At 35.7% G+C, this 72,089-nt stretch overlaps 5 protein-coding genes across 5 annotated transcripts; all 5 read right to left on the bottom strand.

The window, feature by feature from the left end:
* Nucleotides 1-3,719: 3,719 nt before the first annotated feature.
* LOC116902706 (taste receptor type 2 member 110) lies at nt 3,720-4,721 on the bottom strand. The gene has a single exon (XM_032905059.1). The coding sequence runs from the start codon at nt 4,719-4,721 to the stop codon at nt 3,720-3,722; it is 1,002 nt and encodes a 333-aa protein (XP_032760950.1).
* Nucleotides 4,722-18,456: 13,735 nt separating this feature from the next.
* On the bottom strand, nt 18,457-19,431 carry LOC116903046 (taste receptor type 2 member 116). The gene has a single exon (XM_032905347.1). It carries the CDS (start codon nt 19,429-19,431, stop codon nt 18,457-18,459), a length of 975 nt encoding a protein of 324 aa, XP_032761238.1.
* A 10,565-nt stretch (nt 19,432-29,996) lies between these two features.
* Nucleotides 29,997-30,998, bottom strand: LOC116902681 (taste receptor type 2 member 123). The gene has a single exon (XM_032905040.1). The coding sequence runs from the start codon at nt 30,996-30,998 to the stop codon at nt 29,997-29,999; it is 1,002 nt and encodes a 333-aa protein (XP_032760931.1).
* A 14,000-nt stretch (nt 30,999-44,998) lies between these two features.
* On the bottom strand, nt 44,999-45,937 carry LOC116903048 (taste receptor type 2 member 103). Its single transcript, XM_032905348.1, has one exon. The coding sequence runs from the start codon at nt 45,935-45,937 to the stop codon at nt 44,999-45,001; it is 939 nt and encodes a 312-aa protein (XP_032761239.1).
* A 16,159-nt stretch (nt 45,938-62,096) lies between these two features.
* On the bottom strand, nt 62,097-63,035 carry LOC116902702 (taste receptor type 2 member 140). Its single transcript, XM_032905056.1, has one exon. The coding sequence runs from the start codon at nt 63,033-63,035 to the stop codon at nt 62,097-62,099; it is 939 nt and encodes a 312-aa protein (XP_032760947.1).
* Between the last annotated feature and the right edge of the window lie 9,054 nt (nt 63,036-72,089).

The following is a 72,089-nucleotide window of genomic DNA, read 5'->3' as shown; positions in this document are numbered from 1 at the left end:
AAGTCTTCACCTCTCATCAAGGAAAATTGTCTTTGCAACAGACAAGGGACAACTATAGAAAACTACAACTAATCAGAAGGCAGAGTTGTGGAGCCCATACATCTAAAGTTCACTCCAGCACCTGAGGTACAAGAACTATTACAGAAAAAAGGGTTGGAAAGACAGCGGGAGCCAGAGGCAAAGAATGTTTGCTGTGAGATTCTATATCCTAGGAATTTCAGAAGCTACAGCCATAAACATTACCAACATGGGTGCCTATACACGAAATGAATAAGAGCACTAATAATCATGGATGGGTGAAAGCTGGACAGGTCTTAACGCAAAGAAATATGGGCAACTAGTAATCCTATAAGTGCAAATAATAGTCTTCTCCATGGATGAACACACCAATTGGTTTCCAGTACTAAATGGTCAGGACTGAAATCATGTATACAGGTAACATAGTACAGACTGAGTAGGTTATAAATCAGACAGACACACACAGACAGACACACACACACACACACACACACACACACACACACACACACACATACCACTACTACCGCTGCCACCACCAATAACAACAATAACAAAACCACCAACAACAAAAAGTTAACTTTAATCGATCTATCTAATTTACTGCACTTTCTTTCTCCAGGAATGTGTCATGCATGACCCCCTTATCCTAAAACTACATCTTCAGATAACTCACTGACCTCTAAGTACCACTTACCACACTTACCAATATCTGTAGGTTAGGACCAACGTTGTGGAAGACTTTTTCTGCTGAGACACTACAGAAACATTTGTACTTTCCCCAGGTACCAAAGGAAATTAATAGACACTGAAGTACAACTTATTGAATTAATACTTTATTTTTATTTTACTTTGTTATGTTTTCAATTTCCTATGTGAGAGGGGCTGAGGAGTAATTTAAAGGAATGGGGATGAACTCACAATAGATTACACTACGAAAAGCTTACTCCAACATAGATGGCAAATCCCAAATGATACAACTCTGGTACTCTCTGAAATATTTGAATGTAATCTGAAATACAGATGTCTTCAAGGCAACTCAGCTCAACAGAGTCTCCTCATGATCACTCAGCTGCTTATAGTCTCCACTAGTTAAAGTGATTACATAACTTTGGGGAGGGAACATCATGCATGTTTTAAGTTTCAGCTTTGCAAGACATTCCCTCTCCTGGATAGAATGTTTCCATTCAGAGTAAATTGCTAAAAAAAAAAAAAAAAACCAACAAGCAAACAGAAAAAAAAAACCCTCACAATGAACTCATGGGTTCGCCAAGGTGGACTTGGATGAATTCAGTTCTTTGGCCTTTTTAAGATCCTATCTGTGGTAAAGAGAAATTTGTTCACACTCTCTTAGAAAAATCTGATGTACCACAAGTATTGTGACTTTTCCTGGAGAGACATGAGTGATGGTCTGTGTCAGACATTGTGGGCCAGAGAAACGATTCAACTCCAGTCAAGCTTAGCGAACTAGTGAACGTATTGGGTTACTTATAAGAGGATGGATAAACGCTGATTTACAGGAACATGGGTGACTCAAAGACAGGAGCATAGGAAAAAGCCCAACCCACAGACTACAATGACTTCTGGAAGCTGCATTTCTGGAGCTCTGGCATAGGTCATGAGTAGTTATGTAGCTCAGAGGCTCCTTTGTCTAGCAAATTTTAGGTTTATGGAAACTTGGAGAGGAGATTCATGGGATTCATGAGTATCAAAAGCAGCAACAGACTTAGAAGTTCTTTCTTTCCCAAGTATAAATGAGGCTTTCTCCTCCCTCCAATAAAAAGCTGTTCATTCAGTTCTAAGACAGCATTATACAAGAGGTACACAAATGAGTAACTGTCTCCTAACAGAAATAAACACACATATTAATTTTCAAAAGGTTAACGATTAACACAAAATTCAAAATGTTTAAGATGATGGAAAATTATTCTGTATTGAATATCCTAATATATCAGTTCACAATTGTATATGCTAAGAGTAAAATGAACTTAGTTAATTCTTACCCAAAATATTATATGTAAATTTTAGCTGTGCATAAAAGATATAATACAATATATTAGAATAATTTACTTATCAGATAATGTTTAAATAAAAATATTTTATTACTTCTTTGTGTAACATTTATACACAATGAAAATTTCAACTGAATTTTTCCTTATGACTGACGAATATTGAATGTGACAGACTCAGAATGTATGATTATTTTCAATATTATTCTAATGTACTCTGTTTGATTGATTTGTTTTGGTATTGGGATTGTATATTAATTAAACAATTTCTAAATTCTATTTGTAAACACCCTTCTCCACTATTTTCAAATTTGTGGCTTCTATTTTACATTGGTTTTTATTAAATGCATATATATACATATATATATCTCCTTATAATACACACATATAAATATATATCCAGATAGTATACATATGCATGCATAAATCCATATAATGTGTGTGTATATATATATATATAGTCATATAATAATACTTGCTTGTATATTTTTAGAAATTAGCATTTAGTACTGGAATTCCAATTGGTATGCTTTCCCTGGGGAGGACTTTCCTGGTCCTAGCTTTATTCAGGCCTGTACATCTTTCTGTATATGTGATACATTGTATGCTTTCCTAGTCTGTTTTGACATGTTTGTTGGTGCCCCCCCACCCCAGTTCAGCTGACATTTCAGTGGTTATGCTGATGAGTCTTTAAGGATATAGCTTCTGGTGATACTAAAAGATATAACCACACAGCAAAGTCCTTTGGTCTTTTGGCTCTTGAAATCTTTCTGTCCTGCTTCCATATTCTTCTCTGAGTCTTAGGTGTTGGACTACTTTATAGATTTACTCATTTGGAATGGTCTTCAAAACTTTGCATTTTGTTTTGTAGTCATCCTCATCTGTTTTGAAGATATGATGTTTTTTATTTGTGACAGATGAAGCTTACATTTATTTGTAAGTATACTGACAAATGTTCTTTTTTTTCAGGATTAAGCTGATTTAGTAAATCCATAGTTATAGATTCTCCTTCAATAGCCATGGTTTTACGCAGTTAGCTGGTGAATAGTTAGCTAAATTTACCGTAGTAGGCATGGTATTCTTCTTGTTGAAAGGCTCTTGAGTCCACTCACAGAGAAATTGGTTAGCACCAAGATGTTAGCACACAAAAGGCTATCATGCAATAGTAGTCACTGGACATTGATGCGGCTCATTCTGTCACAGAGGGATAGGACGATTAGTTGCCTCCATCTTTTGGAATCTCACACAGTGCCTCTGATACCATAGTAACTAATCCTCAAGGAGTAAGCTGACAGGTTATTCCAGCTCTGAAGTTACTATTCTATAATACATGGTATCTTCAGAAAGGGGATTTAAATTTCACGACTAGTAATCAACCACCATAAAGAGGATTAGGCTGAATGTTTCAGGTGTCTCTTGAAGATCCCTGAATTAAATGCACTATAGGTTTTGTTACCACAGAATGAGTCCTGTCATTCTTACTGTCACTTTACCTATCTAACCTCTCCTACTCTTGCATTTACCTCTTCTTTCATTTCCTAAAAAGACCCTTTTCCTATTTCACATACATACTTCTAGACTCTATATCCTCCTCCTACACTTCTATGTATTACCCCTCCCAGCTTTGAAGACCCACAGCTTCTTTTTCCCCTGTAAGATCTCAAGATTTTGCCCAATGAACTCTAGAATTTATCAGGGATCCATGATGTCTACATGTTTGGATCGGCACCTCAGAAAACGCAGCACAGGAAGAGTGCTTCGTCTCAGTTTACTATTTCCCAGAATCAGCACAAATGAGTGGCTTATAGGAAAAACTATAGCACAAATGTGGTCAAATATGAGTATCAATTTCCCCCCCATAAATTTATGACTCAAAATCCCTATGACAATAAAAATCAAGTATATTGCATACAGCAGAAGGAAGGAGAGCCCAGTTTGCAAGGCTTTAATGTGGGCCGTGGTGCTGGCATCTCTGGGACCTTTGGCATTGACCTGCATCTTCTTGTGATGTTTCCACAGTGAGAAGATAAGCATGAAAAAAGCTACCAGGGAAACTGTAAAGGGTATGAGCATGAACAGTGAGTTGATGGGTAAGAAAACATGGGATGAATTGGCGATTAAGAAGACCTTAGATGAGTTTGTGAATAAGAAAATTCTGGGAAAATGTGTTGAATCCCCCAAGCTATAAGACATATTTCCTTCATAAACATCAATTGAGAAATGATCATAAATCTCTAGTGAAAAAATGTTTAATATCAAGAAAATCAGTGATACTACTATTATCATTAAAACCACTTTTTTAACTCTCCACTTTAGGTAAAGAAACAAAGAGTTAGAAAAATTGGCTATCTTGAGAAAATAAAAGACACCAAGGCATGTAGCAAGCCAGATGCTGAAGTGATTGTTCACCACCCAGATAACACCCATTGATGTAAGTATTTCTGATCTAATAATCAAATATGGGCCCAGTAATACTATCAATATAAAAATGAGCATAGACCACGCATAAATGAGTCTGGTAAGGGCCAAGGTAGTGAGAATCTTATCCACTGAAGAAATCCTTCTTCTCTTGATCCAGTCCACAATATTCACTAGTGCTATGAATCCATTTCCTAAGATTCCCATTATTATTTCCAGAAAAAGTATGATTATCAAAGTAAAAATATCACGTTGCTTTATTGTGTGTAAGAACATGCTTCAGTTTATAATGTCTAAGTGGCATTTAAAAATCTCCTCATATTGGTTGTTAAAAATACAAAATAATCATGTTTTAAAATCTCATTTACACGTTGTTAACTAGGAAATATCCAAGTTTCCCAGGAATTGTCTTATAAAATCTTATTGTAAATGTTGGCGTTTTTTCTCCCCAAATAGATCAATTCTGCTTCATCCAGACACTGTATCTTATATCCGATTTTCTGAAGTTGAATAAGATGCTGAATTCTCATAAGCTAACCTACAAAAGAGGATATATTTATTTGCATTATTTCTTCTTTTTCCCTATATGCACATTTAAGTCACAAAACATGGTTTCTGAGCAACTATAAAAAATTAGATATGTAGTACTTCCATATGCAATGATTTATAAATGTTTCAGTTATTAAATTAATGAAACTGCTTATTATGTACACATATATACTTGCCAGTCTTTGCAGGCATTCATCTACAATCTTTCTACAGTACCCAAATTGTCTAAAAACTCTCTTTAAAGATAATTCCCGCTATGTTCATGTCACAAGAACTATACTAGTCATTTTAATTTGTATAACTCCATATGAGCAATAATTTACATATGCCAAAGACACTCATGAACATACATCCCTTTTATGGAAAAATCATCTTTTATTCTTATTCCAATAAAAACTCAATAATTCAATAATCATGTATCTAGATCATATTTAGTAACATAATAATTTTCCTATATCACATTTTATATATTGCAAAAGTAATGATTAAATCTGGAGCCTTACTGCTGTCTTTTAAGTGTTCTATTTGACAATCTATATCTCTAGCAAGTTTTTTTTTATTTTATATTGTAAGACAGTCACACTGCATTGTTTAGTCTTGACTTACTGTCACTCTGTAATCCAGACAAGTCTTGTACATGTGAACTTGTGATTATCTCATGTCAGCCTTACAATTAGCTGGGATTACAAACCTATTTCCCGAATGTACAACTTTCTTCATGATTTTTTTGACAGTGCCCAAAACAGAATCCCGAGTTAACACCATACAGTATTAAGTGGAAATATTCAGCAATCTTTGTAATATTGCTCCATATGTAGAGAAGAGTTATTTTAGATAGTCCTGGAGCTGTGTTTTAGGTAAATGAGTTCCTCTGCACAGATAGAAACTTCCTCAGTCTTACCTATTACTGTCCATAGGCTCATTCATTTATTAGTAAGAAAGACCTGAAGCTTTCTATCTACTCTTTCTTGCCCACTAATAACTTCTTCTCTGTAATCATCACTTTGGGCACCAAGATAGATGGAAGTATGATAAGCAACCTGGGCAAGATGTGGAGTAAAATGCATGGTAAAAGCCATCTCATTTAAGAGGTTATTAAAGTAAAAAGATAATATATTACATTCTCCCATAAAAAACAAATACAAATATCTTAATTTCAGGGTTTCCTGGAGAAATTTTACTGTGAAAGATTGACTTTACACTCCTTATAGGCCCCTAAAAACACACTATGCAAAGACTGTCAGTCTATATAATTTAAAATTTGACAACTACACTACAATTAGGAGATAAATATATTGAGAATTAAGTCTGGCCAGAATGCACAAAGTTTAAGGAAAAGATAAAATTGGAAACAAACATACCACTAGCACAGAGATGGAATGGTCTTTGTTAGTTTTCTGTCTCTGTAGTAAAACATCTGAATTAATTTACTTATCAGGAAGGAAATTTGATTCCCACTTTCTGAAGTTTCAGCTCTTGATCCCTTGGCTCGATTATTTTTTGGTCTGTGGTACCGCAGAAGAGCAAAATAGTAGAGCAAAAGTTTTCATTCCATGAGGCCAGTAAGTGAAGAGAGAGGAAGCACCTATGCACCTAATATCCCTCTTCAAGGCATGCCTGTTATGATGTAATTTCCTTCTTCTAAGCTCCTCCTACTCATTATAGGTTCCACATCTTTCTATAACACATCAGGTTAGTGACTTATGTTGTAACTTGTGGTCTTCCGGGGGGATTTAACAAATGTATATAATGGTTCTTATGGTTTATCTTCTCCAAGAAGAGGAGTGTTGAGTATGTGTTGAGAGGAATAATGCAAATGCAATCACAGGGGCCAATTATGTGGACTGGAAGCTGATGGCAGAACTTCCTGGGTTTTAGAAATGCGGCTGATCTAAAGTCTTGCTACACTCTGCCCTGAGGAGCTTGTCCTGAGACCTTGCCAGTAAGTTTCCTTTCACTCTGTTTGGAAACTTTTTTTTTCAAAATATTTTTAATTTTATTTTGAGATTATAATTTAATTACATTTCACCCTTCCTTCTGTTTCTTCCAATCCAATGCATACATGCTTCTCCCCCCTCCTTTAAATCCATGGATTCTTATCTCACTAATTGTTCATGTATGTTTGCATATATATATATCAAATAAAATATGATAATGATAATATATAAATTATATATTATATACATATATGTGAATATTTTATAAATACATAAATATAGCATTTCTAGTCCATATACTTTTACTTGTATATATGTTTGTAAGTTTATGGCTCATCTCCTGACACTGGACAACCAATTGCTGTGTATAGGAACTTCTTAGCTTTCCTTTTCAAATGCCACTCCTATTTGTCCTGTGTAAGGACACGCAAAATGAGAATAATTCCACGGGTGATTTTTGTTATTTACAAGAGTCCAAAAGAGAAAGAAGAATTTGGGAGAGAAGTGTCAATATTCATTCTAGAACCACCATTTTATTAAGAAGCAGAAGTCCTCAATGGATTTCATGTTAATTGTATCATTCTTGACAAGTTTTATATACTGACTATAGCAAACATAATGTAGTGACTCAAATAATTTCCTGTGTATCTATATACGATGTTCTTTGTTTCTAAAATCACAATCCTCTGTCTATTGATATATTGTTACATATAATTTCTGAACAAATTCTATATAAAATTTAAATAGTTGAAGGGAAAAAATTATGTTTTCTTTCATCTGGGTTTTTAGTAGTGTTGCTTTTAATGTTAACTTGTACTCTTGAAACCAAAAATACAATGTTCTACAGTAAAAATGCACTTATCAAAATACATATATCTAGATACAAAAAAACATAATGAGACAAATGTGGGCAACCACCTTAATGTTTTGTGCAGCAGGTAAAGAAAATAAATGATAGCACATTAATCAATAATGCATCAGAACTGAAAATATATTGATCAATGCAACCCAGGAAGCTCTGTTAGGATTAGGTAGCAGAGAACAAAAGAAGCAAGAAGAACTGGCTCAGGACACTTATTGATCAAACCTAAAATGCAGAAGATGATGATATCCTGAAGCCTGGTGAGTTTTATTCATTGCTGTCTTTGTGTTAAGGTTCTTCTGATAAACACATTAAAATTACATCTCAAGAATACTGAGGTTTATTAATCTGAATTATCTAAACACACGTGGTTTCTTGTCAAATAAGAGTGCTCAGAGGACAAGGTTTGTAATCATATTCTGTGGGACTAGCAGGCATGAGGTCTTATATGAATTAAATATTGAACACAAGGATTTTGTAGTCCACTAAATGGAGTGTGGTGGTTTCTCAATGTCAGGTCCTTTCCCTGAAAAGTTTTGCCTCCTGTCCAACCCAAGATATATCTAATGTACTTGGGTATTTGGCCTAATCTTTGATGTATAAGTGAAATGTATCAATCTGGGAGCTAGCTAAGTTTCCTATTGCTCCTCATCTGTGGAATAAAAAGGCTTATTATAGGCAATACCTAAAAATCTTTAAGCCTATGCTCTACTTCTATTACAGGGTCCACAACTTCAGGGGTTTGAACAGAGTCCCAGGACTCAGCAATACACAATCTACAGTCTCTAAGGAGTGAGACTGACTGTTACAACAGTCTTGAAATTACGTGAAACACTGTTAAATTCTTGTCATACTAGTATTGTGTTAACATATTTGGACCTGTCACAACCAGATGAAATACAGGAGAAATGCAGATAAGTGTAGATTTGTATTCCTCAGGCCGACGCTCTCTAGGTTTTTTTTACTGGGCAGATATCATCTCTGATGCTGTGTATGCTGCTTCTGAATTAATAAACATGTCTGAATAGATGTTCATTCTCAAGAACCTGAGCATGATGATAATGGGTTTCTATGAAAGCAAAACACTTCATTGCTTTATATAGGCTGTATCACTTGAGCCAGCAGGTCTTCTGATTGTATCTGTGTGATTTTTACCCCTGATCGTCATGCATGATCAGTACTCACTTAGAGTTGCACCATCAGCAACCTGCACAAAGTTTGACTGTTCATGAAATGTCATGCTAGAATAAGAACTAGAAAATTCCTAAAATAATAAAAATTATAGAATATAATCCAATTCATAAGGAAATTACAATAGATTCCATTGAAATTCACTTATAAACGTTATGCCACCGAAATGAAAAAAATTCTAGAACAGTGGTTCTCGAATTTTATAATGTTCCAAGACTTTAGTAAAATTCCCCATGCTCTGGTGACCTCCAACTATAAAATTATTTTATTGCTATTTGATAACTATAATGTTGTTACTGTTCTGAATTATAATATAAATATCTGATATCTGGTATAAGACCACTGCTAAAAAGTTGATAAACCCCCGAAGGGGTCACAATCCACAGAAAGAAAAAGAATGATCTAAAGAAGAGAATAAAGTTGTAGAAACATAGGATTTAACAAAAGTTAATCTCTAAGTTATAAAAAATAAACAGACTCATAAGAAATAATATTGGAACAGTTATAAAATTTACAGTTATAAAACTAATACAGTCTAGTGCCTGATTGATTCAGTAGGGTTCTACCAAACTTTAAAACAATAGCGTTTGTGTGTGTGTGTGTGTGTGTGTGTGTGTGTGTGTGTGTGTGTGTGTATACATATACACATACATACATATCTATGGAAGGTTGTATAAACTGACAAAATTAGTTCTATGTTAAAGATATAGGTTTGGCCCAATATATCCAAATAATAACTGCAATCCAATACATAAACAAGCTTAAAAAGGTGTAGATGACATTGTTTCGGTAGATACAGAAAAGCTATTTGACATGCTCGTTTAAAACTTCCTGATAAAAACTCTGAAGGAATTACAAACAGAAAGAATATTGTTCCACGTAAAAAAGGAGAGATAAACCAGTGTTGCATTCATTTTAACGCAAAATGCAACAAGGCTGGAATATCACTCCCACCTTTTTTTCAGTATAGTGCATAAAATACTAATAAGTACAATATTTCAAGAGAAAGAAATTCAAACAAGAAAAAATCATGTAAATTATTTTTATTTCCAAATAGTTTAAGCCTAAACAAAAAATCTCCACTAAATCCTCCATGAATAAATTCTTAGATCTTATAAATACTTTCAACAAAGTAAACAAATAAAAAATTCAGCACAGAAAACCAAAGGACTTCTATATAATCATAACAAATTTGGCAAAAAAACCTAATTCCATTAATATAACATACTTTCAAGAAAAATGAAAGACTTAGAAATAAATCAATCAATGACATAATAGGACTGTATTGTGGAATATTTTAAGACAGTGATCTAAGAGACAGTTGAAGATTAAAATCCCTCCCATATTCAGGGTAAAATAACATTCTGGAGACAGTTGCAAGTTATAGATGTGATACAATCCTCTTCAGAACCCAAATTAATTTCTCAATTGAACTAGTAGATAAATTCTAAAATTCACGTGGCAGCACAAATAACCCCAAATAGAGCAATCATTAACAAAAACATTGTTAAAGTTTCTCAGCCTAGAATTATATTATAGATCCACATAAACAGAAATAGTACAGTACTGACATAAAAAAGAAATATATAGATGAATAGACAAGACAACACAACCAAGAAATGAACCCACAGTGGAGTATGTAATAATGATAAGAGTAGAGAAAAACAGATACATAAAACTAGTTAGCCACAACTTAAAAAATCAAAAATCTTAAATACCTTCAAAGGTATCTAGAGAAAAACAGCTAAATCACTTAAAGAGAGGCACAAAGTCTTTCTCTAAGAGACTCAAATAGCACATGAAATAATTCCAACACTAACAAATGAGTTTACATGAAGTTAGTTTCTGCATGTCAAGGAAAACAATTTCCAGTGTTCATGGACCTTATTCAGAAGAGTGAAAAATTGCTGCCAACTGTGTATCAAGTAGGAGATTAACCAAACACATTCATAATTATAAAATGAATTTAATTCCCCAATCAAATAATCCAACGAACAAGACAAATAGACTAAAAAGAGATGGTCAATAAATCCTTGAACATCCTCAATAAATACTCAACATCCTCAGAATCAGTGAAATGCAAATTAAAACCACTTTGTGATTCCATCTCACACATTAGCATATTTGTCTTCAAGAAAACAAGTGAGAATACATACTGTTGAAAACTAAAAACCTGGAGGAGTCTTTACTCTCGGTCAGTAAGGTGTAAACTGGGTACTCCAGAATGCACATTCCTCCTGTAGAACACTAAAAACATACAGTGTTGCCGAACTACCACACACTATAAAATTGAAGGTCTCTAAACCAACAAGCAACTAATATAGTTGTATATCGACATTTACTAAAGCACTAGCTAGCCTCTACGTGTATGAACGGATAAAAAAATGTACATACTTTTAAGCATTCACAAAATATAGAATTTTCATAATTTTAGGAAAAATGTGTGCAACTGGAGATTATGCTGACCAAAATAAGACAGATTCAGGAAAGCAAATACCATGTATTTTCTCACTTGTACAGAATTCGTCTATATTTAATGTTTTATGTAGCTGAGCTAAATAAGAGAATGGAATTGTATACATGATGTGGAAACAGAAAAGCTATTTAGGGGGGAATGGAGTGGGAAAAGAGCTTCAAGGTGATGAAGGACAAGCATAAAGGAGAGGGATGAACAAGACTAATACACAATGACATATATTTTTAACAATGCCCTAATGAAGCCACTATATATGTGACAATTAAGCAATGAATTTCAGGTTTAGCAGAGCAGATGCACATACAAACTCACAGGGGCCCTGTACAATTACCAGCCATATGGGGTCCCCACACATAGAAGGGATATAGACATGGGGAACTAATCCCAACCAAGAAGCTATATGTAACTGATACCCATTGGTAAAGAGAAAATAAGTTTCTCTAATAGAGTGTTACTTAATATATTAACCACATTGCAAACAAGCACAATGGCCAGGGGCAGTTGACAAACATCAAATGAGCTCTGTTAGTCTCTTATAGAGTTCTTCTTTTGTCTTATTTTGTTTTGGACATCGTTGTCTTACTGATCAGCAGATAGATCCTTTCTACCAGGGCCTTGTCTGTCAAAGAGCTAAGAAATAGGACTATGGCAGCATCTCTTTTCCTAAATCAGGACAAACGAATGGCTTCAAGATGAAATGGTACCAGAAGCCTATCAACCAAAGTGGTCTATATAATTTAACATCCCATTAGAGCATCAATCCGCTATGAGGAAACACCAAGTAGATCACAGAGACTGACGAAAGGAGACCCTGCTTTTCAAAGCCTTCTTGTGATGACATCTAGGGATGGTGAGCCTTGCTGCTTCAACTTCCTGGGGTATTTGCTCACATAGGAAGTAAACAAATGGAAATCAAGTAGGGATCTAATACCATGAAGCATTTCCTAAAATAAAGAGTCGTATTTGACAAGTTGAAAGTGTGCCTCAGTTTGGTCTTCCATGTTACATTTTCTACACATTTATTTACCTGTATTTGTTCATGCAAGATTTATTGTCTAATAATGATAGCATGGAAACTTTAGGACACGAAAGCACTGAATTCTCAACAGAAGCAAAGGAATGATATTTGCCTTTTCATTTCAGGAGAAATATATGGGATTAGTTATCTTATATTGATTATATCTTATACTTGGTTATCTTAGGAAGATAAAATGTGTTAAGACTTGAAGCAATGCAGATGTATGGAGACTGCTGCCATCACAGGCAGTACAGACATCCATTTCACTTGTCAATTTTATCAAACTGGATGGAGACTATGTGGACACTATGAACACATGTCTTCTATTTTATGAAGAAAACAATTGGAAGGCAGCCTTATTGATTTGAATTTCATATCCAGTAGAATATAGACATCTTTTTCTCTGACAAAGTAAGAACTTTTACAATGCTTTAGAGACAGTGACAAAATTTACAAATGCAAATTGTACCACTAACCAGGTGACGCCTCTACTAGGGGTATACTATTTCCTTCATATTTTCCCTAATTTATAGTCACTGGTGTTCAAACACAAGCAGAATTCTAATTTGCTAGCAGGCAAATAAATACACACTTCTTTACTGTTTTGCAAAATTTTGCCTTGTCTAGTCTCTATGTAAATTGAATTCGCCAAGTTCAGGTGACACTAGTAAAATTTTAAAACCCATTGTGTGGGGAATTCAGGGAAAGACTAAAGTGGCGTATGAGCCTCAGTCTTCAGAAGACGCCGTAAGTGTTCCTCAAAATCCACAGTTTATTTCAATAAATACACTGGCTCCGTGAAGAAAAATTAGGAATAGACATGCAGGTTGCTTCCTTAGCAATTATTTCTTTTTTGTTTTGGATCCCCCAGGAAAATTTATTTCTGTATAACTGTCTAAAGATAGGTTGTGTTGTATTTATATTATTTACAAGCACTAAACACAAATACACATGCATAACCACCACTTCCACCAAAACCAAACCAAACCAAACCAAACCAAAACAAAACAAAAAAAAAGAAAAAAGCACCAGTAGCAGTACCACCGCACATACTTCACCTGGATTCTGTAAAATAATACTAGGGTTTGATAAGAGTTTTTATCTGTAACCGGAAGTAAAAAATTATTTTAAGCTATACATACCCTACTTTCACAATTAAATATGATGATAGTTAATTTTTCAAATAATTTAATATATATATATATACATATATATATATAGTGTGTGTGTGGATGTTTCTGTGTATATGTGTGGATGTATATATACATGTATCTTTGTGTCTGTCTTGTATGTTTTATGTGTGTGTTGTATATGTATATGTCTGTGTCTATGTGAATGTGTGTCTGTGCGGTAAGCTTTGAAAGTTCAGATGGCAACTTACATGACTTGGCTTTCTCCTACTCCTTGGTACCCAGTGTTAAAACTCAGATTCTCAGGATAGGAATCAAGTGTCTTTATCTGCTGAGCTTTATTGCTGAAACTTTCTTTTCTTTTCTTTTTTTTTTTTTTTTGGTTCTTTTTTTTTTTTTTTTTTTTTTCCGGAGCTGGGGACCAAACCCAGGGCCTTGCGCTTGCTAGGCAAGCGCTCTACCACTGAGCTAAATCCCCAACCCCTTGCTGAAACTTTCTATGAAGCATGTGATCTGTGATTGAATCTGTAGGGTGCCCTCGCTCCTAACTATATTCAATAGTTAAATGTTAATTCAAATTTTAAATTACTTAAATAATTAATTTTAAATGAATGTTAAGAGGAATTTTATACATATTACTTAAATCCATTCCTGATCTTCCTACCTTAGCCTCCAGAGTAGATGGGACTACAGGACTTTAACCGCCAAGCTCAGCGTATGCTCTTACATGTTTTTCCACATATCTTCAAATATTTTTCATTTATTTCTCTTCCATGTGATAGATGTATATGAGATGAAACATATAAAATAAAATATATAAAAATGTAAATATTACATATGTATATTTTAAAAATATATACTGGTCTATAATTTTGCTGTTTTATACTAATATATCTTTTTTAGGACTTTTATACATATTTTGTTCTATATTTTCTATATTTCCATCCTATATTTTTTGCTTAGCTGATCATAGTTCTTATTTTATGTATTCTCTCACTTTCTTTCTTTCTCTCATATAGACAAGGATCTCTCTATGAATCTGTCTCTTTCTCTCTGTCTCCCTGTACATATGGACATACCTATATTTTTATTGCGAATAAACCAAGTTTAGTATCTAGAGTATGATTAATCAGATTTAAAAAATTCATGCATATGTGTTATTAAAGTTATCTTCAATAAAGATATAGACATTACTTGTTGGACAGAATGAACGTAAGAAAAAGAATTGAAGGTGGAAGATACATGTGTTGATGAGGGCCATCTGGGTTAACTGAAGGGAAAATAAGCTATAGATATTATAATTATATATTTTGAACATGTATAAAATTCTCAGAGAATGAATTTTAAATATAATTGTCTAGATATCCTGGGATCATAGATCTTATAGAAAAGTCTATATCACCACTTTACTAAACTAATATAATTCCTGTCTGCATTCTAAATATATATTCTTATACACACAGAAAAGTGTAGCTCGCTCCTGAGAGACACAGCCAGAATACAGCAAATACAGAGGCGAATGTCAGCAGCAAACCTCTGAACTGAGAATAGGACCCCCGTTGAAGGAATCAAAGAAAGAACTGGAAGAGCTTGAAGGGGCTCGAGACCCTATATGTACAACAATGCCAAGCCACCAGAGCTTCCAGGGACTAAGCCACTACCTAAAGACTATACATGGACTGACCCTGGACTCTGACCTCATAGGTAGCAATGAATATCCTAGTAAGAGCACCAGTGGAAGGGGAAGCCCTGGGTCCTGCTAAGAATGAACCCCCAGTGAACTAGACTGTCGGGGGGAGGGCAGCAATGGGGGGAGGGTGGGGAGGGGAACACCCATAAGGAAGGGGGGGAGGGAAGGGGATGTTTGCCCGGAAACCGGGAAAGGGAATAACACTCGAAATGTATATAAAAAATATTCAAGTTAATTAAAAAAAAAAAAAAGAAAAGTGTAGCTTCATTCCTCAACAAAGCAACTTCTATTTGCAATAAAGAAAAAATATGGAAGATAGTTACAACAGATAAAAATGCATAGAACGAGTGATTGATGATTCTCAGTCCTAATTGATCTATCTATGAAAGAATTCCTATACCTAAGGCTCCTAGAACACTGTGAAAGAGCTGGCAGGAAAACAATACAAACAGGAACTCTATTGTGAAACCGAACCTCGTAGAAATGTCAGGGAAGCTACTCTTGTGAAGACTCAACAGGGCTTCCCAAAACAAACAAACAAACAAAAAAACCTGAATTGGGAAATACCAATAGACAAGCTAACATAGAGATGGGAACTCTCAAGGGGCCCAACCCCAAACAAAGAACTACAGGGAACTAGAGAATATTCCAAGTGAATGAAAACAATCTTCCCAAGAGAGTAACCCCTGAATAAGTTATCTAATATGAAGTGCTCTTTCCTTAAAGCATACGTACAGAAGTAATATACCCACTGAACTTACATGTGAGAAGAAAGTGTATGAAATGCATATATCATCTGCTGCATAAATATCAAAGCATCTGCCTTTGTATTGAACACAACCACATTTTATTTAATGTTATCTTATTCTCCAGGTAATAGCTCCAGATATGTGAACCAAAAATATAGGCATTATTTCTCGAGCTTTTAGTTCAGATCAAGGACAGAAAAGATGTTCACGAAATGTTTTATTTTTAGACAAATAAATAAACACAGGTGTTATATACGGAAAACTAAGAAAGATCATAGCAAAGCAACAATAATGCAAACAGCAACTTGGAATTTTTCATTATTAAATGAAGTATAATTTTTTAAATTTCTGAATATATAAAAGTTTTAAAACCTATAATTTCTATATTTCTATACATATAAACCATTTCACTCTATAAAAAGTGCCTGTACAATATTTCCTTCTTCTTACCCATCTTGCAACTATCTTAATTTTAAAATTCTTTTGAAATTTACTTTAAAATTTATCTTTAATATTTTTTTACAGTCCAGTTGTTATTATTTTTCTGGTTGGACCTAGCACAGTTCCTCACCCCATTCCTCTTCCCCCATATCCAAGTGCATGTATTCAGCTCCCCATATCATATCAAGCCTCCCCCACTCTATAGGGCCTCAAGTTTCTAGAGGTTTAGGTGAATCTCCTCTCAATGGGGCTATCCTTTGCTGTGTATGTGTCAGGCGCCTTGGACCAGCTAGTTGAGATAGCTAGTCTTCCTATGGGGTCAGCTTCTTCCCCATCTTCTTCCAGCTTTTCCCTAATTCAACCACTGGGCTCTCTGACTTCTATCCACTGGTGGGGTGTAAGTATCTGCATCTGGGCTCCCTGGCTTCTATCCACTGGTGGGGTGTAAGTATCTGCATCTGACTCAGTCAGCTATTTTGTGGGCCTCTACAAGGGCTGCTATGCGAGCCTCCTGTCTGTAAGCACACCACAGCATCAGTAATAGTGTCAGGCGTTGGAAGTTCCCTTTGAGCTGGATCCCAACCTGGGCCTGTCACTGAAGCTCTTTTCTCTCAGGCCCTTCTCAGTTGTTGTCGCTGAAATTCTTTCAGACAGTAATAGTTCTGGGTCAGAGTTCTTGACTATGGGATGGCAGCCCCATTCCTCCACTCAATATCTTGTCTTTCTACTAGAGGTGGATTCTAAAAGTTCCCTCTCCCCACTGTGGGGGCATTTCATCTAAGGTCCCTCCTTCTGAGTCCTGAAAGTCTCACCTCCCAGGACTCTGGTACATTCTAGAAAGTCCCCCTTCCTACCAACTCCCAAGATTGCCTGTTTCCATTGACTCTTCTGGCCAAGCCCTGAGTACCAGCAGAATGAATTTATCTTTTTTAACCTCTCATTTGTGTCCTTACAGCATGGAACCATATAAAAAATACACATTGATTTCCTGTTGGTTAGTTACAACTTATTGTAGATTTTTGTTCCTATGACAAACTGGTTGTTATCCAACCTAGTAAAATGCAGATACATGATGTCAAAAAATGTTTTTAAAACTTGGAAGTTGAATCTTACATTTTAAATGACGAATGTCATGTTATTTCCCATAATCTAAATGGTTTATGTAATTTCTCATATAGTATTTAAGCTTCTCACATAAATATATTTTAAGTATATGTCCTAATTTGCTCTCTACTGTTGTGACAAACATTATGGCTATAAAAGCAAGTTGGAGAGGGAAGCGCCTATTTCAACTCATAATTCAGTCAACCTTAAGAGCAAGTCAAGGGAAGAAACTCAAGATGAGAGTCTGGACGGAGAAACTGGTGAAAAGGCCATGAAGGAATGCTGATTGTTGACTTGCTTTTCATGGATTGTTCAGACTGCTCTATTATACAAGCCTGAGCAAACATCCCAGAGGTAGCACTATCAAAAGTGAGTTGTACCTAACAAAATCAATCATAAATCAAAAAAATTTGTATAGACTTGCTCACTGCCCAATTAGATAGACATGTTTTCTCAACTGAAATTTCTTCTTTTAAAATGAACCACGCCAAAAAACAAAACAAAACAAAACAAAACAAAACAAAACCCACCTACCAATACAGTATATAAACTTTTCTGCTTTAAGGAATATGTGTGAATATATATTCTGTATTTAGATTACTAATTCTGGTATTTTTAAAAAGAACTAAACTGTCATAAAATTAATGTTTGTTATAATAATTTGTTACATTAATATAATCTGCATGTACACAATTTTGAATCTAGATATTAACAAACACATTTTACATGTTATACAAAAACCTGAAGAAGCTTAGAGAGCTCTTATCTTGTAAGTAGAAACCACTTTTATAAACCACCATCTTGTATGTACTTCAGAACTATACAAATTTGCAAATACAACAATTTCTGGTAATCCTTTTTCCTCTAAGGCATGCAAGATGATCCACATGAATGAACCTCAGGTCTCTGCACTCTACGGTGTTCATCCTTGTGCCTGCACCTCAGCCACTGGAGTGCAGAGAGAGAAGCCTTTCTGAGTTTAGCATTGCCCAGGATCAGGACCCAGGAGTGCAGTGAGGGAAACGCAATTTTTGCAGCCTGTGTAATTGAAAGCAAAAGCATTCTCTCCAAAAGAAGAGAAGTCCAAACCTTGACAACAAGAGACAGAAAGAAAACGAAATACAGGAGGATGGAGGCAATCAGTGTCTGCAAGACTCTGATGTGGGCCTTGGCGCTAGCATCTCTACATCCTTGGGCACCGTGGTGCATCTTCCTCTGATGTTTCCACAGGGAGAAGAATAGCAGGAGGAAGGTGACCAGAGACACAGCAAAAGGTATGAACCCAAACACGGTGTTGGCAAATGGAAACAGTATAGAAATCTGTGTGTTCTTCAAATTCAACCTGTTTGACATATTTACCTTGTATTCAGTAATTAAAATGGTTTTAGATGCATTAATAACTATAATATTTAAGCCCAAGAGAAGCAAAAACATTATCCATGTCCCTGTCATTACTTTTTTAACTCTGACCTTTAAATAAAAGAAAACAATGTTGGAAAAATTTGCTATCTTGAGGAAACAAAAGACACTGAAACTTGTAGCAAGCCAGAGACTAATCTGGTTCAATGTTGTCCACATACTATATACGATGACATCTATTCCTTCAGTCATCCATTGTCCTGGGTAGAACATAGATAGCCACCAACTCACTAATACTAACCACAGCAGCACAATTCTAGAAATGGCCAGGGCGGTAAGGATCTGATCCACTGAAGAGATTTTTCTTCTCTTGACCAAGTCCATGATGTTCACCAGTACTATGATTCCATTGCCAAAGTTGCCAATTATAACTTCCACACTCAGAATGACTGTAAATGTGATGTATAGGACACCATTCATGTTGCTTGGATGATTCAATTTCTATTGTCACATTAAGATTCATTAACACATGCTGCTAAAATGCACATATTCAATAAACAAAACTCCATATCCTGTTCCTTTAAACAACGTACAGGTCTAATACCAAACAAGCCACTAGCTTTGCTAACGATTTCTTTCTTTCCATCATAAAAGTCTTGTATTTACCTAGAGAGAAGAACTGACCTCCACCTAGATGTGGTTTGCATTACACACAACAGTCTAGGGACATTGCAAATTTTGATGAAGGAAATGTTGATCCTTTGTGCTGAGAAGCAAATGTAGATGTATTTATTTGCATCATTTATAGGTTTGTTCATTTTCTTCTTGTATGCAAATGTTAATAGGTATTAGGTGAATTACATAAAGTGTCCATTCATTATATAAGACAACAAAAATCTGAATTTGTACCGAGCAATTCCTTAGTACCATAAGACTTTTGAAACTTTTGAATTAGCTAGGTTCCAGCCTATGTATAGGGAGTGATTCACTTACTGCAAGCTCTCAACAAACCAATAATATGATGAAAATTATTGCTTTTCAAAAGTTCAGTACTGACAAAATCTGTATTCATGATTTGATTTTTCTGCAAAGGAATGTTCATGCCAATCTCCATGCACTTATGTGTGTATACATAAAAACACTGATGGCAAACATGTGTAAAATTGTACTTGTTTATGAATATGTGTGAACTTATGTATGACAATCTTTTCAATCTCAGGAATCATCCACTAAGGAGAATGAGGATATATACACAGCAGGAGACCTTTTTCTTTTCTGTCTGACCCTTGCACCATAGTATACATTTATATACAGTCACTAAGGATCTATAGATTTATTTACTTTCCCTTTACTATCCCAACATCAGTTCACTCAACTTTTTTTAATTTGATATTTTTATTGGTAAAATAAGCAGTGTACAGTCTGCAAATTTAATACATTTAATTTGGAAGATGTCTGAACAGCAGATCTTACAGATTAAAACATGACATCAAAATGCTTAAGGGAAGGATTTTTCACAGATATTTACAAGAGAGTGAGTGTATCATTCTGCACTCACTTTTATTGCAGGCATGAAGACAGATAACCTTACAAAATTTGGGGAAACTAGCATCAGATAGGCCTTCCTTTTTCTTTGATAGATGTAATGTAAGGAAAGGGCCAATAGTACAATATAAATTGCAAATAAGCGGAAAATATGTACCAAGCAATTCCTTAGTGCCATAAGACTTTTGAAACTTTATATTTATTTCAGTGTATATGACTTACCCTATACTCAGTTCCTTGAAGCAATATCAATTTTTAAAAATAATAAGAAACACAGGGAAACTATGAGGGCTAAATAATTAGCTATACTTATCACTACATCTATGCCTAGGTAAGAGATTATAAAGGAAATATATGAGATTATCTTCCCTTCATTCAAGACTAAGAAACATGGAGACAGTATAGCAGGGTAGCAATAGGCAAATATTCACAAAACTACCAAAAATTAAATATATAAACATTCCATCTGTGTAAAAGCAAGAGGCTGGCTCTAACTTTGTTCCTTCCATGTACCAAAATAGAACTGTGGAAATAAAGAAAAAAATATATAAACAATCCTGCTGTTGAGGTTCTGTAGTTCACATGTCGACATGGCATATGCCTGGACTTCTCGCCACGAGTATGCATTGAGGGCACACTGAGCAGGAAAGGACTTCCCTGAGGCCATCACTGTACTTTTGATTCTAAAATATTTTAGGCACCTAAAACAAACATCCCTGTAGCGTGGTAGTTTCCTTTATGATTATGTGAGAGGGTTAAAAATTACATTTCCTCAGAGACACATGTTCTGAGTCAAAAAACAAATGTTGTGTTTATGTGTGTTTATGAGGTTCCTGCATGTCTTATTCAATTATTCATTCATGATAAGTTTCATATACTGACTATACCTTAATTTAATAATCAAATTTATTAAGCCAGTCATAGCTCACTTTAAAAAGTTCTTTATTTAAATCTAACTATCTATAATAAATCATCCACTCTCTCATCATCAAAATGTAGTTTACTATGTTAAGTGAAAGAAATTAGTATCTGGGTCATTGAAACTGTGATTTAAGAAAAAAATCTTTAAAAAGTATTATGAAAATTATTGAGCATTCCCTTTTCTTTCTGGATACTTAGGCTATTTACATGTGAATATACTCTTAAATTTTGGGACGAAGTAAACTTCCCAATCTGATAAGATAGGTAGGTAGATATAGTAGTGGATGCTCAATATAATGGAAAATTCGAAATCATTTAGCTTGTGTTTATATAACTATCCACAACTTTATGTCATACCTTTTCTCAGATTTACTGAAACAAATTTGTCTTCCTGTTTTTACTGGCTGGTTTTGTGTCAACTTGACACAAGCTGAAGTTATCACAGAAAAGGAGCCTCAGATGTGGAAATGCCTCCATGAGACCCAGCTGTGAGATATTTTCTCAACTAGTGGTCAAGGTGGGAAGACCCAGCCCATCGTGGGTGGTGCCATTCCTGGGCTGGTGGTCTTGGGTTCTATAAGAGAGCAAGCTGAGCAAGCCAGGGGAAGCAAGCCAGTAAGAAACATCCCTCCATGGCCTCTGCATCAGCTCCTGCTTCCTGACCTGCTTGAGTTCCAGTCCTGACTTCCTTTGGTGATGAAATAGCAATGTGGAAGTAAGCTGAATAAACCATTTCCTCCCCATCTTTATTCTTGGTCATGATGTTTATGCAGGAATAGAAACCCTGAGTAAGGCTGCTTATAATCAGCTCTATTAACCCTTCCCACGAGTTATTTCATTTAGATACTCCAAAAGTCTGTAAGACAGGCATTATATCTCCATTTTATAAAGATACCAAGTCATAGTAACAGTGTAAGCATCTGATCGTAAGAATCCTTGTGAATATTGGACATCGGGTGGTCACGTGCGGGATGACCTCCCATAAGTCCTGAAACCTCAATAAACTTGTAACAACTGAAAAAAAAAAAAAGAAACCCTGAGTAAGACACTGTTATTCAATTATGTTAGTAGTAGTGCTGGAGACAGAATCTACTGCATTTTGCTAGGTACTCACTGTACTTCTTATAACTAACAAAAATAGTAGGGAAGTGTGATAGAAGAGGATGCTTATTTAAAGTTAGAAAAATTATAATGGATGCAGCCACTCTGGAAACCATTATGGAGAATTCAGAAAAACTAACACACACACACACACACACACACACACACACACACACACAAATAAGTCTACCACATTATCTACCTATGCCATTGAAATATGCACATTTAAGACACAGGATTCAGACTGTTTGAGCTAGATTGAACATGAAAGTTTCCTTCATCTCTTCTTTAGTAGTAGTATATTGCAAGTTTCCAAGAGTTGGAAGCAATTAACAGTATTAGTCAGCTATGATCCAAAAAAATATCAAGTCTTTGCATGGTGCCCTTGTCAACCTCAGGGTCACCTGCTGGCATATATGGAGAGGAAGAACCACTGACTAAAGAGAATGCAGAGTGAACATGATTTTGTTGACAAGGGAATGGCTATCCCATATACTTCAATGATTCTACCTCATCGGGGAATGGCAAAGCCTTTTATGTACCTGTGGTTGACCTTTTTCCTTTCCATTGCTATCTTTATAAGACCTCAAAATTAGTAACTTGCAAAACAACTAAATATTAATAACTCCAAAAGATTTATTTAAGTTTCATTACATGAAAAAGGAAAACCTACTTTTTGTCTATATGAACACTATAAAGTTGTGAAGAATAGATTTATAGTTACATATATATCTTATTATTTTAACATATTACATACTTGTTGCAGTAAAATTAAAATATGTTTTCTTTTATCCTGCACTAATGTTGGCACAGTGGTGCCCCATGACATATGTTAGGTATTTTTACTTCAGTCAGCAAAGCATCTCACCTGCTTAGCACTAACGCATATCACACTGCCGATAGCTACTCCCTCAGCCTGGCAAAAATTTCTCTACTCATCTAGTTCCGAAGGCACATATTCACCCTTTCAGACATACACATCCCAATTCTGTGGCAGCCCAGTCTGACCAGCTACCACACACTCTCTTGAAGTCAATTTAATTGCCACATGAAAGAACACATAACACAATATCCTTGGATCCAATTGATAAGATATATTTACCCACCTAGATAACATACAGTTTGCTCATCTAGACATACAAAGAATCCTTGTATACATCCATCCCTTAAGAATATTCATAACAACATGTAAATGTGCAGAGAGGAATCTTAACATCTGACTCCATGTTCTCTTGGCTGCTCCTCTCCCTTGTCTCCTCCTCTCTCCAATTTTTCTCTCACTCATCATTCCTTCTTGTTCAATGAAAGGCCTCATTCTATCTCATACCTGCCTTCACCTGAATAATGACATCATCCTACACATACAGTTTTAATTTCATAAATTTCAAATTTTATGAAAATATCACCAAAAGCAAACATAGCAAATGTTCAACATGCACGTGTATCAATTGAATAAACACATAAATTAATGATGATAGGAAAGTAAGAACATTTATTCTATTGGCCCACTCTACTGTTTGAAGGATGTTTTCATGCAAATAAACAATAAATATTTTGAAATAAATAGAATTCTTTCTTACTGAAGATTTGACTTTGCATATAGAATTTACATAATTTCCCTTTTATGTGTCTCAACATCTGAATCTTACTCTGGTAACCATTTTAACTAATTTAATGATATTACCTCTTATTTTGAACAAATAACAAGGTAAGTCCTCACCCCTCATCAAGTAAAATTATCTTTGTAACAAAGGATTACTATAGAAAAGCACAACCCAAGTTAATAAAGATGGGAAAAAAAAGAAAAGCATAACCAATCAAAAGGCAGAGTTGTAGAGCCCATACATATAAAATTTATTCCAACACCTGATGTTCAAAAACTAGTACAGAAAGAAGGGCTGGAAAGACAAGAACCAGAGGAACAGAAAGTTTGCCATGAGCTCGTGTACTCTATGAATTTCAGAAACTACACCCATAAACATTACCTATAAATGAATTGAACATCTATAAATTGATGTCTATAAATGAATAAGAACAACAATAATCATGGATGGGTAAAAGTTGGACAAGGCTCATCCCAAAAAAATACATGCAACTAGAAATGCTATAAGTGGAAATAATAGTCTTCTCCATAGAAAAACACACCTATTTGTTAAACAGTATTAAATGGTCAGACCTGAAAATGTATATATAAGTAACAATATAGATTGAGTATGTTATAAAACAAACATGAACATACACAAACACACACCAAAACATACACAAACACACACACACACACACACACACACACAAACACCACTACCACCACCACCACCACCACCACCATTGCCACCACCACCACTAACAACAACACTGACACAGCCACCAACCATAAAAAGCTCATTTTAATCAGTCTATCTTGTTTACTGCACATTCTTGCTCCAGGAGTGTGCCCTGTGTGCCCCCCATATCTTTCTCTCACATATATCTGTAGATAAATCACAGACCTCTAAGTACTACTCACCAAGGATCTGTTGTTTAGGACCAATATTTTGGGATTTTCTTCTGGTGAGACAACACAGACACATGTGTCCCTATCCCATGTAGAGAATCATGACAAAACAAAGGAAATGAATAGAAACTAAAGTCTAACTTTTCAATTTAATTAGTTGTTTTTGTTTTGATTTATTACATTTTCAGTTTCCTGTGGGAGATGGGCTGAGAGGTAATTAAAAGCAGTGGAGTTGAACTCAAAATCAACTGTACAACTAAAAGCCTACTCTCACACAAAGGGCAACTCCTAAATGGTGTTCTCTATAATAGTTGAAGTTGATTTGTTCTCAGCTGAGGAATATCGAATGGCTGAGAAGCACCTAAAGAAATGTTCAACTTCCTTAGTCATCAGGGCAATGCAAATCAAAACAACTCTGAGATTCTACCTCACACCAGTCCGAATTGCAAAAATCAAAAACTCAGGTGACAGCAGACACTGGCGAGGATGTGGAGAAAGAGGAACACTCCTCCATTGTTGGTGGGATTGCAAGCTGTTACAGCCACTCTAGAAATCAGTCCATTGGTTCTTCAGAAAATTGAACATAGTACTACCTGAGGACCCAGATATACCACTCCTGAGCATATACCTGAAAGGAAGTCCAACATATAACAAGGGCACATGGTCCACTATGTTCATAGCAGCCTTATTTATAATAGCCAGAGGCTGGAAAGGACCCAGATGTCCTTCAACAGAGGCATGGATACAGAATATATGGTATATTTACAATGATAGCACCCATGCTGCCACAGCACTGAGAACCAGGCGTAGGCCTGGGGGATTTAACAGAAGGCAGAGACTAGGGTCATTTGTGCTATGAGAATGCCAAAGCTTTACTGAGGTTCACAATATATATATATATATATATATACCCCAAGTCCACTGGATAGAAAAACCCAGGAAGCACAGTGGAAAAACAAGTTTACATGGAAAAACAAGTTTATGTTCTCAGGATAAAAACAGGAACACATCTCAAGATAAAAACAGGAACATGGAAATGACTCAGGACTTTGTTGTTTGGTCCTTTTAACCACAACTGCTACCTTGTGTGCTATAACCTTAAGAAACAAGCTAGCGGTGCAACACATCCCAGGGTGGTTAGGGGTCAAGGCCCAACATACAAAATGGAATACTATTCATCTATTGAAAACAATGACTTCATGAAATTAGTAGGCAAATGGATGGAACTATAAAATATCATCCTGAGTGATGTAACCCAATCACAAAAAGCACACACACACACAGTATGCATTCACTGATAAGTGGATATTAGCCCAAATGCTTGGAATTCCCAAGCTGTAGTCCACAAACCACATGAAGTTCAAAAAGAAAGTTAAAATATCTTTAAGGCAACTCTGCTCAACAGAGTCTTCCCCTGATCACTCAGCAGATTTTATTCTCCAAGTGGTTGTTTACTGTTTATATAACATTGGTGAGGGAACATCATGAATCTTGTAAGTTTTAGTTTTTCAAGACAGTCCCACTCCTGGAAAGAATGTTTCAATTCAGAGAAATTTGCTAAAATAAAACAAACAACAAAACTTCAGTAAACTTAATGGTTCAGGTGGACTTTGGTGAATTCAGTTCTCTTGGCCTGTTATTAAGGTCCTGTCTGTGGTGAACAGAAATTTGTTCAAATTCTTAGAAAAATGTACCATTAAGTACTATTGTGATTTTTACTGGAGAGACAGGAGTAACTGTCTATGCCAGACATTGTGGGCCAGAGAATGAATCAACTCCACTTAAGCTTAGTGAACTAGTGAACTTACTGGGGTTACTTATGTGAAGATGAGTGTAGGTTGATTTACAGGAACACGGGCAACTCAAAGGCCAATGCATACCAAAATGCTACCCCACATGCAATGCCTTCTGAAAGCTGCATTCCTGTAGCTCTCTGCCTGACTTGGAAGTACTTCTGTAGTTCAGTTTCTCCTTCATCCAGCAAATCTTAGGTTTATGCCAACTTGGAAAGGAGCATCATGGGGTTCATAAGTATTAGAAATAGCAAATGACTTAAAAGTTCTCTTTCTTTCCCCAGTTTAGATAAGGATCTCTCCTTCCTCCAATAAGAAATTGTTCATTCAGTTCTATGACAGTATTATTCAAAAGGTACACAAACAAGTACCTGTCTCCTAGACACAAATGAATACATATTTCTCACATATTAAATTTCAAAATGTTAAGAAGCACACAAAATTCAAAATATTTAAGAGAATGGAAAATTAATCCGTATTGAATATCCCCATATAAAAGTACACGTAAATGCTTATGCTAAGGGTAGAATTCATTTAGTTAGCAGCTACTCCAAATATTAATGTGTAAATTTTAGTTATGCATAAAAGCCATAATACAAAAATATTAGACTACCTTTATCAGATAATATTTAAATAAAAATATTTTATTACTATGTGTTACATTTATGCACAATATTAATTTTAGCTAATTTTCTCCATGAAACTATTATTGGATGTGACAGATTCAGATTGTATGATTAGTCACAATATGTTTCTAATGTATTCTATTTGGTTGATTTGTTTTTGTTTTCAGATTGTATATTAATCACAACATTTTTTCTATTCCCTTTCCTTCTTCCAAAACCTTACAAACATCCCTTTCCACTCCCTTTAAATTTGGTGCCTCTGTTTGTCATGGGTTGTTATGACAAACATGCATTATATATATATATGAATATACAGCCATCATATACATATACATGGTCATTTAATACTTGTTTGTGTTTTTTCAGAAATGATCATTCAGTACTAGAAAGCCAATTGGTGTGCTCTTCCCTGGGGAGGACTACCTCTCTTGCTCCCATGTATGCTCAGGCCTGTAGGTCTCTCTAAACACTAGATACTTCATAATCTTTTCCTTGTCCAATTTGACATGTTTGTTGGTGTTCTCCCTTTTCAGTTGATATTTGAGTGGTCATATTCAGGAGTTTTTAAGGATAAAGCTTCAGTGTTATTAAACAACTTGACATCAAAGCAAATTTCTTGATCCTCTAATTCTTACAATATTTCTGTCCATCTTCCAAATCTTTTCTGGGTCTTAAATGTTGACTGCTTTATAAATATACTCATTGGTACTGGGCTTCCCAACCCTGCATTTGTTTGGTTGTGATTTTGTGTAGTCATCCTCATCTGTTTTTAAGATAAGTTTTCTTGATGACAGATGAAGGTTACATTTATTTGAGAGTATATTGGTAAATGATCACATATTGCTGTCACATGTTCTGCTGATTTAGTAAATCAGTTGTTGTAGATTCTCCTCCAATAACCATGATTTTACTTAGTTAGCCCATTAGTAGTTAGCTACGTTTTCTGTACTAGACAATGAGATTCCTCTTGGTGAATGGCTTTCAAGTCTAATTACAGAGAAATTGGTTACCACAAGATATATGTGTCACAATTGCACCAATAGAATTATTGTGCAATGGTGGTCTCTTCTCATTGATGTGGTTTGTAAGTGCCATTGTAGGCTAGGATTATTACTTGGCTCCCTCTTTTGTAATCTTACATAGCAAATTCTGATACCATGAAATCTTGTCCTTAGGGAGAAACAAACATGTCAGTTCTAACTCTGAAGTTCTTACTTCTAAAGTACATAGTAGAAAAAGAAATTGGGTCTTACATTTCACCTCTACAAATAAACAATGGTAACAGCATTAGGTGTTGTTTCAGGAGACTCTTGGAGAGCTCTGCCAACAGCTCAAAAGACTTGTCCTGATTGGCATTAGAGTTTTTGTCTCATAGTCATTGACTATTGGAGGGAATACTACTAGGCCATATAAGGAAAATTCATTTAAAATATGTATAGAATTTAGTGAGCTATTAAAAAACAATGAGTTCATGAAATTCATAGGCAAATGGATGGAACGAGAAAATACCATCCTGAGAGAGATAACCCAATCACAAAAATAAAAACAGACATGGTATGCACTCACTATAATTGGATATTAGCCCAAAAGCTTGGATTACACAATGTACAATCCACAGACCACATGAAGCTCATGAAGAAGGACAGCCAAAGTATGGATACTTCAGTCATTCTTATAAGGGGGAACAAAAATATTCATAGAAGGAGATATAAAGACAAAGTTTGGAGCAAAGACTGAAGGACTGACCATTCAGAGCCTGCCCCACCTGGGATCCAGCCCATATACATACAGACACCAAATCAAGACAACATTGCTGATGCCATGAAGTATATTCTTATAGGAGACTGATGTAGCTATCTCCTGAGAAGCTGTGCCAGAGCATGACAAACACAGAGGTGAATGCTCATAGTCAACCACTGAACTGAGAACAGGGTCCACATTGGAGGAGTTAGAGGAAGGATTGAAGGAGCTGAAGGGAGTTGTAACACCATAAGAACAATACCAACCAACAAGAGCTCCCAGGGACTAAACCACCATCCAAAGAGTACACATAGACAGATCCATGGCTCCTGCTGCACATGTAGCAAAGAATGACCTTGTTGGCAACAAAGGGAGGAGAAGCCCTTGGTCCTGTCAAGGCTGGATCCCCCAGTGCAGGGGAATGTCAGGGCAAGGAGGTGGGAAGAGGTGGGAGGTTGGGTGGGGGAAACAGGATAACATTTAAAATGTAAATAAATATATTCAATAAAAATTAAAAAATATATAAACATACATATGCATTCCAAATTTCTTAAAACGGCATGATGCCATCTCTATTGTCATTTTACATATTTAACTCTTCCTCATCCTTCATCATTTATCTTCCTCTTCATTGTATAAAAGCCCTCTTTTCCATTTCCCCTGTGAAATCACTTATATAATGCTAGTCTCCTTCATCCTTGTCCTGCCTTCCTATGTATTACCCATCCAACATTTGAAGCCCCAATATTTTATTTTCCCCTTTAAGATTACTTTTTCTATGAACTGATCATCCTCAAGATTTTGCATAATGTACTCTGGAATTTACTAGGGAACCACTGTGTCCATGTCTTTGGACCGGCACCTAAGACAAGGCAGCACAGGAAGAGTGGCTTGTCTCAGCTTACTGTTTCCCAGAATCAGCACAAATGAGTGGTTTATAGAAAAAACTGCTCCAGGTATGTGGTCAAATAAAAGTATTACTGTATCCCTCATCGAGCCAAGGTTCAAAATTCCTATGATAATGAAAAGTAAGTACATTGCATACAGCAGCAGGAAGGAGAACCCAGTTTGCAAGGCTTTCATGTGGGCCACGGTGCTGGCATCTCTGGGTCCTTTGGCATTGACCTGCATCTTCTTGTGATGCTTCCACAGTGAGAGAAAGAGCATGAAAAAAGCTACCAGGGAAACTGTAAAGGGTATGAGCATGAACAGTGAGTTGATGGGTAAGAAAACATGGGATGAATTGGCGATTAAGAAGACCTTAGATGAGTTTGTGAATAAGAAAATTCTGGGAAAATGTGTTGGATCCCCAAAATTATATGACATATTTCCTTCATAAACATCAATTGAGAAATGATCATGCATCCCTAATGATGAAATGTTTAACATCAAGAAAATCAGTGATATCGGTATTATCATTAAAACCACTTTTTTAACTCTCCACTTTAGGTAAAGAAACAAAGAGTTAGAAAAATTGGCTATCTTGAGAAAATAAAAGACACCAAGGCATGTAGCAAGCCAGATGCTGAAGTGGTTATCCACTACCCAGATAATACCTATCGCTCTAAACATTTCTGGTCTCATAGACAAATATGGGAACAGAAATAGTAACAATATACAAATGAGTACACACCACACATAAATGAGTCTGGTAAGGGCCAAAGCAGTGAGAATCTGATCTACAGTAGAGATCCTCCTCCTCTTGAGCCAGTCCACGATATTCACTAGTGCAATGAATCCATTTACTAAGATTCCTGTTACTATTTCCACATAAAAAATGATTGAAAAAGTAAACAAATGGCTGTAGTTTGTTTTCCGTGAGAACATGCTTCAATTTATGATGTCTCTGCTGTGTTTAAAAATTTACATAATGGTCATTGAAAATTCAAAATGTTCATCATTTAAAATCCCATTTACACCTGATTAGGAAGCATCAAATTTCCCAGATATTGTTTTATAATTTCTCCATGAACATCTTGGCTTTTTAATTTCAAAGGGATCATCACCTCTGCTTCATCCAGTATATCACATCCAGTTTTCTGAAGCTGCATCAAATAATGAATTCTCATATGCCACCCTGCATAAAAAAGATACAATACATTTATTTACATAATTTTCACTTTTGCTCCAGATTTTAGTCACACAATATGAGTTCTGATCAATGTTAAAAAACATATATGTGGAGGTCCTCAGGTAATGAGTTATAATATATTTGTTAAATAAATGAATAAACATGTTTATTATGCATATGCACATAATTTAAATCCATGTAGACATTAGTTAAAATATTTTGTATATAATAGGCAAATGGTCTAAAAATCTCTTTGGAGATAACTGCTTCTGTATTCATGCCACAGAAATTATATTATTCAATTTAATTATATAAACACATATGGGCAACAATCTACATATGCACAAAACACAAAGGCACAAACATACATTTATGGAAAAATCATCTCTCTTTTATTTTTATTCCAATGAAAATTCTCACTGATTCAAAAATCACATATCGAGATCTTATTTAGTACAATAACAATTTTCTTATATTATATTTTATCTATTCCAAAAGTAATAATTAAAACTAGAGTCTTACTTATGTAAGTGTGCTTTCCGAAAAATTATACCTCTTGCTTTTTTTCCCTACCCTACATTGTAAAAAAGTCTCAGTATATTGCTTAGTTTACCTTAATGTCAATCTAGACCAGACAAGCCTTGTATATGTAAACTTGTGATTCTCTCATGTCAGACTTATGATTAGTTGGGATTACAAACCTATTTCCCCATGTACAACTTCCTTCATGTTTTTTTGACAGTGTCCTAAACAGAATTCCAAGTTAACACCATACAGTATTAAGTGGAAATATTCAGCAATCTTTGAAATATTGCTCCACATGTAGGGATGAGTTATGTTAGATGGTCTTGGAGCTGTGTTTTAAGTAAATGAGTTCCTCTGCACAGAAAGAATCTTCCTTAGTCTTACCTCTTCCTCTCCATAGTTTGATCCATTTATTAGCACCAAAGACCTGAAGCTTTCTATCTACTATTTCTTGCCTACTACTAACCTTTTCTCTGTAACCATCAGTTTGGTCACCAAGACAGATGAAGAATTGTACACAGTCTAGGCAAGATGGCAAGTAAAATGCATGGTAAAAACCATCCTATTTAAGGAGTTATTAAACTAAAAAAGATAAAATATTACATGCTGCCATAAAACAGAAAAACAATTTTCTTAATTACTGGATATGGCAGGGGATCCTTGAGAATTTTACTATGAAAGACTGACTTAACACTCCTTATAGACCCTTAAAAACACACTATGCAAAGACTGTCAGTTTATATAATTTAAAATTTGGCAACTACACTGCAATTAGGAGATAAAATTTTGAGAATTAAGTCTGGCCAGAATGCACAAAGTTTAAGATAAAGATAAAATGGGAAACAAACATACCACTAGCACAGAGATGGAATGGTCCTTGTTAGTTTTCTGTCAGTATAGTAAAACATCTGAATTAATTTACCTATCAGGAAGAAAATTTGGCTCCCACTTCCTGAAGTTTCAGCTCTTGATCCATTGGCTCCATTGTTCTGTGGTCTGTGTTACAGCAAAAGAGCAAAATAGTGGAGAAAAACATTTCCTTCCATGAGGCCAGCAAGTGAAGAGAGAGAAAACACCTATGCACCTAATATCCCCTTTCAGGGCTTGCCTGTTATGATGTAATTTCCTTCTTCTAAGCTCCTCCCACTTCTTATAGGCTCTGTATCTTTCTATAACACAACAGGTTAGTGAACTAGGCTGTAACTCATGGCCTTGCAGGGGTATTTAACATATATATGCAATGGTTTTTATGGTTTATTTCCTCCAAGACTAAGAATATGTGTTGAGAGGAATAATGAAATACAATCAGAGGGGCCAACTGTGTGGACTGGAAGCTGATGGCAGAACTTTCTGGGGTTTTTTTTAAAAAAGGGACTGAACTAACTGGAGTCTTGTTACTCTCTCTCCTGAGGAGCTTGTCCTGAAGTCCTACTACTATGGTCCTTTCACTCTGTATGGCAACAGTTTAGATGGCCACTTGAAATGCCACAAATGGGTAAGGACATTTTTTTCACACAAAATGAGAATGACTCCAATGGTAATTTCCATTATTTGCAAAAGTTCAAAACAACAAGAAAGCATTAGAGGAGATCAGTGTCATTATTCATTTTAGAACCAGCATTTTATTAAGAAACAGAAGTCTTCAATGAATTTCATGTCAGTTGTATCATTCTTGAATTTTATATACTAACTAAAGTAAACATAATTAACGTGGTAAATCATACATAATTTTCTGCTTATCTGTATATATTAATCTTTGTTTTTAAAATTATAACAGTCTGTTATTGATGTATTGTTACATATAATCTCTGAAGAATCTTCTATATAAAATCTGTACAATGGAAGAAAAAGAAAAACATTGTTTTCTTCTGTTCGTTTTTTAGTAATATTGCTTTTTATTTTAATTTGTACTGTTGGTGGCAAAAATACGAAGTTATACATTGCGAAAACATTCATAAAACTACATATATCTAAATACACAGAGCCATAATGAAACAAATGAGATTATCACCTTAATGTTTTGTGCACAAGGTAAAGAAAACATATGACAGCACATTAATCAATAATGTCTTCAGAACTGAAAATATATTGATGAATTGAACTCAGGAGGCTCTGTTATGATTAGGGAGAACAGAAAAAAAAGAATTTTATCAGGACACTTAAGCAATCAACCTTAAAAATGCAGAAAATGGTAATGTCCTGCAAATATGGTAAGTTTCATTCATTGCTGTCTTTGTGTCAATGTTCTTCTGATAAACACATTAAAAGTACTTCACAAAATATCAAGATTTATTAATCTGAAGTATCTAAAGATACATGATGTCTTAGCATATAATAGTACTAAGTGTACAAGATTTTTAATCAAATCTTCGGACTAGGAGGCATGAGATCTTATGTGAATTAAATATTTGAACACAAGAAATTTTGTAGTCCACTAAATGGACTGGTGGTCTCTCAATGTCAGGTCCTCTCTATTTGTCCTCATCCTTGTTGTTTAATTGAAATGTATCAATTCAGCAGCTAGCTAAGTTTCCTATTGCTCCTCATTTGTGGAATAAAACCCTTATTATAGGCAATACTAAGGGTCTTTATATCTATGAAATGTTCTACTTCTATTATAAGGTCCAGGGCCAAAGGGCTCTGAACAGAGTCCCAAGACTCAGTAGTACATAATCACTACAGTGTCCAAAGAATAAGCCTATTGGGGTTGGGGATTTAGCTCAGTGGTAGAGCGCTTGCCTAGGAAGCGCAAGGCCCTGGGTTCGGTCCCCAGCTCCGGAAAAAAAAAAAAAAAAAAAAAAAGAAGAATGTTTATTATAACCATCTTGAAATTGCAGGAAAAGTGTGTTAAATTCTTGTCATACTCTGTTAGCCTATCTGTACCCTGTCATAACCAGATGAAATGCAGAATAAATGCAGATAAGCATAGACTTTTATTACTCAGGCTGATGCTTTCTCTCTAGGTATATTCACTGAGCTGACCTCACCTCTGATGCTAAGTATGTGGTTTCTGAACTGATAAACATCTCTGAGTAGATCTTCATTCTCAAAAACCTCCATTTGCCTAAGAATTTCATGAAGTCATTGTTTTTAATATCTGAGTGGTACTCCATTGTGTAAATATACCACATTTTCTGTATCCATTACTCTGTTGAAGGGCATCTGTGTTCCTTCCACCTTCTGGCTATTATAAGTAAGGCTGCTATGAACATATTGGAGCATGTGTCCTTATTATACATTGGAACATCTTTTGGCTGTATGTCCAGGAGTAATATAGCAAGACCCTGACAAATACAGAGGCGGATGATCACAGCCAATCATTGGACTGAGAATGGGGTCCCCAGTGGAGGAGGTAGATAAAGGATTGAGGAGCAGGGGGAATTTGAAACCCCATAGGAAGAACAACAATATCAACCAACCAGATACTCCAGAGCTTCCAGGGACTAAAGAACCAACCAAAAAGTACACATTGCGCAACCCATGTCTCCTGACACATATGTAGCAGAGGATGGCCTTGTCGGGCATCAATGAGGAGAGGCCCTTGGCCCTGTGATGGCTTGATATCCCTGTGTAGGGTAATGCCAGGGCAAGAGATGGGAGGGAGTGGGCCAATGTGTATTTGGGAGAGCACCCTCATGGAGGCAAGGGTGACGGGTTTTCAGAGGCAACACCAGGAAAAGGGCTAACATTTGAAATGTGGATAAATAAAATATTCAACTAAAAAATAAAAAAAACCAAAGAACCTTAGCACTATTGTAATGGCTGCCTAATAAAAGCAAAAACCTTCACTGCTTCATATAGGCTGTATCACTTGAGCTAACAAGCCTTCTGATTGTGTTTGTGGGATTTTTACCCCTGATTCTGAACCCAGATCCTCATGCATCAAGTTTGCCTGTTCATAAAATTGCATACTATTATCACAAAATAAAAAATTCCTAAAATGACAAAAACTATAAAATAAAATCAATATTCACAAGAAGGAATTTACAATAGATTCTATTGGAATCCACAGGAATATGTCCAAATCTTGCAACACAAAAATGAAAAATAAAATCTAGAACACTGGTTTTTGCCCATCCTAGTGCTGCAACACTTCAATAAATTTCCTCATTTTGTGGTGATGCTCAACCTTAAAAGTATTTTAATGCTATTTTGTAACTGTAATTTGGCTATTGTTTGCTAATATAAATACCTTATATGTGAGATATCTGATATGAGACTGCTGTTAAAGAGTTGATAGACCCTTAAATGTGTTACAACACATGGATTGAGACAGATTGATCAATAGAAGAGAATAAAGTCATAGAAACATATGATTTAACAAAATTAAATAACTAAGTTATAAAAAATAAACAGAATCATAACAAACAATATTATTGAACATTGATACAATATACCACTAATAAAGCACGTGGTCTTATTAATTCACTTGAGTTCTACCAAAGTTTAAAACAATAACTTGTAGCAATAACTCACAAACTATTCCACAAAATGAAAGAGAAAGGACATAATTTCCCTGATGCCAAAACTTGATAAGGGTTCAACACAAGACAAAAGTAAAGCTCAATTTTTACAAATCGATATAGATGCAAAATTTCTCAGTAAAATTATTGTAAACCTTACTCAAGAACACCTTAGCAGGAAATGAAGGTAGGATTTCTGACACTTGAAGTCAGTTGTGACCACACAGGCAGCCTAGGGGGAATGAAACGTGTTGCATGTGACAAAAACATGCAAAAAATTACACACACACACACACACACACACACGTGTGTATAAATGTATGTATATACACATAATATGAAAGGTTGTGTACCATGACAAAATTAGTTTTATACTAAAAAATATAGATTTGTCCCAATATATCCAAATGAAAATGCAATGAAAACCATGAATAAACTTTAAGGTATAGATGACATTGTCTTAGAAGATAACGAAAAGGTACTTGACAAACTTTTTCATGATTTCTTGGTAAAAGTCCTGAAGAAATTATAGATAAAAAGAATATTTCTATACCTAAAAATGGAGAGCTATAACAGTGTTCTCGTTATTTTAAAATAAAATGCAACAAAGATGGAATACTATTCCCACTGTTTTTATTCAGTATAGTGCATAAAATTTTAGCAAGAATAGTATTTCAAGAGTAAGAAATTCAAATAAGAAAAAAGGAAATAAACCATTTACATTTGCAGATAGTGTAAGCCTATGCAAAAAAAATCTACTATACACACTACCAAGAAACTCTTAGATCTTCTAAATATTTTAACAAAGTAAACAGATAGAAAAATCAGCACACATAAATCAAAGGACTGGTGTAAAGCCACAAAAATGGTGGCACAAATTCATTCCATTTATATAAAATACTTTCAAGAAAAATGAAATACTTAGAAATAAATCAGTCAATGATATATTCCACTGTACAGTGGAATACTTTAAGACAGTAATTAAAGAAGACACTAGAAGATTAAAATGCCTCCCGTGTTCAGGGATACATAGAAGAATATTGGGAAAACAGCAATGCTGTCGAAAGCAAGTTATAGATGTGATACAATCCTCTTCAAAAGCCAAATTAAATTCTAAATAGAACTGGAAGACCAACTTTAAAATTCACCTGTAAGCAAAAATAAAAATAGAGCAATCATTAACAGAAAGCAGTGCAGACGTATCTGAACACATGACCTAAAATTATTTTATGGAACAAAGATAGCATAGCAATGACACAAACAGAGACATATAGACCAATAGACAAGACAAAAAAAGAAAAGAAAAGATCAAGAAATGAACCCACAGTCTAGTAAGATAAATGTCGTGATAAGAGCAGTGAGACACAGATAACACAGATACATAAAACTAGTTAGCCACAACTTAAAAGGTCAAAAACCTTAAATACCTTCAAACATCTAGAGAACAGTAGATAAATCACTTAAAGAGAGGCATAGAGTCTTCTTTAAGAAATTCCAATAGCATATGAAATAATTCCAAATATAACAAATGAGTTTACAAGAAATTCAATAGCTTCTGCATGTCAAGGAAAACAATTTTCAGGGTCCATAAACCTTTTTCATAAAAGAGGACTTTGTTGCCAACTATGTATTATATAGGGTATTAACCAAACACATTAAGAACTGTAAAGTGAATTTGGTTGCCCCAGACAAATAATGCAACAAACAAGACAAATGGGCGAAATACAGATAGTCAATAAATACTTATAATTACTTTACATCCTCAGAATCAATGAAATGCAAATTAAAACTGCTTTGCCATTCCTTCTTACCCATTAGCATTCCTGTCTGGAAGAAAACAAAGGAGAATGCTTGCTGTTGGAAACTGAAAACTAGGCGGAGTCTACTTTCTATCAGTGGTGTGTAAACTGATTCAAACAGTAGGGAACCCCAGAGTAAATGTTCCTTCAGAACACTGAAAATTTACAACCTTGCCAAACCACTATACAGTACAACACTGAAGGCCTGTATGTCAACATGCCACAAATATACCTTCATATCCATAATTATTGAAATACTAGCTGGCCTCTATGTGCATGAACGGAAAAAAGTGACAATGTACACACTTTAAGCATTGAAAAAGCAATAGAATTATAATTCCAGGGAAATGAGTGCAACTGGAGATTATGCTGAGCAAAATAAGTCAGATCTAGGAAAACAATTACCACATATTTTCCCTCAATAATAGAATTTGTCTAGATTTATGTTTATTTGTATGTGAGATAAATAGGAGAATGTAATTGGATACATGAGTTGAAAACAGAAGAGCTATTTAAGCGAGTTTGGAGACTGGCAAAAGAGCTTCAAGGGGATGAAGACAAGAATGAAGGAGAGGGATCAACATTACCAACGCACAGTGACATGCATTTGTTATAGAGCCCTAACGAAGTCATTATTTGTTTTAAATGAATTTTAAAAGTGATTGAGAAATACAACGTTGTGTACTAAATGTCCATCTAGAAGATACCACCATGAAAATGTCATTCACGGAAGATTTTTGGAGCACTCAGCACTAAATGGTATTTCTTCATCCAACCTCTACCTTCAAGGCTCAGAGTGCAATACAGAGGAGGAGGTGGGAACGTTGTAAGAGCCAGAGGTGATGGACGACTCCAAAGGACAGTGTATTTTGGATACAGCAGAGCGGATGCCTAAGCACACTTACAGAGACTTTGACAGCACTTACAGGGCCTTCACAACTAGAAGCCAGATGGGGTCCGATCACTTTAAAAATAATGATGTGGGGAACCAATGCCAGTCGAGAAGCTTTATGTAATCGATGCCCACTGGTAAAGTAAAATTAAGTCTTCTGCAATAGAGTCACTGGATATATCAGCCAGGTTTTAAAGCAGGCTCCCTGGCCAGGAATAGTTGGCAAATGTCAAATGAACTCCAGGTGTCTCTCGCGGAGTTCTTTGCTTTGCTATGTTTTGTTTTGTTTTGGGCATTTTCTCTTACTGATCAAGGATATAGATCCTCTCCACTAGTATTTTGTCTGTCAAAAAGTCAAGGAATAGGAGGATGTCATCATCTCTTTTCCTAAATCAGGACAAATGAGTGGTTTGAAGAGAAGATGATGAGCTTTGAGGAAATCTGAAATAGAATACTCTGTTGGTTAAAGCTGATGTTCATCACTACAGTGGCAATAATATGGAATTGGCACAGAGTGTGAAAAATACTACAGAGTATGCACACTGACTATAATTGACCGAGGTGATTCTGATATTATTAGAAGAGTGCCAGAACAGACTGGTGAGAAGTAAACAGGAGAGTTTTCCTTTAAGAAAACTTTGCCAGAGCTCCTTAAAAAAAAAAAGAAAAAGAAAGAAAGAAAGATGGTACTAGTATTGTGGCAACCTAAGTAACCTAAGTGGATTACATTATTTGACATTCCATCAGAGTGTCAACCTGCTATGAGGAAACACAAAGTAGATCTCAGAGAGCAAAGAGAGAAGACAGTGGTATTTAAAGCCTTCCTGTAGACAGAGCTGATGACAGCTAGGCACAGTGAGCCTTGCTGCCTAAACTTCCTAGGATGTTTGCTCACATAGGCTGTAAACAATGGGAAATAAAGCAGGGATGTAATGCCATGAAGAGTTCCCTAAAATAATAGTCACACTTGGCAAGTTGAAAATGTGTTCCAGTTAGGTCCTCCATGTTACATGTATTTACTTGTATTTGTTCATGAAAGTTTTGTTGTCTAATAATGTTACCATAGCAACTTTAGGAAGCGAAGGCACTGAATTCCCTCAGAAGCAAAGGAATGACATTTGTCTTTTTGTTTTTGGAGAAATATGGGAGATTAGATAATTTGGTTTTCTTAAGAAAACAATGCTGATACTCAAAGCAAAGCAGATATAGGGCAATATGACCATCCATTTTTACTTGCCTATTTTATCAGCCTGGATGGATTATGTGGACTAAATGAATACCTGGGTCTCCTAATTCATGAAGAAAGCAATTAGGAGGCAAACCAATTATTGTGAATTTCATTATCTGGTAGAATATAGACATCATTGTTTCTCTGATGAAGTCAACATTGTCACAATGTTATAGAGTCCTTAACAAAAATTTCCAAATGTAAATTCTGTCACCAACCACTTGAAACCTCAATCAGGGGTACATTATAGTTTCATATTTTCCCAAATTTATAGTTAACATTATTAAAAGCCAAGTCAAATTCTCATTTGAAAGCATGCAAATAAAGACACATTCTCTTTCACTGTTTTGCAAGGCTTTCTTTTGTCTCATCTCTATGTAAATTAAATTCCCCAAGTACAGGTGACACTAGTAAAATTTTAAATCCCTTTTTGTAGGAATGCAGGGAAAGATTAAAGAGGTGTATGAGGATCAATCTTCAGAAGGTGTCATAAGGGTTCCTCATAGTTTATTTTAATGAGTACATTGGCTCCACGAAGAAAAATTAATAATAGATGTGTAGATTGATTCCTTAATAATTATTTCTTGCTTCCTTTGGGGATTTCCCAGGAAAATTTATTTCCTACAATTATCTGAAGATAGACCATTTTGTAGGAATATTTATAAGCAGTAAACACACACACACAAACACACACACACATACACACACACACAAACACTACTACTACCACCACCACTACCACCACCACCAGCAAAAATAACAATAAAACAACACCAGCAGCAGCACCAATATTATCTGTAACTGCAAGTGAAGACAGTTGTATTAAGCTATACATACTCTTTTTGCCCAATCAGCTATGCTGACAGTTTCTCCTACCAATAATTTAAATTATATTTAGTAGTTTGTGTGTGTGCAACTTACAGGCGTTGCCTCTTTCCTTATCTTTGGTATGCAGTGTGAGAACTCAGGACCTCAGGGTAGGAATCAAGTGTCTTTATCTGCTGAGCTATGTGGGTGTTATTTTCTATGAAGCAAGTGACTTGTGATTGAATCTGTAGGATGGCCTCGCCTGTACTTATATTAATAGTTAAACACTAATTTAAATTTGAAATTAGGAAAGTTAACTAATTTTAAATTCATGTTTAGAACAATTTTATACACAGCACTGAAATCAAATCCTGATCTTCCTACCTCAAGGTCCAGAGTAGTTGGGACTACAGATCTAAAGACACCACGCTCAGCTTATGTTCTTTTGTCTCTTTCCACATATTTCCAGCTGTTTCCCATTCATTTATTTTCCATGTATTAGCTGTATATGAGATATAACATATGAAATAAACTAAACATTTAGAGGTATACTATGTAGTTATATTACATATGATTGTACATTTAATAAATCTACATGAGTCTAAAATTGTACTGTTTTATACTGACTAATGTATCTTATTTAGGAATTTTCTGTCCTAAGTTGGTTGGTAGTATTGATCATAATCCTAAAATATTATTCTAAACCTTTACTCTCTATCTCTCATTCTTTGTCTCTTTCTATTTCTGTCTCCAACTACGTCTCTGTCTCTGTCTGTGTCTATGTCTCTGTCTCCCTCTTTCTCTGTCTCTCTCTTTCTCTATCCCTTTGTGTGTGTGTGTGTGTGTGTGTGTGTGTGTGTGAGAGAGAGAGAGAGAGAGAGTGTGTGTGTGTGTGTTTGTGTGTGTGTGTGTGTGTGTTTGATATCTCAATTTTTGTCTGTCTTTTCTAAATTGGTAAAATTGCTATTTAGTGGTTTATCCAAGAAGAATTAAGAAATTTGCAAGCTAGTTTATAAGCAGCAAATAATAGACACACATATGTCTCCTGTGGCTCTTCTGTAGAAATTGTTTCAGTAATGAGCCAATGAGTTTTATTAAAGAGACTTTAGGTGCCTGATTACTCACTTCATATGAAATCATTGATTTCACAAAAACTCCCACTTACACGAAACTGGCTTCTTGCTTTATGTGACTATAGACACCCTACTGATTTCATGTGTCCTTTCACCCCTACATATTTTTCTATGTTAGAATTGCCAGTCTGCAAACTTGCCCAGGAGTCAATCCTACAAATTTTCCTGGAGTCTGTGTCCCCTGGTTATGCCCTACATTGAAGGGAAGTCTCCTGAGTCATACTTTCCCAGCTGAAGCCTTCCAATGAACCCTGGGAATAAACCTGCATGCTGTGGGCACTGGATCTGCCTTCCATACCACGTGGGAAACCATGTCTCCCCCATTTCATCAGCCTACCTGTACTTCTTCCTGGGTTACTTTCCCTCTTGCATCAGGCATATAAATACTAGGGACCCCTCCATTGTGCTCCCCAAGTCTATGTATTTCTAGATTACAAAATTCATATAATATACACTTGTAAAAATTTCTAGGAATGTGTGAATAAATTCCTTTTGACTAAGGGAAGACACATAAAACAAACAAATGAACAAAAGAAATGATTCCACCTAAGTGTACCATGATGGATCAATAATTTTATTATAATAAGCATCTTAGAAAAATGAGTACACTTGGCATAAATATAAAAATTATATTTCTTTGGGCATTTTCCAAAACTGTTGACTATTTGGATGAAGTAACTTTCTAGATGTTTCACTGAATCTGGGGACTGCTATATACCACAGCCGTCATTGTTCTCACTCTATGTTGATATCTTTATGCACTAAAGGATACATTTGTTCTGGCTATGAGAAATAATATCACACATATGTGGGTACCGAGATGCTTCAAGAAACACAGTGTTCAAATAAGCACAATGATTGACTGCTTGTAGTAGTTACTAGTCTACATGTTATTTGAAATCGTTGGTTTGTCAACAAATTATTTCCAAAAAATAAATAAAGAATAAAATAAGCATTACTTTTGATTAAGAACAATGCAGAAAAAAAAAGACTGCACTTCTAATAATTCACAAGATTGAGACATATTTCAGGTCTAACAGCACTGAGCACAGGGGATGTGACAGCATAACTGTGATCAGATATCAAGCTTCCTTTTTCAAGTTAATTTAAACTTTTTATCCCTTTTAGTGCATTTATTCACTTTATTTACTATTGATTTAGCCACACAGCCAATGCTAACACTATATGAACACACACACACACACACACACACACACAAACACACATATATAGTCATATAGATTACATGTAAACAAATCTAAATTACTTTAAATCTCTACTCCTGTGATAAATTGGTTTATTATCAAATAAGTCAGTAGATAGTGATCTCCAAAGTGATCTCCTCGAATTATTGCAAAACACATAATTCTAGTGGTCTTATGTACTGAGAAACTGATCCTCTATCTGTATACATAGGAGTATCCAAAACTATACTAAATGGTAGCAACATTACAAGATGTTGTACATTACATGTACAACATTACAAGTTGAGAACCACTGACATAAAGTAAAACAAACCCAAAAATTCATCACTGAGGTATTCAATTAAGACACAGACATTGGAATTATTTGTTAATCTTGAATAAAATGAAATGGGTCATATAGATAAAAGTATGTAGAAAAACAGAGTATAAGTCCCATTTAAATAATTTTTGTTTCCCAAGTTAAATAATATAAGTATGAATCTGAAATAGACCAAAAATATTTTATGAAAAAAATATTTATTATCTGTATCTGGTGAATATTTTTCATGGTGGAGTGTGAAAGAAAGGAGACAAGACTCTGGCATTAGTCCATCTTCTAGACTACCTAAGGAGGAAGAAGATAATTCAGTAGGTAAAGATACATCCTGTTTGGCACAATTTTTTTTAATTTTCTAAATAAATCTGTACCTGAAACATTGGATAATCATATCTGTATGTACAATAAAATATAAGCCAAACATATTTTATCCTCAATTTCTTGACATTTTTCTATGCTATGAATCATTATTATGTGATAGAATAAAATGATTTTGCATTTTCTTGGTTCATTTGTATTGTAGACATGTCTCATATATTAATTATTAACCATTTTTCAATCATTAAAAGTATAATGATTGATATAAAACTTATATTGATATCATTTTTACATTAAACCATCCTCATGCACTTCTTTCTCTGGCAATATACATAATTTCTCATTTGCTACAATGCTAGACTGTGTTTGGGTAGTACATAATCTACATAGAATTGTTTAAACTTCATAAAGTTACATACAGCTGAAAGATATTTACAAAGAATACATTAACATGTATAAACATCCATTATCCTTAAATCTACCCACACCCCTTCAGTCTTGTTTCCCTTCAGGTGTGATTTCCTTGTGGACTTGACTCCTTTCCATCCATCACTCTCTTTCATTCCCCAGTTCTTCTCAACTCCTGGGGCCTTTCCAGACAGCAAGGTCCAAAAAAGAGACATGAATGGAGAACAACTCACCACTGTTGTATTATACATGAATTCGTCCCATTGTCCTTGCAGAGGTCTCTTTCTAGGACTGTCCACGAACCCACTGAAACACCCACTATAGCCAGACTACCAGAACGATTCTGTTCTCATCTCTGGTTAGATGGTATCAGCTAGTCTTACACCCAGTCCTCATGGCACAACACCTTTCACATTCTCTACTTTCCTACATGGGACCTTTAAAAACATGTTTTGTTCTCTGTGACAGACTGAAGCTTAATTTCATACCCTACAGTGCTGTCTTCTAAGTCACAGAATACAAAGTTCTCTCTCTGTGTCTCCAACGAATCCTTTGTCTAAAGGCTCACAATCTATGAGACTGTGATTATGATTCCTTCCTAAACTCCAGTTCTTATTAACTGATTTTTTTTCTAGAATGCGGAAGGGGATCCCTAATATGTTTTAGGGACCCTGATTCTCTGTATGTTTGTACTTACACCTCAGCCAAAATATCACAGAAAGAGAGGCCTGCCTCAGTTTATTGTTTCCCAGGATCAGGGCACAGGAGTGGCCAGAGGGGAAAGCTACTCCGATACACCGTAAAAAATGAGAAAGAAGATTTGTATGTTGAACATCAATACTCAACGACTGTGAAAAAAGTGACATAGCAAAAACAGTATACAGTAACAGGAAGGCGACCACAGTTTGCAAGCCTTTTATGTGGGCCACGGTGCTGACATCTCTGGAGCCTGTGGCATTGTGGTGCATGGTCTTCAGGTGTCTCCACAGGGAGAAGATGAGCAGAAGAAACATTGTCAGGGATGCAGTGAATGGGATGAATGTAAACACCGTGCTAATGGATAGAAAGAGCCCATAAGCTCTTAAAGTGTTATTTGTACCACACTTCTGGACCATGCTCACTTGAAATCTATCAGTGTATATGTGTATGACTATAACGTTTATAAACAAGATGATCAGAGACACCACCAATGTCACCGAAACCACTTTTTTAACTTTCCATTTGAGGGCAAGGAAAACGGTGTTTGAGAAATTGGTTATCTTCAGAAAATAAAAGATGCTGAGGCATGTAGCAAACCAGACACTGAAATGATTGGTCACTGTCCAGGACATAGTAAAGAGTCTTATCATTATTCCAATTCCCAATGAAGCTGGGTCCAAAAATGCTATCAAGAACCCTGTGATTATTGACAATACAAAAGCAGTCCTGGAGATGGCCAGGCCCATGTAGATCTTATCCACTGCAGAGATCTTTCCTCTTTTAACCCAGTCTATGATGTTCACCAGAGCTATGAATACATTGGCTAAGATTCCTATGATGAGCTCCAGACTTATAGTACTTATCAACATTAGCCGTAGGACAGCCCTCATTGTCACCACCATGATGATCCAAATTCCTCTGAAATAACAAAGATGTGTTAATACAGTCTTCTAAAATGTTGTGTCTGATTGTAAACATAATCACTTTCTGAACTCTCATAGAAAATGTGAACCAAAAGCCAAATTTCACTAATGAAATGGTTTATGTTCTGTACACATACACACACATACACACACATACACACATATGCACAGCCTTTGTTATCAAAAATAGCCCAGCTGAACTTCATCCCGATGCTCCATGTCCTGTGTACAGCAGCCTGAAGCCCTCTGTAGTTTCTGCAGAAAAAAATTAAAATTTGTATGCCGCTATTTAAATAAAATTATGCATATTTTTGTTTGTTTTTCTCAATCTACAGATTTTAGCCTGGATACCTTTATTCTGGATTACTAATATTATAGAATTCTAATTCACAATGAAGTAACATAAATCTGGATTCACATATAAAATACAAACTTATCAAATACAACAAAATGCAGTATATACAAAGTCTTATTATGTTTTCCAAAATTCTTTCTACATTCTGCCAGTTACTTAATAAATAATAGAAACCATTATTTCTCAAATACTTATTAGTGAAAATGCTAGTGTTTGCATATTTTATAAGGTCATCATTCACAGTTGTGAATGTAATATAAATATACTCTAATAGATACACAAATGTATTTATTTCTATTAAAATCTCCATTCTCAATTCAAGCAATTAAGAAGTTTAACCCTTTTGTACATTGACCTCATTCAAGATGCAGTGATAGCTAGGAGGACACTGTATAAAATTATTTGCAGTTATTGTTGACCCAGTGGCAATATAAATATTTGTAAATTTGTGACTTTTAAATCTGTGAGAAAAGGAAGCATAAGCGTTTTCCCCCAGTACTATAAAATAGACAAAGAGTAAAAGACTTTGCTTCCATCGAAAAGATCTTCATGATTCTCTCTCCCTTTGTTAATGCATCTGATTCCCCCAACATCACCAAGGAAGTTCAGACATTATTTCATCTACTTTCATTCAAGACTGTGCCACTAGCATCACTAGACATATCAAGGTAGACGAAGCACGACACATAGCTTAGACAGTCTGGAAAATAAGGTGAGCCACCGTACCTTCTTCAAGAGCTTAACTATGCTTCAAAATATGACAAATTAATCAAACATGGTAAACATGGTGGGACAGTGCATATGAATAAATCCAACCTGACACTGAAAAGACAGACATAGGAAATGAAGTCCAAACGTAATCTGGGCCACACAAGATATTTTCTAAACACAATAACATCATCGCCACCACCATCATCATCATCAACAACAACAACAAAGAGAACTTATGAAGTTTGCAAAAAAAGATGCACTTCTCCAGGATTACCACAATCTCTGTCCCAAAAAGGGATAGACAGACAGACAGAGAGACAGACAGATGATAGATAGATAGATAGATAGATAGATAGATAGATAGATAGATAGATAGATAGATAGATAGATGATAAATAAAAACCACACAGGACATGTTGGGGAGGTAAATTAGGCTAGTTACTGAAACAAATTAAGGGAAATTTCTAAGCATGAAGTATAATAGAAACGTAATCTTACCATCAATAAAGGAAAAACAGGTCTCATTGGTAGGACTCCTTCCATATAACAAAAAACAAGGAAGAAGACCATGCAAAACTCCCTGGCAATAGGCCTGTGTGGGTAGGTTCTGCTACTGGAACTTCCGGTCTTTCAAAAAAGGACAGAAATTTGTCTATTGTGAGAAGGCAAGGGATTGGGGATTTAACTCAGCGGCAGAGCGCTTGCCTAGCAAGTGCAAGGCCCTGGGTTCGGTCCCCAGCTCCGAAAAAAAGGAAAAAAAAAAAGAGAGAAGGCAACACAAACTCCAGGTGTTTCCCTAAGCCTACACCACCCGTTATGTTCCATTATACATGGGAAACACTTGAGACTCTACCTAAACAGGAGATCCTAGGAAGATGGTCTATTCCAGACTGGTTGAGAGTGGCACAATTCCAACGTATTTCATCTAACTGAATCTAACTTATTAATGATCGGTCATTATTCCAACAGGGACTGCCTCTATGAATGCCTTTGTAATGTGACATATATATGCAAATTAGTACAGTTATGATGGTTTTTATTTTATTACTGAATGTTATATGCTGTCCGTACCAAACACAAGCAATTTACAAGGATTTAACAAAACTAATTTCAAAACTGCATCTTTGTGTTTACATCATTATTCATAATAATAACCCACTAACTATATTTTAAATGTCTATATTATAAAAAGATAAATCTACATTATATTCTGGATCACTACCACTTCAATTTATTTTAAAAAAATTAAGTAAGTAAATTACTGAGACTTCATTCTTTCTCATTTTTATTGTTACCTTAAATTTTTGTATTATTTTTTGATATCATAATATAATTATATCATCTCTCTTCCAATTCTTCAGTCCAAATCTTCCTATATACCCATCTCTGCTCTCTTTCAAATTCATGACCATTTCATTGATTATTGTGATATGTATTATTTATTTATGTTTCATATATACATAGGATAGATAGTGATAGATCAATATAGATAGAAAAATAAATAGAAAAATCATGGGTGGTGTACTGGCTGGTTTTATGTGTCAACTTGACACAAGCTGAAGTTATCACAGAGAATGGAGCCTCAGTTGAGGAAATACATCCAAGAGACCCTGAGAAAAAGGGCATTTTCTCAACTAGTGATCAAGGGGAGGGGTCCCAACCCATTATGGGTAGTGCTGTCCCTCGGCTGGTAGTCTTGGGTTCTATAAGAGAGCAAGCTGAACAAGCCAGGGGAAGCAAGCCAGTAACATCTTTCCATGGCCTCTGCATCAGTTCCTGTTTCCTGCCCTGTGTTCCTTTGTTGATGAATAGCAATATTAATGTATAAGCTGAATAAAGGAGAGAAACTCAATACAATCCCATTAAAATCAGAAACAAATTTGGCTACTCTCTCCAAACCTATTCAATATAGTATGAGAAGTTAATAAAATGTTCAACATCCTTAGTCATCAGGGAAATGTAAACCAAAATAACCCTGAGATTCCTCCTCACACCAGTCAGAATGGCCAGAAAAGCAAGAGGCTCCCAGGACCCAAAGGGGATGACATTAGATGAAATACTCAACAAAGTGGAGAGAGAACCTATAGAGACCATATCCAGAGGTTAGGCAAGGCTCCTCGTTGAGGGTTGGGGCCACAAACCCTTCACAAAATTTTACCCCAGAATTGCTCCTGTCTAAAGGAAATTCAGGGACAAGGAGTGGAGCAGAGACTGATAGAGGGCCATCCAAGGACTGCCCCACCTGGGGGTCCATCCCATGTGCAGCCACCAAACCCAGACAGTAGCTGATGCCAGGAAGTACTTGCTGACAGGAACCTAATGAGCATGTCTCCTGAGAGCTTCTGTCAGTCTTACCAATCCTGATGTGGAGTCTTGTAACCAAACATTGGACTGAGCAGAGGAACTCCAATGGAGGAGTTATGGGAAGGATTGAAGGAGCTGAAGGGGTTTGCAACCTCATAGGAGGAATAACAATCAACCAACCAGACCCCCCAGAATTCCCAGGGACTACACCACCAACTAAAGAGTACGCATGGAGGCACCCATGGCTCCAGCTGCATATGTAGCAGAGGATGGCCTTGTCTGGCATCAATTGGAGGGGAAGCCTTGGATACTGTGAAGGCTCAATGTCCCGGTGTACTGGAAAGATAGGGCGGTGGGGGCTGGAGAAGAATAGTGGTTGGGGAAGCACCCCATTGGAGGCAGGGAAAGGGAAAATGAAGTGGGGCTTTATGGGGAAAACCTCGAGGAGGGATAGCACTTGAAATCTAAATAAAAAAATAACCAATAAATAAAACAGAATTTAAGTATCATCAAGATATCTGTAGGGATTGTGTTAGTCTGTGTAGTGTGTACAGAGTAGTTAGGAATGAAATCCTGTTCCTTGTTTGAGCAAGTGAAAAACAGTCTTTTTATCAGTAAATTTTAATAATAATCAATCATAGGTTTTCATTTGTGGCATGTGAAGGATAACACAAAGAATCTTTACCTATTTTTGTTTGATATTGGTTAAGCAGATCAAATCATAAAAGTATATGACTCACCAAAATAAAATCAAGGTGTTAAAAATTATTTAGCTACATTTATGACAAAACATAAGTCTGGATTGAATTATTACAGCTCTTTCACAAATAATGCCTTTATCAGATCAAATCACTGCAGAGTTGTAGTAAAATTTTAATGGCTTGCCTGAACCCTTCACAAAAGAAAAGAAGAAAGAGAACACTAAAATGTCCTTTCAGCCAGGGTGAGTATAATACCATAATCAGAAATTCATACAACAAAAAAGAATACTGAAGACTAATTTGTTCAAACTTGTCAATGAATTCCATCTAAGCCATGTTCAAAATCATCTCAGGAGACAGTAGAGGATAAGAAATATGGAGTTAAAATCAGTCATGGCTTCTGGTCAGTCTGGCATACATGAGACACTGTCTCAAAAATGTAAACAAACAAATAAACAAACAACAAAAATACCAAAACACATTCACTAAACTGTATGAAATGACCAAATTGGTTTCATCCTTACAATGTAAAGTTGGTTCAACATATAGAAATAATAAATATAGTACAACACAAATAAATTTAAAATATCAATCATATCATATCAGGAGATACAGAAAGGGCATTCATCATCCCCTCCTAATGAAAATCTTGAAGTAAGAATAGAAGAAACATACCTGAACCTTATAGATATGTATTTAAAAAACTATCTTCAACTACCAAAGAGATTTTCAAATTCCAGAATGAGTTTTTCAAGCATGCACAATGATTTCACGCTATTATTTAAAGAGATTCCTAAGTATAGAAAATGGCTATCATAAACAATTTAGTATCATTTAGTAGGAATCCAGAAGTGGAAGATTAAAAAGAATTGTCACTATTTAAATTTTAAAAGATTGTTTTGAAGAAAGCTGAAAAATGTAAAGGTGGTTTTCAAATTAGGGATCTACTCCATCTTCAGACACCAAACCCAGACACCATACTTGATACCAACCTGACAGGACCCTGATATAGCCAAACCCTGAGAGTCTCTGCCAGAGCCTGAACAATAAAGATGTGGATGCTCACAGCCAAGCATCAGACTGAGCATGGGGACCCCAATGGAAGAGTTAGGGGAAGAACTGAAGGAGCTGAAAGGGTTTCCAACCCCATAGGAATAACAACAATATCAACCAACAAGATACTCCAGAGATCCCAGGGACTAAACCACCAATGAAACAGTATACCTGGAGGAATCCATGGCTCCAAGTGCATATGTAGCAGAGGATTGCCTTATCTGGCATCAGTGTTAGGGGAGGCCCTTGGTTCTATTGAGGCTAGATGCCCCAGCATAAGGAAATACTAGGACAGTGAGGCTGCACTGAGTAGGTGGGTGAAGGAGCACCCTCAATTAAGCAGGGGATCGAAAGGGATAGGGGGATTGTGGAGGGAAAACCAGAAAGAAAGATAACATTTGAAATGTAAATAAATAAAATAAATAATTTTTAAAACCTACTTTAATATAAAAACTGATAAATATTGCTTTTGTAGCTAGACATGAAATTTAATAACAAGAAAATACTGAAGACCCAAATATGATCCATCCTTCTTCAAACCCATACAGACTTGAATGGTGTCCAAGACTTTCACCTAAGAAAGTGTATATTATTCTTCAATAATCTTTGTAATAGCAATGAAACAAATTAATTTTACCAGAGATTGTTACTATTCAATATTATAATGTGCAAACTTTCATTAGAGAGTCTCTGTTCCTTCATATTAAACATGAAAAGAGAATGCAAGAGAACATCAAATCTCTCTAAACCATTCAACTTAGCTATTTGGAGTGGAACTGATTGTTGTTGCCATCCAATTAATTGGATTCAACATACAAATTCACAGAATTTAAATTAGGATAAAAGTCAGCAATAGTTTATTAAGATAAGCTAGCACTGATACAAAATATAAAACACAATTAAAAAACCTGAGGAGGAAAATATACATTTTGGAGATGAAGTATACTTGACTTTACGATTTGGAAATACCTAACATAACTTATATGATGGATCATTTGTTTTGGAGAAATGTATGTTATTTTTATACTAAATGCTGTTTCAAATGTACAGTGCTACTATTCACAAACCTTCATACACATTTAATGTGGGGTGGTAGACTGTGACAAGAAACTCAGTAAGGTTGAGTGGGTTGGAAACCCTGCCAGGAACCTTTTAGAAGATGGTAGGAGCTTCTCCTATCATGTGAGCACAGTCTCCCATGGAGAGGATCATGACTGTCAGTCACAGTCACATATGGCCAGTGCCATCAAACCCCTCCACATGCAGATGAGGCATCCCTAGCATCCCAGACAAAGCCAATTGAGAGCATCTGCTGTCAGACCACAACCCATCCCAAAAATGTATATAAAATCTGGTTAGAATAAATAAAGCTGTGTGTAAATTACTTCATTGCCTGAGAGCATCTGTCCTCTAAGGGCAGTAACACTCCCTAGGGAAGAGAGCACTCTCCCACAGCTTTTGCAGCTGGAAGCTCCTCTGCACCAGAGCAGCTGATGCCTCTCCCTTGCTTGAAAGCTTCTGCTAGGCCAGAGATTTCTCCTCACAGCGTCAAGTGCACAGACTGACAATTGACAATTTAATATTTTAGTTAATAAACTTGTGCAGCAATGGTTCTATACTGCCTGTTCTAGGAAATGGTAACCGCGCCTTTGTTTTAAAGTTGTTATAAGCATATTGCAACCCTACCAGTTTTTTCAAAGGTTATCGTGGTTACCATGTTCTGACTACCTAGCTACCATGTCTTTGTTTCAGGAGGTTGTTATGACCAATGGGCTATGCTTTGCTTCTGTAACCCTACCCCTTTTGCCTGCCAAATCCCCCATTTGGAACCCCCTGTTTCTAGTCTATAAAATCTTACCCAAGTTTATTGCTGATCTCTTGAACCCCACTTTTAGGTAGAGAGAACCAGTGTGCATGGATTTAAAAACAAACCTCGTTTTAATAAATTGCTCTCTAATTAATTAGGCCATGGATGGTTTGGGTTAGCGGTCTTCTTGTATCTTCAGGATTAACATAGAATTACGTGAATATTCTGTAAATGACTGCTTGCCTTGTTCTGAAGATTTTGTTTCATTTTATGAGAAACTTAAGACTTTTTGCAATAAAACTTTAATATTTTCTGAAAAAAAAATAAACTTGGACAAAATTGGAGGTTTAGAAATCACTCATATTCAAATAATTTTGGGAGAAACGTGGTAGGTAACATAAGATATTAGAGGCTGAACAAGTGTGACTTAATTTTCAAGTCATTCCAACCTTAGTTTATATTTGTGAAATCCTGTGTTTTGCCTGCATAGACACCTGTGCACTGTATGCTAGGAATATGCACATCGGTCAGAAAAAGTCTTCAGATATCCTGGAACTGGAGTTAGAGATGGTTATGAGCCATGATCTGGATGCTAGGGATTAGTATGAATCCTCTGGAAAAGAAGCCTGTGCTCCTTATATGCTGAGCCATCACTCTGCCTGTGCTTTCTGGGGCAACATGGGGTGAGGCATGCTGTGTCTTGATGATCCTGACATTGGCCTGTAAACTCGCTTAAAAGTTTCGATTTTCAGTGAGAGTTTTGCCAGTCATTGAGAAAACAAACATGGGTATCTCAGCTTTTTTTTGGAACAATAAATAGCTTTAAAATGGAAAGAATCAATATCCTGATAACAAAAATGGGACATTTCTTTTGGTAAAATCACAGCTCTGACCTGAGATGATTTCACAAGTAACCATCTGACAAACAGCAAGAATAGATTATAATGTGCAAGGACTTCTGTGAACCATAGTGCTGAGAATAGGAGACATTTGCTTGGATGACTCATCTTATTGAGGTATTTTCACTTGGAATAGGTTAATAGTGAGAAACAGATCAGGATATGATGAAGTCATATTTGACAGGGTTACAGTGTTCTTCATTTAGCCCTTCCATGTTACATTTCCCCCATTACCTTTATTGTTTTATACATTTTTACATTGAAAAGATTAGAAAGCACCAAAGTCAGAATAGGAGAATGTACCCAGTGGCCAAATACTTGCTCTTCAAGAATAAGTGATTGAATATGCATCTTCCACACCTATGTTAAGAGCAGGTACAATAGCACACCAGTATTTCCCTTCTCTCATAGGTAAAGACAGTCAGCTCCTGGATTTTTTCAGCCTGCCATCTTAAGAAGTCAGTGAATTTGAGTTTCAGGGAAGAAACCCCATAAAAAATAGTGTGAAGGCCCATATAAGAAGACACCCAATGTTTGCACTTGGTACAAATACAGGCATGTACCTGATCATATGTACTACACACAATAACAAGAGATGAAGAAAAATACAAATTCCCCAAATTTATCCACAGGAAAGTGCCTTATTTTACCTCTTCAGGTGAAAAAGAATGAGAATAAGGAATTTGAATCAATATGGTAGGTATCATGCCAGGTTTTATAAAATTATTTTCTGAAAACTACGATTGTAAAATTATAGGCAGTAATAACATTCCTTTGTACTCATCAGTATATTAACCTAGATGAAGTAGAGATAAACATCAGCATAATAACTCAAAGCAAGGCAATTCAGAAGAGAGTCAAGACAGTAAGAATTCATGGGAATGGGTACTGTCTACTTGTGACACACTTTTCTTCCCATTGGGTTGCCTTATCCAGTATTGATGTGACATTATATGCCTGGTCTTATTGCACATTGTTATGTTGCATAGGGTTGTTGTTCCTGATGTTCTTTTCTAAGGAAAGGTAAAGTTATAGTGTGTGGATCTGGGGAAAATGGGAGGTTGGCTTGGGGGTAAATGAGGAAGGGGAAATGAGGTAAGGAAGTAATATATGAGAGGAGAATAAAAAATCATTATCTTATGATATATAATTTCTGAAAAGGTCAGGCCAGATATATTACAGATTACATGGAAACACGCAAAATTTCCTAAAGTTTGAAATTTAGTTGGAAAATAGGATGATTATAAGGTGAGTCAGGATAAAATACAAAGAAAACATAACTTGCTGAGATTAATAATATCCTAGCAAAAAATATTACCAGTAGATGGTTTCTGTATGGACAATGGTATTCTTTATGCTTTTGTACTCTGTTTGCAATGTTATGGAGGGAAGCAACCTTAACTAAGACAATATTAACTAAACATTAACTCAAACTAGCTTTATTTATATACTGTAAATAAACCAATGCACAATCCTACACCAAGCTGTTACCTTCAGTTGCTGATATTGAATTTAAAGCTGAATTCTCTTATATTTTTGGTTGTGAGCCTAGCTGTTAAAGGATGAGCCATCTCTAATGGATTCTAAAAGTGTGGTACATCTACACAATGGAGTACTAGTCAGCTATCAAAAACAATGACTTCATGATATTCATAGGCAAATGGAATGAACTAGAAAATATTATCCTGAGTGAGGTAACCCAATCACAGGAAAACACACATGGTATGCACTCATTGATAAGTGGATATTAGCACAAAAGCTCAAATTATCCAAGATGCAATCCACAAATCACAGGAAGCTCAAGAAGAAGGATGACCAAAATGAGGATGCTTCTACTCCTCCTTAAAAGGGGGAACAAAAATATTCATAGGAGGGGATATGGAGGCAAAGTTTAGAGCAGAAACTAAAGGAACAGCCATTCAGAGCCTGCCCCACATGTGGCCCTTATATATATATATATATACAGTCACCAAAACTAGATAAGATGGATGAAGCTAAAAAGTGCATGCTGAAAGAGACCGGATATAGATCTCTCTGAGAGACACAACCAGAGCATGTCAAATACAGAGGTGAATGCTAGCAGCAAACCACTGAACTGAGAAGGAATCTTAGAAAGAACTGAAAGAGCTTGAAGGGGCTTGCAACCCCATAAGAACAACAATGCCAACCAACCCAAGCTTCCAGGGACTAAACCACTACCCAAAACTATAACATGGACTGACCCAGGGCTCTAACTGCATATGGAGCAGAGAATAGCCTTGTTGGGACACCAGTGGAAAGGTAAGCCCTTGATCCTGCCAAGATTGGACCTTCAGTACAGGGGAATGTTGGAGGGGGCAGAAACGGAGGGTGGAAGGGAGGCACCCTTATGGGAGAGGGGAGGGGATAGGAGGCTTAAGAATAAAAGGGGAGGAGGAGGGGTTAGGGGGATGTTGGCCTGGAAACTGGGAAAGGGAATAACAATCGAAATGTAAAAAAGAAATACCCAAGTTAATAAAGATGAAAAAAAGAAAAGAATAGGAAACTGGGAAAGGGAATAGCATTTGAAATGTAAATAAAGAAATATATCCAATATAAAAAAAATAAAGCTGAATTCTCCTTTACGCAAATGCAAATACAGGTTTCTTCTTTTTCCACTGTTTTGTATAATTTTGCCTTATTGAGACTCTTGTCTAATTTGAATTAATCATGTTTACATTCCAGCTAGTAAAATTTAAAATCTAATGTACGGGGAATGTGGGAAATGACTAAAGATATGGATAAGCCTCTATTCTAGGAAGATGACATTATTTGTCCTTGAAAAGCAAAAGCAAACAAGCACATTGAATACATGCACAAGAGTTTAGAGGAAGTATTCTGTGAGGATTTTTATTTCTAATGTTTCCCTGTTTTCTATTGTCATGGAAATTTCTTGTTCTCTACAACTGTATGCTGGTAATTATTTATGTATTGTACTATATTATATACAAATACTGTGTGTACATAACACACACACGCACACACAATCCAATCCAAAGCTTAGAACAAGCACTATTCAAGACAACTTAACTGTGGGTTATTAATCTAGAAATCTACTCTCTGTCTGTTGACAAACATGGAAGGAGCAAAATGATTTTAAAAACCAGAAGAAAAGGTGTTGTGAGATCACATTACCTAGAAATTAGAGGGAAGCTATTCTTATACCTTAATAATCTGGCTACCTGAACAAGAATACCACAAATAACATGCTACTGTGTTTCTTTTATTAAATTTTTTCTATTAAACTAGAGTGCTGTGCTTCTTTCCATACTACAGTATTTGTTAACAAGGGCCACTTTATTTGTAGAGGCCCTGAACTGTGAGAGGACCTGTAACTACAGTAAGCTCACTGCCAGAACTACAGTAAAGGAATGCTCAACAATATGAAGCCCATATGAGTTTATACTTTCATATAAAATTCATAAATTAAGGAGTAAAAGAGTTCTGTCGAATATAATTAGAGAAAGGTAGATTAATAGGGAGTGATGGAGTGATAAAATAGATTTTGAATGTATTTATAAAAACTAGACAGATAGTAGATCATAGACAGATGGGTGACAGCTGATAGAAAAATGATAGGTTAAATAGATATAGAGAGAAACAGATGATATATATATATGTGTGTGTGTGTATATATATATATATATATATATATATATATGAGAGAGAGTTGGTAGTAGATAGATAACAATTTGAAAGATTTGAATAGTCACTTTCTTTATTTATATAAATGGCTAGTTATATTCTCCATAATGAGACTATAAAATCCCCAATTACAGTCAGTGTAACTCCTTACTATTTATTAAATATAACTTCTGTTCTATCTTATGTTTACATTTTAAGAAAAAGAAGTTCCAGAAAGAAAGAAATGTTGACCCTGGTATAGAAAGACTTAGAGCAGGAAAGAGTATCCTTTAAATACTCTCCTTTAGTACAGCCAACTAAAGCAGTATGAAGGCTATGCATAGGCTCTACAGACTCACAGACGGATCTGGCAAGGTCAGAGTTATGACTGTAGTAAGAGCCAACAATTTGTTCTACAATGAGCAAATAGTCAAAGAGGCTTTTACTCTAGAAAAAATGAAAAATTAATGTCATGGGCATTATATGAGTTCAAGGACAGCCACATCTACAGATTTAGACTGACCTCAAGCTCTACTACAAAGCAATAATGATTAAAACTGCATGGTATTGGTACAGGAACAAGTTGATCAATGGAATAGAATTGAGGGCCCAGAAAGAAAACCACACTTATGGGCATTTGACCTTTGAAAAAGAAGTCAAAAATATACAGTGGAAAAAAGGAAGCATCTTCAATAAATGGTTACAGTCTATGTGGCAATCAGTATGTAAAAAATGAACATAGACCCATATTTGTCACCTTGTACAAAGCTCAAGCCCAAGTAGATCAAGGACCTCAATATAAAACCAGATGCATTGAATCTAATAGAAGAGAAAGTGGGAGACTCAAACTCACTGGCACAGGAGAGGGGGACTGGGATATTTCCTACGCAGAACTAAATGGCTCAGACCCTGAGATCCAGAATTGATTAATGGGACCTTATAAAACTGAAATCCTTCTCTTAAGTGAAGATCATGGCAGTAGGACAAATCATCAACCTACAAATTGTGAAAAAAAATATCTTTGCTGAACCCACATTCTATATATACAAAATATATATAAAATACAAGAAGCTAAAGACCAAACAAGCCAATCTTGGGTATAGAGCTAAACATAGAATTTACAACAGAGCAGTCTCAAATGGCTGAGAAGCAGTTAAAGAAATGTTCAAAGTCCTTAGCGATCAGGTAAATGCAAATCAAAATGACCCTGAAATTCCACCTTACACCAATCAGAATGGCTAAGATCAAAAACTCAAGTGACAGCACATGTTGGTCAGGATGTGGAGAAAGAGGAACACTTCTCCATTGCTGATGTGATTGCAAAGTGGCATAACTACTTTGGAAATCAATCTGGGGGTTCCTCTGAAAATTGAAAAATAGATCTACCTGAAGACCCAGGTATCCCACTCTTGGGCATATACCCAAAAGATGCAGCCTTGTTTGTGATAGCCAGAAATTGAAAACAACCCAAATGTCACACAATGGAAGAATGGATACAGAAAATGTGGTTTATTTATACAGTGGAATACTATTCAGCTACTAAGAACAAGGACATCATGAGTTTTGCAGGCAAAGGATGGAACTAGAAAATATCATCCTGAGTGAGGTAACAGACCCAAAATGGCATGCATGGTCTCTACTCACTAATAAGTGGATATTAGCTTAAAATGTACAGACCTAAGATCCACAGAACTCAAGGTTAACAAGTTGAAGAAGGGCCAAAGTGAGGATGCTTCAATCCCACTTTTGGAGGGACCAAGAAACAATCATGGGGGGCAAAGGGAGGGAGAAACCTGAGTGGGAGAGGAAAGGTGGAGGGGAAAGGGGGAACAGTGCCAGTTACCTGAGAGGTGAGAGAATCTGATGACTCAAAGGGAGGGACCTTAGATGAAATGTCCGACAATGGGAAAAGGAAACTTATAGAATAGAGTCCACCTACAGTCGAAAGACTGGGTATAAAGTAGAGGGATGAGGTTGCCATCCCACAGTCAAAACCTCTGACCCAGAACTGTTCCTGTCTAAAAGAACTGCAGAGACAAAAATGGAAAAGAGACTGAAGGGAAGGAGGTCTAGTGACTGGCCTGACTTGGGATCCATCTCAAGGGGAGGCTCCAAGGGCTGAAACTTACTGATGCCATGGTGTGCTTGCAGACAGAAGCCTAGCATGGCTGTACTCAGAAAGGTCCAACAAGGAGCTGACTGAGACAGATGCAGCTAATTATACCCATCAATGGACTGGAGACAGAGACCCCTGTGGTTGAATTAGGGAATGGCTGGAAGAAGCTGAGGAGGAGGGCAGCTCCATAGAAAGATCAGCAGTCTTAACTAACCTGGACCTCTGAGATTTCTGAGACACTGAGCCACCAACCAGGCAGCATACACCAGCTGATATGTGACCCTGGACACATATACAGCAAAGGATTGCCTGGTCTGGTCTCATGAGTATAGATGTGGCTAATCCTTGAGAGACTTGAGGGCCCAGGAAGTAGGGAGTTCTGACATATGTGTGGGTGGGATGAGTCCATCCCTCTTGGAAAAAGGGGGAAAAGAGAAACAGAATGAGAAACTCTGGGAGGGTGGACCGACCAGAAGGTGGGGTAATGACCGGACTGTAAAAAATTTAAAGTAGTAAAAAAGGAGGAGGAGGAGGAGGAGGAGGAGGAGGAGGAGGAGGAGGAGGAGGAGGAGGACTGACAGACCATTGGAAGTTTATAAATCCCTCTGCCCTTGGCAGATGGCAAGAATGTATAGCCATATTATTCAAGGAATGAAATTAATTACAAAATACAAATATCGTGTGCCTTTCCATATCACTGGTAAGTCTATTTGATCTGCCTTAATGAGATAGGACAGAAAGTGAACACATATTTGTTTATTTTCCACTGTCATGTACTCCTCAGTATATAATGTCATCATTGAGCAGAAGAATACCACCTCTCAGAACTTGGTATGTGGCTATGGATACAGAAAGCAGTTTTCAATTATATTATAGCCACTTTTGGAGTTAATCAAATAATTTAAGTCTCATTTGTTAAGAACTGTTGCAAACTTTACACTTTCATACCACCTTTTGCACTGTATCATTCTTTCCCCAAAACTCTGTTAATTAAATATAGGGTATTGATAATATTTGACCTAATTGGAGTCTATAATTAACAAGTATCAACTTTCTGAAAAAAATATAAGATTAAAAGCATTCTATAAGTGAATATTGCATAAGAAAAGAAAGATCCTTAAGAGACACAACATACCCCACACACACACTCTTCATGATATTTTATAGTTCTGTGAGCAGATGTGCATGGCTTTTTCCTCTCTAGAGTAAATTACATATTGTCTCATATTTCCTGAAACTAAAGAGGTATCAAAAATAAGGGACTCAACAGCTAAATATTAGATGAGTTAAGGTTTTAGTAATATTCTTCGGCACTTGGAGACTATTGGTCAATTATATTAGCATATACTTTTTTTCCAAATTTTTTCTGCAACTCAAATTTATTACCTCTAGATAATACTTGTTACTGTACTGGACATACTTTCTAAATGTGGCTTTGATTCTGATGGCCCCAAATTTTTTATAATGTACAATGTTCTTTAACTTTTCTTGGGAAATGTGAACAAATGACTAATTATTCCAGGGAAATGATAAAGAAATGATTCGATCCATGTCTAGTGTGGTGAAATAATGAATTTACTGAGGCGAAATACATAATTACAGGCAGCTAACAATATCTGAGAGCAGGAGAATTAGCTTTCCTCAGAGATGATCCAACCTTACACATGAACAGAGAATGACTACCACATTAACTATTCAACAATGAGTAGTCAACCTTGTAATAATATACATAGAAGTAACACCAAATAAACTAAGAAAGCCTTAGTTTTATTTAAAAATTTATTTGTAATTTTGTAATATGTAAAAGCAATATATGACATGGAGGGTGTTAGAGAAAGGAAAGGTAAGGGGAGAAATGATATAATTATATTTTAATTTCAAAAGTAGATTTAAAATTAAAATATATAGGTACACTCATTAGCATGAGTTTACATTTGTGGGCAAAACAACTAAATTGAATTGAATCACATATGTTAATACTTTATAGAAAAAGGCACAACAAATTTTCCCATGATAAGTAAGTTTGAAGAACTCCTAATTTCCAAAATAAGTAAAATGGACAGGAAGATTGGCATAAACTCAAATTTTACATTAGAAGTTTCTGAATTGATAATATATTTGAAACAATAAAAAGAATATTTGATTTCTAATTCAATATCATTTCTCAACATGTTCCAAACATTGTAAATATAATTATTTTGATATAGGTCGTTGTTTTTATCCTTCCTAAGTTTTGTACATATATGTATACACATATAAACAAATTTCACAGGATTTATTAATGATATTAAAACATTCAAAAGCCTATTTTATTATAAGAAAATTATATTATACTACTAATAAAATTTCTTCTAGCTATATGGTTCATGTTGACATCATTCCATATACAGCAACATCTATCCCTTAATATTTTGGACAGTACTTGATTCAACAAAGAATTTTCTAAGGTTCACAAAGCTACAATTAAACAATAAACTGAAAGGGCAAATGTAAACATACAGTTAAGAACAAGTCATACTGTAAATTAGTGAAGTCAATACACTAAATGGTCTAAGGACCTGGGAGTTCTGCAGCATTAAAACTGGACCTCAGCCACCATATTATGGTCAGAAAAGCCTGTCTGAGCTTAGAGTTTCCCAGAATTAGTACACAGGAGTGACCTGAAGGAAAAGCAAGTGCTATCGACTCGAAAACCAAGTTGAACACAGTCTTTGGCTGAACCTCATTTTTCCAAGCCTGCATGACAAGTGCCAGAAAGAAAATGGTGTATAGTAGGAGAAAGGTGACCACCATCTGCAGGGCCTTAATGTGGGCTGTGGTGCTGGGGTCTCTGGGGCCCTTGGAACGATGCTGCATCTTCTTCAGATGCCTCCACAGAGAGAAGATGAGCAGGAGAAAAATTGTCAGAGTCACAGTGAAGGGTATGAAGGTGAACATAGTGTTGGTGAATAAAGGAATCCTAGAAATCTGTGGATTGTTGTTTGAATGAAAACTGTAGGACATATTTACTTTGTATCCTTCAACCGAGATAACAATACATGTGTTTATGACGATAACATTTACAAGCAAGAGGAGAAGAGATACCAGCAGTGTTAATGAAACCACGGTTTTTACCCTCCACCTTAGGGAAAGAAAAATAGAATTTGAAAAGTTAGCTATCTTGAGAAAATAAAAGATGCTGAGACATGTAGCAAGCCAGATGCTGAAATGATTGGTCACTGTCCAGGAATTATTGATTATCCTCAACATTTTTCTTGTTATCAACAATGATGAGTGAAGCTCAGATATCACTAAAACTGTGAGTAGTGACCACACAAAAGCAAGTCTGGAGATGGCCAGAGCAGTGAGGATCTGATCCACTAAGGAGAACCGTCTTCTCTTGGTCCAGTCCATGATGTTCACCACAGCTATGAATCCATTTCCTAAACACCCTATAATGATTTCCACAACTAAAATGATTAATAATGCACACTTCACAGTAGCCTTCATTGTCACCAGGAGATGCTCCACGATCTTAATGTAATCTTCTAAAAGGCTATATCTATGTGATTCTTAAATTTCAAAACATAATTATTATGAACTTTCATCAACAATATCAATCATCAAAATACACTAATGATTTGGTTTATAGTTTTCTACACACATACACATACTTACATACATACATACATACATACATACATACATACATACATACATACAAAAAAATCCCATATATTATCCAAGATAGCCCAGATTAATTGCATCTATGCACTATGTACTAAGTAACTTGCACATGATAGTCAGAAGTTCTATGTAGCTGATTCTAAGAGAACATTAGATTTTCATATGTATCATCAAAACAAAGATATTCTAATTTCAGTTTTATATGTCTGCTTATTAAAATATAGCTACTTAATTTCCAGGCAAACTACATTTTAAAACTATAACTGGTATAGGAGACAAGAAAATCAAGCTGTCAAATAGAATAAGTATGCTATTAAGTGCATAAGTAAAATTTCTGTTAGGTGACATTATCTTATTTTCAATGTTCTTCTCTAAAGTTATCAAAAAATTAACCTAATAAATACCTCTTACTGCAGATACTGATAGTCTTTCTTCAACAACATCACACATGTACTCTTCTACATGAACACACAGGTGTATACTAATGTACAAACATAAAGTAAGACCATAACTCCTTCATTTCTCACTTCTGTAATTCATGCTGCCCATTAACAACCAATTTCTATGCATCCAACTCACGCTTCATACTGAAATAGCCATTTCAAACTTGTGTAAATGTGCTTTACAGTATAACTGATGTAGCAAACCTTCTGTAAGTGTGTATGTTTTATACATTCATGAAAACAAATTTAGAAATTTTCCTCTTGTGCTTAAGCGCAGACAGTGCGTTAATTCAAGTTAATCTACACCACAAAACTTCTCCTCACTTTTTGTGTCTCCCTTTGTGGAATAGCCTGTTCCCCCATCAGCACGAAGGACTTTCAGATAGTATCCAATCCCCTTCATTTGGCTTCACAGTCTTGTCTTATAAGATCACTGTAGCCATCAAGGTAGGTGAGATGGTTCAACGCCTGGGCAAGCTGGAAAATGAAACATTGCATGATAGCATTATTTGATAGCTAAGGGAGAGTCAAAGAAGCAATGGCATAAATAGAACAAAGACAGGAGAGAAGCATGTATCAATAGATATCTGTGCTACTACTGGTAAACATTGCTCTACAAGTAAGCTAATGCAAGGGGGCTAACATGTGTGAAGTCATTCTAGCTGAAACCCTATCTCAGGACAAGAACAGAAGAAATCTATAGAAATTCTTAAGAAAGACATGGAATGTTGTGTGTCAAAGATGGACTATAAACTTAGTCTACTGAAAAAATTCTCTATAAAAAGAAAAGATATTTCTTATTATTACCCAATGTTTAAGGAACAGGCATAGTGAGAAAGAAAACCAGCACCACTATTGAAAATTTAGAAATAAGCATACCATCACTGCAGAGACACATAGTCAGTTCTCCTGGCATGGTCCCTTCCACACAACAAAGAAAAGAAGACAGACAAATGCAAAACACCCTGGAGGGGTGTGGAGTGGGTGCTGTTACTGGAACTGCGAGGACTTTTAGGAAAGTGACAGAGTTTATATCCAATGGAAGAGTGGCAAATACTCAGGGGAGCTCCTTCAAAACTCTTCTCTGCACCTTCCTCTCTGAATAGGAAATAGAGAAAGTTCTACCTGAGCAGCAGGAGATAGGAAACATAGTTGTCCAACAAAGACAGCAACACCAAGAACAGTTCCCACATAATTCATTCATAAAACAAATAACAGATCCTCAGGAGCATGAATGTTCCTGCAATTTTTATATTTACAAATATTATATTGTGCATCTACAAATCTCTGTACTTCATAATTCAATAGGTGTAAGTTTTATTGTCTTCATAAATACACACAATTGAAAAGAGTTTAGTAAACATAAATTCACCCTATGTATCCCTTAATTTAGATCACTATTATTATAAACTTACTTATCTTCAGTGTCTATATATTTCTTAAAATAGATTAGATTCTCAATTACAACATTAAAATTTACCACAAATTTAAGAAAATATATTCAGAATCATTTTCACTATTGTAAAATTAATGTTTAATTTACAAAACATTTTAAGAAAGATAACTGTGGTTTCCAGTGCAACAGAAATATGTAGATATGTGTAATACATTAATAGATAATGGCACATGATTGATTACTGATAATATATAGATATATGATAGAGAATTGATAGATATGAATCAACAGGTCATACAGAGATATACGACACATAGACTGGAAGAGTCAGCCTTGTGTATCTATACAGAACTATGTTCTCAGTATGTAAAGTGCTGTATGTACAGCAATGTCACCATAACTGCTTATAATTTGTTTTTACATTTAGATTTGCTTGTATGCATATGCATTAAGATTGAACACTTGAGCTAGCAACCTCTGAACAAGCTTGTTCCTGCCAGAAACTGATTCTCCTCGCTCCTCAGACATTTACCTCCCATAGTTCTTTCATTTAGTGGGTGATAACATATGGAATCATCTGTTCATGTTGCCATATCAACTAATTGCTGTCATTGTTATGTCCGTCTTGTTCAGGCAATGCTATTGATGGGTACTCATGATTGCAGCTTCCTGTCATAGGACAAAGACACTACTTCAAAGCAGACACCCAGGTGTTCTTGTTCTTACAATTTTTCTGTCTTCTCTTCTGTGATTTCCCAGAGAACAATCCACAGACCACCTCTTTTCTCTGCATTTAGACTAGCTTTGGATTTCTAAAATCATGTCCACCTTTTCCAAAAAAGAAGCTCCTAATGAAATTAGAGCTACTTGCTTTTATGGATGTAAGAATATGTATTTAAAATAAAACTTCAAAATGCATTGGTTTTAAAAAATAGCAGTAGAAGGTTCTCCTCTCAGCATGTCTGTGGTTTACTGGTAAAAATGCTAATGCATGTTGAGTTGATATCTTTCCAGTTTGGTGAAAGTATTGAATATTTCTAGACATTTTTCTGATGGAAAATTTGAATCCGAATAGTGTAACATTACAGAAAGTAGAGACAACTTTAATATTCTTCTATTTATATCTCTTTGATTTCCTTCTCTTTTTTATATCTATAGATATGGAATCAAACATAGTATTCCAAATGAATGGGGATAGAGAGCAGTCTGTCTTATTCCTGATATTAGAATCTTTACAAGTTTTTCTCTTTCTGATAGTACCGGCTTGGTTTCTCATATTTTGTCCTTATTATATCGATGAACATTCCTTATTATTTTATTTGTTCTAAAATTTTTATGCTGCAGCCATGATGGATTTATCACAAGCATTCTTGCCATCCCTTGAGATGATCATGTGTTTTGTTTTTTAGTAAACTTATGTGTTTTATTACATTAATTGATTTATGTATGTAGAATCATTATTACATCGCTAGGAAGAAGCCAAATTGGGCAGAGTAGGTGATCTTTTCGATATATGTGTGTCCTGTTTGTAAATACTTGAGAATGTTTATGTTTGTGTTTATTAGAGATACTGACCTGTTTTCTTTTGTTGCTGTGTCTTTACCGGGCTTTAGTAACACTAGATTCGTTGAAGGAGTTGACAGATTTTTTCTATTGTTTTGGTCATTTGAAAAATATAGGTTGTACAACATTGAAGGGATTGGATAATTCAGCTGTGAACCCGTCTGAGTCTGAGCTTTTCCAGTCAGAAGCCTGTTGATTAGCATTTCAAACTCCTTATTTGGTTTAAGTTTGTTTCAGTAGTTAATTTTCTCATTGTTTAACATCGGTGATCCAAATGTGCCTGCAAATTAACTCATGTCTTTAAAATTTACTAACTTAATTGAGTGCAAGTTTCTCTCTATTGCATTTTTAAAGAATTCATTTGAGAATTTCCTACTTGAGTACTGGATCTATATTGACCCTGCCTCTTTCCAATTCCTCCAAGTCTACCAATTTCACCCTTGCTCTAATCTATTGTGCTGGTTAATTTTATGTCAACTCGAGCCAAGCTAGAATCATCTTGGAAAAGCAAACATCTACTGTGAAAATAGTCCCATAATATTAGGTTATAGGTAAGCCTGTGGAACATTTTCTTAGTTGGTGATTGATGGTGGAGGGCCCAGTTCATAGTGCATGGTACCACTACTCAGCTTAGTGGTCCTGCGTTCTGTGAGAAAATAGACTGATCGATGCGGTAAGCAACATCACCCCATGACTTTCGCATCAGCTCCTGCCTCCTGATTACTGTCCTGCTTTAGTTCTTGTCCTGCCTTCTTCAGTGATAGACAATTCTGTGAAGTCTTAGCAAAGGCCTGTTTTCTCCACAAGTTTCTTTTGGTATTAGTGTTTCATCTTGGCAGTAGAAAACCTAAATAAAACTTCCATAATCTAACCTCATTTCTTACTTTACACTTCTCTGCAAAAACACACACATACATATATACAAATACATACAAATTCACATGTATATACACTTAGAGACATACTTTCATATTCAAATATATACACACAACATACACGCATATTCACATAAACTAGTACACTTACACACATACATGCATACATACATACACATACATATACAAAAATGCATATATACTTGCACACATATGCACAAAAAACACACATACACTCAGATATATACATATACGAACACATAAAAACAAAAAAATATACAAAAACAAAAACACATATGCATAAACATACACATATATACACAAGCACACACAAACATATATCATAAACCTATACCCACATACTCAGGCACACATGTATGCACACTCACATACATACAAATACTATACACATGTAAACACATACAATCCATAATACACATATGAACACACACACACATATATACAAAGCAGACACACATACAAAAGCACACAAATACACACACATGCATTCAAATATGTATACTAAGTACCCAAATAATACATACAAATACATAAATATACAAACACCCACATACCACACACACAAATACACACAATCCCTATACATACATACACAAAAACACAGTCTCCACATGCATACTTACAAACATACACATACTCAGAGACAATGGGTTTCGTTTCTAAATCCATTCATTTAACTTGTGCTTTTTGATAAGTGGATAACTTTATTATGGTTAATTTGGAAGGTCTGTCCTGATAGCTATTAGCTCTGCCTGGGTTAGCAGTCCCATGTTGTGGTCAGTAATTACTGCTTTGTTTCTTTCTGGAGCTTCTTGACTATGTAGACTGCTTTCTTCAGTCTGATGTATGGCATCCAGCAACCTCTGTAGGGATGGTGTGGTGGAAGTAAATTCTTTGATTCTGTTAATATGGAAAACCTTTCCCCCTTCATCTGTGGTAGATACCTTCTCTGTGTAAAATAATCTGAATTAGCATAATTAGTTTTTCTTTAGAATGTTGGGCATATAATCCCATGATCTCCTGGTGTGTAAAGTTTTCATTGAGTAGTCAGCTGTTATTTTGATGGTTTTCCCTTCATATGTGACTTCTGACATTTTCTTAGAAGCTACAAATACTCTTTTATTTTGTATATTTAGTGTTTTAATTGTCACATAATATGGGCAGTTTTTTTAAATCTGTTTATTTTAAGTTCTCTATTTTTCCTTATCTGTATAGGCATGTTTTTTTATTTCTTTTCCTTTTACTGCAAAATAGAGTCTCCAAAAATATCACTGAGTTTGTAAAAAACAAAAAGTTTGCTATCTACCGTTGGTCATGAAACTCAACCTTACGAGTAGTTTATTTCCACAGGAGACCCTCATGAGAAAACTAAGTTTTTAATGGCAAAATGGCAAGTGGATATCTATTGAAGATTGCTTCAGTGTAAGGGATGGGGACATGAATTCCCTTATTCCTATAGCTGTAAGACCCTATCTGCTGCACACTCCTTCAGGCCTGTGCCTGTTCATATGTGTGTTTATCCTGTTGATTTTTAAAGACATTTTATTGATTGTTCCTCAAACTGATCTGGCTCTTATACCTTTCCTCTTCCTCCCCTCTAGATTTCCCTACGCCCTCAGGGGTATTTCATGGAGACATTTAGGGCTCAGTGTTCCAAGTTCTCTCACTCTATGCATTTTGTCTTGTTGTCCGTCAGTGGAGTATGAGAAATTAAAAGTCAAACACCAATTTTTAGAAGCTTTGGAAGTTGAAACAAGGGCATTGTTTAAACTTCCCATTAAACAGTGGATAAATCACTTTGCATATCCAAAATTATAAAATAATAAAACAAATGCTGTATCATATCTTTGAAAGATTTCCCAGGTTAGTCAGAGACATAAAGAGCAATGAGAAATAAGTGTCTGTACATTCAGGAATAGAGGCTAACTTTCCAAAAGACAGGACTTGTGTAACATTTGTCTGTCCTTAATCATAAGGACAGTGGCTCATCAAAAGTTTATTTCCAAGATGAGTTGGCAGCTGTGCTGAAATACAGAAGCAGTTTCCCTGAGTGTAGTAACAATTTGTAATGCAATTTGTAATGCAAATGTAAACAATTTGTTCTGTTAAGTTGCCTCCATAGAAAAAGCCACATTTTCTTTCTTAAGTAATTAAATTTATTCTTACCTTCATGCATAGAATGAACTTGTCCTATAAAGGGAATCTGAAAGTCTGGGTAGAATTGTGACTTAGCTATAAAATATTGAAGCTGCTTTTGAAAGGAGGCTTGTTTTTCATTCCTAAAAGACAATAACTATTGTTATTAGCTCCATTTAACACATAAAGTTTCTTTGGTGTGGAAAAGTTTCTTTATGATTTTTAATAGTTAAGGTAGCCTGTCTGAAGGGGAGCCATAGTTGGTCATTAGTGCAGCTGCAGCAAGAGGGCTGATTTACTTCTAAAAGAGGCTAAATGAGGCCTTTTCTTTGGGTCATAATTTAGCTGAAATTATTTGTTTTGCCATGTGAGCCAAAAGCTACTCCCTTTGGAGCTTAGAGTAAGAGCAGTTGGTGATTTTTCTGTCCTGAATCTGAAATGCTTTTGGTTGATAGCTGTGTAATAATCTTAACTTCTCTGGTAAACTCTAAATCAGTTAACCCATGAACTACATGCGTTTCCTGCATACAGGTGGAACTCTGGCATGATATCAATTCTATAGTCCCGTTAGGAACGGAGGCCTTAAGCTCCAGTAGGAAAATAAACAATGGGGTAGTCATGGGTAAATACTGTTGTGAAGGCTGAACTCAACCCTGCACTTCCCGGGCTTAATTTTACAGCTGTCGGATTGTTCATTTTTTAAAATGGGTTGGTTATCTGAGGCAGTGGATTTATTTGCTTGTAGTCCCACATCCACTTTCCCTAATTCTCTTTTGTTTCCTTTTTTTAATTGGATATTTTTTATTTTCATTTCAAATGTTAGCCCATTTCCCAGTCCATAAATCGCTATCCAATCCCCATTTCCCCTTCTTCTATGAAGGTGTTCTCCCACCCATCCACCCACCCCTTCCCATCTCCCCACCCTGACATTCCCCTGCGCTGGGGGGTTTCAGTCTTGGCAGGACCAAGGGCTTCTCCTCCCATTGGTGCCCAACAAGGCCATCTTCTGCTATATATGCAGCTGAGCCATGGGTCTTTCCATGTGTACTCTTTGGATATTGGTTTAGTCCCTGGGAGCTCTGGTAGGTTGAGGTCTCCTGTGGAGTATCATATGATAAAATATGCAGAGGAGGTCATTTTGGGTTTGGATTTTTTGGTGTCTCTTATTTCCAGTTATATTTCTCTCTTGAGGTCAGTTTTTGCCCAGGATATATATAAAAACCAGGTACTTCCTGTCCAAAGAGTTTGCAAGACCCACGTGTATCAACATACCTTCCTCAGAGTCCCAGTTCTGGTGCCAATTAGATGCTGGGAACTTGCTCAGCCTGGAATGGGCTGAAGTGGACCACACCGTTAGACACAAGCCAAAAGACTGATGATTTTCAATCTTTTAACTCTCTGTTCTTCGCTAATTATTTAATTCTTTCATACTGTTATGTGCTTCATTAAACACTGGGGACTTAACTTTTTCTGATTGATCTATGCTAATAATGTTACTTCTATGCTTCATGAAGTGCTGAAGATTTAATATTTTTATTGTTCTGTGCTAAAAACGTAACTATTTATTGCTATACTGTGATTCATTAAGCATGGTTATTATGCTTCAATATACTTGCGAATGTTGACTCCAGAAAAGCAATTCTGGGGATGGCCAGAGCAGCGAGGATGCGATCCACTGAAGAGATCTTTCTTCTCTTCATCTATTCCACGAAATTCATCAGTACCAAGAATATTTTTCCTAAACTTCCTACAATGAACTTCACACTTAAAGTGGTAATCAGCGTGAACTGTAGATAACACTCATTTCCAAGAAGTTACTTCATTTTACATTGTAAAGCATTTTAGTATGGTATTCTGAAATGTCATATCTATATAATTCTTGAAAATATGTAACTTTTTTTTAAAAAGTACCTTATATAATACCTAGCAAACTTCAGAACTATTGCAGAGTTTGTTCATAGTTTTCCTCACAAAATCTTTATGCTTTTCAAGACAGCTTAGAAAGCTTTAGGCAGATACACACTTGCCTTACACACTTGGACTTAACTCTTCTAAATTTGCTGAGGAAGGAAACACTGATTTCTCAAATACTGTTATCAAAATATAGATACACTTATTTGCATTGTTTTAAATAATGTTTCTTCTGTGCATACAACATCTGCTTACTTCTCTTCTTGGATAGGAATATTAAAAAGTTAGACTCAAAAAAAAAAAAAAGAACTGAGAATGGGACCCCGTTGAAGGAATCAGAAAAGGACTGAAGAGCTTGAAGGGCTTGAGACCCCATATGAACAACAATGCCAAGCAACCAGAGCTTCCAGGGACTAAGCCACTACCCAAAGACTATTCATGGACTGACCCTGGACTCTGACCTCATAGGTAGCAATGAATAGCCTAGTAAGAGCACCAGTGGAAGGGGAAGCCCTTGGTCCTGCTAAGATTG

The sequence above is a fragment of the Rattus rattus genome, chromosome 6 (genome assembly GCF_011064425.1).
Source record: "Rattus rattus isolate New Zealand chromosome 6, Rrattus_CSIRO_v1, whole genome shotgun sequence".
Classification (NCBI taxonomy): Eukaryota; Metazoa; Chordata; class Mammalia; order Rodentia; family Muridae; genus Rattus; species Rattus rattus.
This window is presented reverse-complemented; position numbering and strand designations above follow the sequence as displayed.

What these genes read in the sequence shown, in the direction of transcription:
- LOC116902706 (XM_032905059.1), bottom strand. Translation starts at nt 4,721, where the DNA reads ATGTTCTTACACACAATAAAGCAACGTGATATTTTTACTTTGATAATC.
- LOC116903046 (XM_032905347.1), bottom strand. Translation starts at nt 19,431, where the DNA reads ATGAATGGTGTCCTATACATCACATTTACAGTCATTCTGAGTGTGGAA.
- LOC116902681 (XM_032905040.1), bottom strand. Translation starts at nt 30,998, where the DNA reads ATGTTCTCACGGAAAACAAACTACAGCCATTTGTTTACTTTTTCAATC.
- LOC116903048 (XM_032905348.1), bottom strand. Translation starts at nt 45,937, where the DNA reads ATGGTGGTGACAATGAGGGCTGTCCTACGGCTAATGTTGATAAGTACT.
- LOC116902702 (XM_032905056.1), bottom strand. Translation starts at nt 63,035, where the DNA reads ATGAAGGCTACTGTGAAGTGTGCATTATTAATCATTTTAGTTGTGGAA.